General features: G+C 46.2%; 2 protein-coding genes and 1 pseudogene across 3 annotated transcripts; all 3 read right to left on the bottom strand.

Annotated features, from left to right (window-relative positions):
* Positions 1 to 34,490: 34,490 nt before the first annotated feature.
* LOC126071299 (gap junction beta-4 protein-like) lies at positions 34,491 to 35,156 on the bottom strand (annotated as a pseudogene).
* Positions 35,157 to 37,999: 2,843 nt separating this feature from the next.
* LOC126071699 (gap junction beta-4 protein-like) lies at positions 38,000 to 58,121 on the bottom strand. The gene is made up of 3 exons (XM_049875929.1): positions 58,066 to 58,121; positions 55,894 to 56,890; positions 38,000 to 38,440 (listed from the first exon to the last, which is right to left on the bottom strand). Exons 2-3 carry the CDS (start codon positions 56,559 to 56,561, stop codon positions 38,287 to 38,289), a joined length of 822 nt encoding a protein of 273 aa, XP_049731886.1. The 5' UTR covers positions 56,562 to 56,890; positions 58,066 to 58,121; the 3' UTR covers positions 38,000 to 38,286.
* Positions 58,122 to 59,371: 1,250 nt separating this feature from the next.
* On the bottom strand, positions 59,372 to 63,135 carry LOC126071698 (gap junction beta-5 protein). Of its 2 annotated transcripts, XM_049875927.1 has the most exons (3): positions 62,991 to 63,134; positions 61,243 to 61,305; positions 59,372 to 60,593 (listed from the first exon to the last, which is right to left on the bottom strand). In XM_049875927.1, the coding sequence occupies exon 3, from the start codon at positions 60,567 to 60,569 to the stop codon at positions 59,748 to 59,750; it is 822 nt and encodes a 273-aa protein (XP_049731884.1). In that variant the 5' UTR covers positions 60,570 to 60,593; positions 61,243 to 61,305; positions 62,991 to 63,134; the 3' UTR covers positions 59,372 to 59,747. The 2 variants fall into 2 exon arrangements, with proteins under 2 accessions (XP_049731884.1, XP_049731885.1); XM_049875928.1 differs by lacking the exon at positions 61,243 to 61,305 and having other exon boundaries at positions 62,991 to 63,135.
* Between the last annotated feature and the right edge of the window lie 8,109 nt (positions 63,136 to 71,244).

Genomic DNA, 71,244 nt, shown 5'->3' with positions numbered 1-71,244 from the left:
GGCCATACTCTTGGGTTTCTCCAGCCTTTGTCAGGCCAGTAAGTCTGGTCTTTTTTGGGAGTTAGAATTTTGTTGTACATTTTTTTCTCCAGCTCTGTCCAGGACCCTCTATTGTGATCCCTGTCAGAGCAGCCAGTGGTGGTAGCTGGGCACCATCTAGTTGTACTGGTCTCAGTCTGGTGGAGACCATAGTAGTTGTGGTCCATTAGTCCTTTGGACTACTCTCTCCCTTGTGTCTTTAGTTTTCTTCATTCTTCTTTGCTGCTGAAGGGATGAGACCAGTGGAGTATGTTAGATGGCTACACAGAGGCTTTTAATACGCTACTCACCAGAATGTAGAATATTTTCTTTATAAACTATGTTATGCCAGTTGAGTTAGATGTTCCCTGAGACCATGGTCCCCACAGCCCTTAGCCCAGTAATTTGGTCCCTCGGGGAGTTTGGGTGTGTCTGTGGAGTTCCATGACCCTGCCTTGTACAGGTTGTGTTGGCTTCCCTGGTATTGTGGACTGCCTTACTCTTCACCAAAGTTACCACTTACCTATTATATATTTAGTGTTTTTCCATCCCTGCCTCTCCCCTCACTTGTAATCATCAAAGACTGTTTCTTTTTGTGTGTAAACCTTTTCTTGAGTTTTTATAGTAGTGCTCTCATACAATATTTGTCCTTCAGTGATTGACTTATTTCACTCAACATAATACCCTCTGGATTCATCCATGTTGTGAGATGCTTCGAAGATTTATCATTGCTCTTTATCATTGCATAGTACTCCATTGTGTGTGTGTACCATAGTTTGTTTATCCATTCATCTGTTGATGGGCATCTAGGTGGTTTCCATCTGTTTGCTATTGTGAACAATACTGCAATGAACATGGGTGTGCATATGTCTATTCATGTGATGGCTCTTATTTCTCTAGGATATATTCCTAGAAGTGGGATTGCTGAATCATATGATATTTCTATTTTTGGCTTTCTAAGAACGTGCCATATCATTTTCCAAAATGGTTGTACCATTTTGCATTCCCACCACCAGTGCAGAAGAGTTCCAATCTCCCCGCAGCCTCTCCAACATATGTTATTTTCTGTTGTTTTGATTTGTACCAGTAATGCTGGGGTGAGATGATATCTAATTGTGGTTTTGATTTGCATTTCACTAATGGCTAGTGATTGGAAGCATTTCCCCATGTGTCTGTTAGCCGCTTGAATGTCTTCTTTGGTGAAGTGTCTGTTCCTTTCCTTTGCCCATTTTTTAATTGGATTATTTACCTTTTTGTTGTAGAGGTTTTGAATTTTCCTGTAGATTTTGGAGATTAGGCCTTTGTTGGATTTGTGAAATAGCCAACATTTTTTTCCCAGTCTGTAAGTTCTCTTTTTACTCTTTTGGTGAAATCTTTTATTTTTTTTTATTTTTTATTAACTTTTATTAAGCTTCAAGTAAACGTTTACAAATCCAATCAGTCTGTCACATATAAGTTTACATACATCTCACTCCCTACTCCCACTTGCTCTCCCCCTCTTGAGTCAGCCCTTTCAGTCTCTCCTTTCGTGACAATTTTGCCAGCTTCCCTCTCTCTCTATCTTCCCATCCTCCCTCCAGACAAGAGTTGCCAACTCAATCTCAAGTGTCCACCTGATATAATTAGCTCACTCTTCATCAGCGTCTCTCTCCCACCCGCTGACCAGTCCATTTCATGTCTGATGAGTTGTCTTCGGGGATGGTTCCTGTCCTGTGCCAACAGAAGGTCTGGGGACCATGGCCGCCGGGATTCCTCTAGTCTCAGTCAGACCATTAATGGTGAAATCTTTTGATCAGCATAAGTGTTTAGTTTTCAGAAGATCCCAGTTATCTAGCTTATCTTCTGGACTTTGTGTGTTGTTAGTTATGGTTTGTATCCTGTTAAGGGCATGTATTAGGGCCTCTATTGTTGATCCTATTTTTTCCTCCATGACCTTTGATCCATTTTGAATTAGTTTTTGTGTATGGTGTGAGGTATGGGTCCTGTTTCTTTTTTTTTGCAGATGGACATCTAATTTTGCCAGCACCATTTGTTAAAAGGCTGTCTTTTCCTCATCTGAGGAACTCTGGGCCCTTGTCAAAATCAGGTGTCCTTAGGTGGATGGATTCACATCTGGGTTCTCAATTTTGTTCCATCGGTCAATGTATCTGTCGTTGTACCAGTACCAGGCTGTTTTGACTACTATAGCTGTATAGTAGGTTCTGAGGTCAGGTAGTGGGAGTCCTCCTACTTTGTTTTTCTTCTTCGGTAGTGCTTTACTTATCTGGGGCTTCTTCCCTTTCCATATAAAGTTAATAGTTAGTTTTTCCATCTCTTTAAAGAATGCTGTTGGTATTTGGATTGGGATTGCATTGTATCTGTACATTGCTTTGGGTAGAATTGTCATGTTCATAGTGTTGAGTCTACCTACCCGTGAGTGTGGTATGTTTTTCCATTTATGTAGATCTCTTTTGGTTTCTTGCAGTAGTGTTTTATAGTTTTCTTTGTATAGGTCTTTTACATCCCTGATTAGATTTATTCCTAAGTATTTTATTTTATTTTTTATTAGGTGATGTCAAGTTGGTTCCAATTAATAGCTACCCTACGTACCACAGAACAAAACACTGCTCTGCCCTGCACTATCCTCACAATTGTTCCTATGCTTGAGCCCATTGTTGCAGGGTTTCCTCTTTTCTGCTAACCCTGTACTTTACCAAGCATGATATCCTTCTACACAGACTGATCCCTTCTGACAACACGTCCAAAGTATGTGAGACGCAGTCTCACCATCCTTGCTTCTCAGGAGCGTTCTGGTAGTGCTTCTTCCAAGACAGATCTGTTCCTTCTTCTGGCAGTCCATGGTATATTCAATATTCTTCACCAACACCACAATTCAAAGGCATCAATTCTTCTTTGGTCTTCCTTATTCATTGTCCAGCTTTCACATGCATATGAGGCGAATGAAAATATCATGGCTTGGGTCAAGCGCACCTTAATCTTCAAGGTGACATCTTTGCTTTTCAACACTTTAAAGAGGTCCTTTGTAGCAGATTTGTCCAATGCAATGTGTCTTTTGATTTCTTGACTGCTGCTTCCATGGGTGTTGATTGTGAATCCAAGTAAAATGAAATCCTTGACAAGTTCGATCTTTTCTCAGTTTATCATGATGTTGCTCATTGGTCCAGTTGTGAGGATTTTTGTTTTCTTTATGTTAAGGTGTAATCCATACTGAAGGCTGTGGTCTTTGATCTTCATCCGTAAATGTTTTAAGTCCTCTTTACTTTCAGCAAGCAAGGTTGTGTCATCTGCATAACGCAGGTTGTTGATGAGTCTTCCTCCAATTCCGATGCCCCGTTCTTCTTCATATAGTCCAACTTCTTGGATTATTTGCTCAGCATACAGATTGAATAGGTATGGTGAAAGGATATAACCCTGATGTATACCTTTCCTGACTTTAAACCAATCAGTATCCCCTTGTTGTGTCTAAACAACTGTGTCTTGATCTATGTAAAGGTTACTCATGAGCACAATTAAGTGTTCTGGAATTCCCATTCTTCGCAATGTTACCCATAATTTGTTATGATCCACACAGTCGAATGCCTTTGCATAGTGAGTAAAAGACAGGTAAACATCCTTATTATAAATGGTATTGTTTCCCTGATTTCCTTTTCGTCATTCTCTTTATTGGTGTATAGGAATCCAACTGATTTCTGTATGGTTATCTTGTATCCTGCTATTCTACTGAATCTTTCTATTAGTTCCGGTAGTTTTCTCATGATTATTTATTTATTTTTATTGCAAATACCATTGCAAAGAATATCACTGGATGGCATCATTTAATACATTTTTTTACTATGTCTGTAGGATATAATTGGCTGTTAACCAAAATGTTGGCAGTTTGAATCCCCCAGCCACTCCTTAGAAACCCTGTGGGGCAGTTTTACTTTGTCTCATAGGGTCACTCGCTGTAAGTTGGAATCGACTGGACAGTAAACGGGTTTTTTTTTAATAGACTGTATTCCTAGAAGTGGAATTTTTGGATTAAAGTTGTATGTTGTAGTTCAGTGCCGTTGAGTTGGCTGCAAGTCTTCGCCACCCTATGTACTACAGACGGAAACACTGCCAGGTCCTTCTCCATCCCCATAATCATTACGCTTGAGCCCATTGTTGCAGCCACTGTTTCAATCCATCTCATAAGGGTCTTCCTTTTTTTCACTGACCCTCTACTTTACCAAGCATGATATCCTTGTCCACGGACTGATCCCTCCTGACAACACATCCAAAGTAAGTGAGACAAAGTCTTGCCATGCTTGCTTCTAAGGAGCATTCTGGCTGTACTTCCACCAAGACAGATTTGTTCGTTCTTCTGACAATCCATGGTATATTCATTATTCCTCACCGACACCATAATTCAAAGGCATCAATTCTTTGGTTTTCCTTATTTATTGTCCTGCTTTTGCATGCATGTGAGGCAATTGATAATACCATGGCTTGGGTCAGGTACACCTTAGTTCTCAAAGTGACATTTTTGCTTTTTAACAATTTAAAATTTAAAAATTTGGTGGTTATTGCCAAACTCCTCTCCATAGAGGCTGTATCAAGTTTATATACCCATGAGACATGAGAATGCTTGTTTCCCCATATTCTCGCCAATATAGAGCATTATCAAACTTTAACATGGTTGCCAGTGGTATCTCATTATAATTTCATTTTGTGTTTCTTTTATTACGAATGAGATTGAGCATCTTTTCATATGTTTAAGGGCCATTTGTGTTTCTTTGTGAACTACCATTTGCCGTTACCCATTATTTATTGGGTGATTACACTTTTTATTATTATTGATTTCACAAATTATGAGAATGAGCTCTTTGTGATACAAACAGAAAGGATTTCTTTTTTTCCATAATTTGACACTTGTTTTTTTGACTTTGAATGTGGATTTTTTGCCATGCAGAACTAAACATTTTTATGTAGTCAAATGTATCAATCTTTTATGGTCTCTGGGATTGGTCATGATTAGAAATGCCTTCCCCACTCTGAGAATTGAAAACATTTTTTTTCTCCCATTTTTTTTCTAGTTGTTGGGGTTAGCTGCTGTCAAGTCAGCCTCTGGCTCATGGTGACCCCATGTGTGATGGAATGCAGTGCTGCCCTGTCCTGTGCCATCTCCATGATCGGTTGGGGATCAGACTGTTGTGATCCATAGGGTTTTCACTGGCTGATTTTCAGAACTGGATTACTAGGCCTTTCTTTCTAGTCTGTCTTAGTCTGGAAGCTCTGCTGAAAGCTGTTCAGCATCATAGCAACACACAAGCCACCACTGACAGGCGAGTGATGGCTGAGCATGAGGTAGATTGGCTGGGGGTCAAACTTAGGTCTCCTGCATGGAAGGCAAGAAGTCTACCACTGAACCACCACTGCCTTCCTCCCCATTTTCTAGTTAAAGTAATGTTTTAATGATATAGGGGTGAGCACATCACTCCCCTTTTAAAACCTCCAATGACTTACTGTTATGGATTGAATCATATCCTTCCAAAATGTGTGTCAACTTGGCTAGGCCACGATTCCCAGTATTGTGTGGTTGTCCACCATTTTGTCATCCAGTGTGATTTTCCTATGTGTTGTAAATCTTCTCTCTATGATGTTAATGAGGCAGTTATCTTAACGAGGCAGGACTCAGTCTACAAGATTAGGTTGTGTCTTGAGTCAATCTCTTTTAAGATATAAAAGAGAGAATCAAGCGGACTGACGCGGGGACCTCATACTACCAAGAAAGCAGTGTTGGGAGCAGAGCGCGTCCTTTGGACCCAGGGTCCCTGTGCTGAGGAGGGGAAGATTGATGACAAGGACCTTCCCCCAGAGCCAACGAAGAGAGAAAGCCTTCCCCTAGAGCTGGCACCCTGAATTCAGACTTTTAGCCTCCTCAGCTGTGAGAGAATATACTTCTCTTTGTTAAAGCCATCCACTTGTGGTACTTCTGTTATAGAAGAACTAGATAACTAAGACACCATTACCTTCACACTAATACCAACTCCACTGACCATGGCCTACAAGGCCCTGGTGATCTAGTCTTGCCTCACTTTTAACCACTATTCTCCATTCACATTAACTTCTTTCTGTTCTGGGAACAACCCACATTCACTCCAGCCTTCAGGATGGTGCATTTACCATGTCCTGTGCCTGGACTGTTCTTTCCTGTCTCTTCTCCTGGTACAGTCCTCCTTATGCAGGTCTCACCTTTCTTGGTCACCCCATCTGAAGTTACCTCACCTCGCTTCCTCAGCAGCCACTCTATGACATTCTCTGAAATTATCTCCAGGGGAGAGCAGAGAGCTACCTGGTCCCAGCCACATTCCCGCTGCATCGCCATGGCTTGGAAGACACCCAGTTCCTGTTTGTGAGGTAAACGTTGGGTGCACATAAGGTTATGTGTGAGAATTGTGTGTAGGATTGTGTGTTTAGGGGGTTGTGTGGAGAGTGTGTGTGTGTTTTGGTGTGTGTGGTTGTGAATGTGTATGATCATGGAGGTGGCTGGTATGGTTTTGAGAGGGGGTGTGTGAGGTGTTTGTGTGTCGTGGTGTCTGTATGCGGTTCATTTACTCAGTTCTGGACCAGATAATTTTATTGCTTAGTTGCAGTCATTCTGGAGCTGTCAGATGCTCCTCACTCTAGGCATCAGGCAGTGATCCCAGCAACTGACCTTTGCCTTTTCTAGGGTGGGCTGGAAGATTCCCTGTTCTAGAGAGAGGCTCTGAGAACTTAAGGCCCTGCTGTCCCACCCTAAATTTCTGCTCCCTGAGCGGGGGAATATGTAGGAGGCCATCTAGGCCATCCCCTTGCCTCAGGGCAAGGCTGTGTTATACCAGTGCTTGGAAGCTGCTCAGGCCACCCCCTCATCCTTCCGGGCGTACACCTGCTGCCTGAGGGTGGCAGGTCCTGTTCCTGCCGCTGCATCTCTTCCAATCCAGGTCTTGGCCCAGGCTAGCCTTGTTCCCAGGCTGTCTTCCATCTGAACTCTTCCCAGGCCTTAGGCAGGAGCTTCCTGGGGTGGGGCAGGCTTCCCTCTCAGGCTGGGACTTCCCTTGTGTTTGTGTCTGTGTGTGTGTGTGGCAGGGGCCTGGGTCTTCCCTGGGACCAAAGACCCTTTCCTTCCCTGAGCGGGGAGTTGGAGCAGGTGGAAGGCACTGGGAAGCAGGTCAGGCAGAGGGATGGGGGCTTTCCAGCTCTGTGCATGTCTAGGGCTGGGGGTAGGAAGGAGGAGATGTCCCAGGATCCAGGTGGGGGTGCTGCTTTCCTTTCAAGACGGAAATTGTTGTGACTCCTAGGCTGGACTTGGAATTCTGCCCTCACGACATTATCCTCAGGTGGAGATAATACATGACTTGCTGAATTGCTGTCAAGACTCAAACATCTATGTGTGCAGTAGGTCCCATCCCTTCTCACCTCCCCAAGTGCACTTCCTCACTCTCTCGTCCATTATCAACCTTTTGCCCTTTACTAGGATCTTTCCCATCACGATAAACATTTTGCTATTTCTCCATCTTTAAAAAAAGAACAGCTCCCTTGTTCCCACTTCTCCTTCTAGTGTCTTTCTCATTTCTTTCCGTCCCTTTACCACAAAACTCCTCAAAAGAATTGTCTTCATCCATTGTCTCCAATTTTTCTCTTTCCTCTCTCTCCTGAGCTCACTCTAATCGGGCTTTTGCTTTCCCTACTCCAGCAAGGCTGCTCTTGCCAAGGCCCCCGTGGACTTCCCCATAGCTAAATCCCATGGCCGACCCCTCATGTTTCCGGCCCTCTCAGCAGCATTGGACCAAGCTGTCGCTTCCTTCCTGAAACACTTTGTTCATTTGGCCTCCGGGACATCACACTCTCCTGACTTTTCTCCTTCGTTTCGGGCTCTCTTTCTCAGTCTGTTTGCAGTGTCTTCCAGATCTCTTTTACTTCGAAGTATTGGCGTACCCCGGGGTTCAGGCCTTGGGCCCCTTCTCTTCTCTGCCCTCACGCCCTCTCTAAGCATTCTCATCCAATCTCAGGGTTTTACCTATTTATTTATTTTAATGTCCTCCCCTGCCACCATTCTTTTATTGTTGTAAAAATCCATACAACACAACATTTGCCAGTTCGACATTTTTCAGGTGTACAATTTAGTGACATAAATTACATTAATTATGTTGTGCAACCATTACCCATAATAATTGCCAAATTTTCTGTTACCATAAACAGAAACTCAGTGCTTCCTAGTAGTGACTCCCCTGTCCCTCTTCCTCCCACTTTGGTTTCTACACCTTTGTCTATTCTGTCTCAGGGTTTTAAATAGCAAGGATAGGCTGATAACTCCCAGATGTGTATCTCCAGCCCTAATCTTTTACCTGAACTCTGGACTCATGTATCCACTTGCTACTTTACTTCTCCTGTGGACACCTATAGGTATCTCAGGCTTATTATGCCCCAAACTAAGACCCTCACTTATGAAGGTTGTCAGAGTTAGCAACAAACTCACAAACAAGTACACAAGCAAACAAAAAACAGGATGCCCAGTTAAATTTGAATTTCAGATATTGCATGGGACATATTTATACTAAAAAATAATTTTTGTTTGTCTGAAATTCACATTTAACAACAAAAAAAAATGGGCATCCTGTATTTTATGCAGCAAGTGATTAACATGCTCGGCAGCTAATGGGAAGGTTGGCGGTTCAATGCGTCCAGAGGCACCTTGGAAGCAGGGCCTGGGCATCCGCTTCTGAAAAATCAGAAAACCCTATGGAGCACAGTTCTACTCTGACACACATGGGGTTGCCACGAGCCACAGTAGAATCAACTGACAAGTGTTTTTTTAATCTGGCCTGTGTTTTATCTGGCAACCTACTCCTTATGTTTCTTTCTAAAGCTACTCTTCTCACTTACTCTTCCAGCAAATGACAGTCTTACTCATCTACTTTTCCAGGCTCCAAACCTTACAGTCATTGTTGACTCTGTCTCATATCCCACATTCAATGTCAGTGAATCATTTTGGCACTACTTCCAAAGTATCTCAGAATCTGACCACTTCTTGTCGCCTCCATTAATGTTATCCTGGTAACGTTAAAACCACAAATCATTTCTTTCTTGTAGTATCGCAATAGCCTCATAATTGGTCTTTCTGGTTTGGCCCTTACTTCCCCTTCCCTCTCCCCTCCCCTCCAGTTTATTCTACTGTTAGCACAGCTGGTGGAGGGATTGTGCCCCTTTCTGTTCAAAACGCTCCACTGGCTTCCCGACTCACTCAAAGTGACAGTCAAAGGCATCAGGATACCTGTAAGCCCTCTGTGCTCCGGCCCCTCTCAGGGCTCATCTGAACACTCGGGCCTGATTCTCCACGTTGCTTGACTGACTTGCTGCCTTGCGTTCTTGTGGCTTCCCTGGTGCTGCCCGGGTCCTCCCCAGCCTGGGCGCCGGTGCACTTACTGTTCCTTCTGCCTGGACCACTTTCCCCAGATCTCCGCCTGCTCGCTCCCTCGCCTTTTCTGGACTGGTCTCCCCATCTAGAACTACAGTTCCCTTCCCGGTACCCCCAATCCCCTTCCTGCTTTATTTCTCTCCTTAGCACTCATAACATAATCTATATTTTGCTTATTTTTCTTGTTTATTTTCTCCCTTATCACTAGAATCTACAAAGACAGCAATTTTTGTCTGTTTTGTTCACTGCCGTATTCCCATTGCCTAAAACAGTGCCTGGCATGTTGCAGTAGACAAAAAACTATTTGTCAAATGAGTGACTGAAACCCACAAAGCACAGTGAGCTTGTGACCAGGCTAGCACATAACTAGCCAGTTGCTGTCGAGTCAGTTCCAACTCCTGGCGACCCTCTGTGTGTCAGAGTAGAACTGGGCTCCATGGGGTTTTCAGCGGCTGATTTTTTGGAAGTAGATCACCAGGCCTTTCTTCAAAGGTGCTTCTGGGTAGATTCAAACCTCCAACCTTTTGGTTAGCCAAGCACGTTAGCTGTACCACCCAGGGATTCCAACCAACACCTAGCAGCTGTTTAATCAGTTCTCTTCTAGCTTACTACCCGTACCATCCTTCCCTCCAGAGGTTCCTCCCTGACCACCTGTCCTCCTTCAGGAAGCCTTTACTGATTGAGCCTCATTTCTCTCCCCTCCCTCCTGCCACCAGGCCAAGCCCCTGCTGTTGAAGGGTCAGTTGGGCTGTCTGGAATCTGTCTGTCCTCATTCAGCCTCTACTCTTCTTCTGGATGAGATGAGGCTCTTGGCTTGGGCTGTCCTTCAAGCTGTGAGGGTTTGGGGTATTGGACTCGGCTGAGGAAGTCAACCCATGTGAGGTGTGTGTAATATGCCTGAGATGAGCCTGGCACCTGCAGTGTGGAAGCTTCGGGAGCCTTCGTCCTGGGCTGAGGAGGTGATGGGCACTGGGCATTGGGGAATTGAGCCTAGGCCAGGTCTGGCTGCAGGGTTGTGGTTCCTGGACCCCCGTCACCCAAAGTCCAGAGGTCCTGACATAGGCAACTGAGTAGATGGCTTGCCATGAACTGAGCTGGGGAGCATAAAAAGAGGAGCAGATTGGGAAGGGCAGAAGGAAGCAATGCGAGCAGTTTCAGACATGCAGAGTTTGCTAAATGATAGGAATATTTTTAAACTATGATCTGATGCAGCCATTTTGACAAGGCCACTGGGATGGTTTGACATGGCCTTTACAAATGATGCAAGTGCTGAACAGACAGTTTCACCCCATCCCACGCTCCGCTCCTGAGCCTCGCCTAGTCACAGACGCTTAGCCCATCTGCGAGTCAAGGGCTGGGGTATGGCTCAGAAGTGGCTGTTTTCACACAGCCTGGTTGTCCTCTGCATCCAACTGCCCTGCTGTGGCTGGGTCTGCAGTCCCTGAGGCATCCACGTATGGGTGTTCAGAGGCAGCTAGATGCAGGGTCTGGGCTCAGGAAAGAGAAGAGGGGTGGAGATGTGGTCAGAGAGCAGGATGACCTGCATCTGTCCCCCTGTTTCCTCCTTCCCTCCTGTTAAGCAGCTGCCCTGTCCTTCTCTAAGCCTGAGCCTTCACCTGGGCTCTGGATCCCATTCGCTCCGGCTCTCTTGGGGACCTTGAGAGTGACTGCGTGTGGGTGCATGTATCATCTGTGGAGGGTTGGTCAGAAGGGCCTCCTGGAGAAGGGGATGCTTAAATTGAGATGGTGTTATGGATTGAATTGTGTCCCCCCAAAAAATGTGTGTCAACTTGACTGGTCCATGATTCCCAGTATTGTGTAATTGTCCACCATTTTGTCATTTGATGTGATTTTTCTACGTGTTGTAAGTTCTACCTCTATGATGCTAATGAGGTCAGATTAGCAGCAGTTATGTTAATGAGGCAGGACTCAATCTACAAGATTAGGTTGTGTTTTAGGTCAGTCTCTTTACAGACATATAAGAAGCTAGCAGAGAGACATGGGGACCTCATACCACCAAGAAAGCAGTACTGGTAGCAGAGCGCATCCTTTGAACCCTGGGTGCCTGTGTGGAGAAGCTCCTCAACCGGGGAAGATCGATGACAAGGAACTTTCTCCAGAGCCAACAGAGAGAGAAAGCCTTCCCCTGGAGCTGGCAGCATGAATTCGAAATTCTAGCCTCCTAGACTGTGAGAGAATAAATTCCTTGTCGTTAAAGCCAGCCACTCATGATATTTCTGTTATAGCAGCACTAGGTGACTAAGACAGATAGGAATGCTGAAAAGGAACAGCTGTGTGAAGCTCTGGGGGAAGAGTGTGACCTGCAGAAGCAAGTGCTGATACCCTGAGATGGGAACATAGTGTGTTCAGGAATCAGAAAGAAGGCCGGTGCGGATGGAGAGTAGTGAGAAGGGGAGGGTGGTGAGTTTGGAAAGGTTAAAACCCGTTGCTCTAGGGTTGATTCCAACTCTGGCAACCCCATGTGTGTCAGAGTAGAACCGTGCTGCATAGGGTTTTCAATGGCTGATTTTTTGGAAGTAGATTGCCAGGCTTTCTTCTGAGGGACCTCGGGGTGAACTCAAACCACCCACCTTTTTTTAGCAGCCAAGTAGATTAACCGTTTGCGCCACCCAGGGACTCCTTGGAGAGGTTAAGCAGGGGCTAATTTTTTTTAATCATGTAGAATCTTGTAAGCCATGAGTTTAATTTCTTTTTCTTTTTATGGGAAGCCACTTGGAGGGCTTTAAGCCAGGGAGTGATGTGGCTGATCTGAGTTGCACACTGGGAAGATCTCTCAGGTTGCCATGTGGAAGAGGAATTGCAAAGGAAGAAGAGGGCCACTTTATGAGCTCCGCTAACCTAACCCTAACAGCATAAGCTTTGTTGCTGGGAATCCACATGTGCCCTCTGAGCTTGTACGTATGTGTGTACACTGACTATGACACTGTCTTGGCCCCACTGCACGAGGGCCACAGGTGATGCCACCTGTTTTAAACTTAGCCTTCCTTAGGACCCATTTTCTTGGTTGGACGATTTAAAAACTTGGTTTCAACAGGGGTTCCAAAGCACTGACCTAAGCCTCTTGGCTCCTCTCCTTCTCTACCTTGCCTTTTGCCGTGTGGCATCTGGGGTCTTACAAGTTTGGCAGCAGACATCCAGGGCTCATCACTTGGTCTCCCTTTGTCTAGAAGAACAAAAGCAATGAGAAGGTCATGACAACTCCACATGTGTATCTACACATGTGCCCTATCAGATCATTGATCCAATATAGTGAGACCTAAAAAACCGAATGGTGCCTGACCCAGGAATAAGGTTGATCACAGATCCTAGATAGGTCTATGATCAAAGGGGGAGATTGTTAAAACCAAATAACTCCTTAGAAGCCTGGGCAAGGTTCCAGGACTTCCGGGCATCTCATCATTAAATATACCCTTAAAAGTTTCTTTTTCCCAAAACCTGTATCTCTAAGATTTTGTGTATTCCATGTGACTTGTTCTTCAGCACTATTGTATAACCTTCAAAGAATTAGCTGTACATTCTTTCTTTAATTATGAGACTGTGCATGGCATATAAGCAGGAAAAAAAAAAAAAAAGCTTCACATCCTGGCAGTTTCTCAAGAACTGATGGCCCATTTGCTCACCTCTTTCTCTCTCTCAATAAATAGTTCATCACTTTCATTGTCAAAGTCTTTGTTTTTACCAGAGGGCAGGGATCACTGAGGTTTTTGTTTTTACCTAAATCCAACCCATCAGTCTCATTTATAGGTGAGGAGACTTGGGCCTCAAGAGGGGAGGGCACCTTCCAAGGCCACACAGGGAGACTTGACCCAGGTCGGCTAAGTCTTTCCAGGGCTGTGTCCCCTGTGGTTCACACACAGCCTCCATCCCCACCCCTGGCGATGGGACAAGACCAGAGAGTCTGCCCTGTTTGAGATCAGGTTCCCTAGGAGCAGAGACTGGGGCAGGAATTTGGTATGAAGAAAGGAGCAAGGGATACAAGATGGGCGGAAGGGGACGCTGAGTATGGATGTGGACTCATCCATACTTTGGCCTGATCCCTATGGGGTGAAGGGACACTGGATCATAAACCCTACCAATAGAGCTGTTTCCTCTTGCAGGCAAGGCCACCAGGCCTTTGAACTCCTGTATTAGCCAGTCATTGGCTTCAGGCCACCCTGAGGGTAGGAAGGGAGTGGCAGGAAGGGGTAGGCGGTTCCCACTCTGTCAAGGTCAGTTCTTCTAGGGCAGCTATAATAAGCCAAAAGCAGCCAATATTCCAAGCAGCTCAGGCAATCTGGTCAGGGTGCCAATAGCATCTACCGACTCCAGGAATACAAGGGCAGCTCCCATTCCCAATGCAGAGTACGGACCACCCAGTCTGGGACAACAGGGTGATGCTCTGAACCAGGTGGTCCCACACTGTTCAGACCAGGGCTTCGAATAGATTCATTTCAGTTTAAACTCCTGCTAAGAATTTGCATTTCTAACAAGTTCCCTGGCGAAGCAGTGGCTCTCAAAATTTATTATACGTAAGAATCACCTGGTGATCTTGCTAAAGTGTAGATTCTGATTCAGTATATCTGGAGGTAGAAATGCAAATTCGCAGCAGGGGTTTAAACCGAAATGAACCCAGTTAAGAGCCCTAGTTCAGTCCAAGTAGCTCCCAATTCCTGGCCAGGGGACCATCCCTGGTCAACTCTCCCTGAGCCTCTAGATTCCCACTGGGTCTACTTTATGGTGAGCATGCTCTGGGCCCAACCACTCCCATCACAGACCTTTCCGTAGGTGCTGCCCCCAGGAAGTCTCAAGACCTTAGTCACTGAGCCAGCCAGAGGCCAAATAGCATCTGACCAGCCAGAGGCCTCAGGAGGTAGCCAGGACTAATCCTGTAGGAAACCCTTCAGTCATCTATTCCCATGGATTGTCTTATGCTCAGTCCCTGTGCACACTCTCACCTCCCCCACATTGCTGTCACCACCGCTCTCAGACTTTTCCGCGTCCACCTTCTTGAAGAATCCCTGACTAGTCATCTTAAACCCCAGCCACCTTTCTCTTCAACCCTCTGCCCTGCTCCCCACTGCTGCCATCTACTTCTCATTCATTAAAGACTTTAGTATGTGGTTCAGGGTCTTCTTCTCCTGTTGTTCTCCTATGACCCAGGACGTCAGGGCCCACCTGTGAGTCACCCTGTCTTTTTCATTCCATGGCCCCCTCATCTTCTGTGACCTCCTCCATCCATTTGGCTACCCACTCACAGGACCACACCTCAGATCTTGTCATCACCCAGAACTGCTCCACCTCTAGAATCTTCCATTCAAGTTGACAAATACATGTTCACTTATATGTGACAAGCCCCATGCTAGGATTTATCTGGAAGAATCAGACACAGTCCATCCCCTCATGGAGCTTATGTTCTAATGAAGAGGCCAGCTATTATACTAGGGGCATACTGTGGAAGCACAGGATGCTGGAGGAGGTAGGAGGTTGATCTGACATCCAGGCATCCAGAAAAGGGTCCCTGAAACTTCTTACACTGGAACCATCCATTATCCCCCTTCACTGGTAATCACTCACTTCCTGTCCTCCCTTCCCTCCTTATCCAGTTTAGACTCCATGGGCCCCATCAGAGATGGATTACTCAGTAGGCCAGGTAAGCGTGTGCTTAGGGCATCAACAAAGCAGGGGGACCAGTTGTCTGAAGCAAAGACCCATAGATGCCAAGCAGACAGGACACAAGGAAAAGTGAGCACCACAGTGGAAGGGAACTTGCTGCCTCTACTCACCGATGGGCAGTTCTTAAAACAAATTTAGGCAATGATCTAATATTAACCTGTCTTCTAATACATGTTGGGAAGCGCATGCTGTAGCAACCAGTGCAATCCTGGAATCATCTACTCAGATTCTAGATGCCTTCAAAAATATTGCTGCAGTCCAGACACAAAAAGGAGATACCAGAAGAGAAGTTGAAAACATCACTAACAGAATGCAAATGCTAGAGTATGTATTTATGTTATGTTGAATAACATATTGCAGCATTTTCATCAGATAAGTTAAGCCTCAAGATTCAGAAGTAAATCTAAAGACATGCACAGACCTCCACCAGTCATTAACAGGGTATTTACATAACTTAAGAAAAGATTTTGAAATTTTTGAAACACATAACATAACAAATACTGCCAAATACTGATTATCAAGTAATTCACCATTGCAGAAGCATTAGAAAGAAGCAAGTAAATTTGGAAGTGCTCCTGAAGTATTGCGTGCCAGAGATCAATTTCACATAACCACATACTACACCATCATCGACACACTTGAATATTGCATAAAAAGAAGGGCAAAAGTGTATGAAGTTCTTTCAAATAGACTTTCCTTCTCAAACAGTGTGGATGTACCTGATGAAGAATGCGTGAAGGCATCCAAAAAATTAGTGCAGGCTTATCCCAATGACTTAAATCCAAACCTACGGAGAAGTACAACAATTTCAATCTTCTATGAGACCCAAGTTTACAGATTCAAGAAAGACAAATTTTACTTGTGTAGGCATGTATGAAGATACATGTATGAAGAGGTATGTCTGAAGGTAAGAGAAGATAAACTACAATGTGAATGTGTTTCCCAATGTTGAAATTGCTTTACACATATTCATGACTTTAATGATCACAAACTGCACAACAGAGTGCTTGCTCATTTTCCCCGCAGAGACTCAAAAATCAGCATATGACAATGATTCCAGAAAGACTCGATTCATTATCCTTATTATGCATGGAAGTAAATATTGTTCAGCAATTTAATTGTTTCAAATCATTGAAGAATTTGTAAGAGCAAAGAATAGAAAGAAATATTTTTAATATATAACATGTTAGAGATGAAAGATCTATCTAAAAATGTTGTTGTTTTTGTTAGGTGACGTTGAGTCAGTTCCGACTCATAGTGACCCTATGTACAACAGAACGAAACACTGCCTGGTCCTGAGCCACCCTTACAATTGTTGTTATACTTGAGCTCATTGTTGCAGCCACTGTGTCAATCCACCTTATTGAGGGTCTTCCTTTTTTCTGCAGACCCTGTACTTTGCCAAGCATTATGTCCTTCTCCAGGGACTGATCCCTCCTGACAACATGTCCAAAGTATACAAGACGCAGTCTCGCCATCCCTGCTTCTAAGGAGCATTCTGGTTATACTTCTTCTAAGACAGATTTGTTTGTTCTTTTGGCAGTCCATGGTATATTCAATATTCTTCGTCAATACCACAAATCAAAGGCGTCAATTCTTCAGTCTTCCTTATTCACTGCCCAGCTTTCACATGCATATGATGAGATTGAAAATACCATGGTTTAGGTCAGGCGAAACTTAATCTTCAAGGTGAAATCTTTGCTCTTCAATACCTAAAGAGGTCCTTTGCAGCAGATTTACCCAATGCAATGTGTCTTTTGATTTCTTGACTGCTGCTTCCATGGCTGTTGATTGTGGATCCAAGTAAAATGAAATCCTTGACAACTTCAGTCTTTTCTCCATTTATCATGATGTTGCTCATTGGTCCAGTTGTGAGGATTTTTGTTTTCTTTATGTTGAGGTGCAATCCATACTGAAGGCTGTGGTCTTTGATCTTCATCAGTAAATGTTTCAAGTCCTCTTCACTTTCAGCAAGCAAGGTTGTGTCATCTGCATAACGCAGGTTGTTAATGAGTCTTCCTCCAATCCTGATGCCCCATTCTTCTTCATATAGCCCAGCTTCTCGTATTATTTGCTAAGATACAGTAATTTGTTGTTTCTGATCATGAAATTTTATTTTATGACATCTTTTGTACACTTATAGCATTTATTACAAAACAAGCATCAAAATTGAAGTATGAGCTATTTAAAGCAAAATTGTTGAACGTCAATTTTTCATTGTGGGAGACCAACAGAATTTTACATTGATTGTTGAAACAATTAAGTTCACTGACTCATTTTCTATATTGTAGAATATGTGGAATATTCTTTTTGTAGAAAATGCTGTATACGGTAAAAATCTTAGTATCCTGCATCCACTAAAAATTTTATAATCCAGTTCATCTCATTCCACTAAAATGGCATACGCCACTTTTTTGTTCAATCACTAATAGTCACATTTAAAAAGAAGTTGCATCGTGAATAGCTAAGACACACACACACAAATATATATATACATATATATGTTGTTGTTGTTAGGTGCCATCGAGTCGGTTCTGAATCATAGCAACCCTATGTACAACAGAACCAAACACTGTCTGGTCCTTCTCCATCCTCACGATCGTTGTTATGCTTGAGCCCGTTGTTGCAGCCAATGTGTCAATCCATCTTGTTGAGGGTCTTCTTTTTCAATGGCCCTCTACTTTACTAAGCTTTGTGTCCTTCTCCAGGGGCCGATCCCTCCTGATAACATGTCCAGAGTATGTGAGACATATCATCACCATCCTTGCTTCTAAGGAGCATTCTGGTTGTACATCTTCCAAGACAGATTTGTTTGTTCTTCTAGCAGTCCAAGGTATATTCAATATTTTTCACCAACACCACAATTCAAAGGCGTCAGTTCTTCTTCAACCTTCCTTTTTCACCATCCAGCTTTCACATGTACACGAGGCAATTGAAAACACCATGGCTTGAGTCAGGGGCACCTTAGTCCTCAAGGTGACATGTTTGCTTTTCGACACTTTAAAGAGGCCTTTTGCAGCAGATTTGCCCAGTGCAATGCATATTTTTATTTCTTGACTGCTGCTTCCATGGGTGTTGATTGTGGATTCAAGTAAAATGAAATCTTTGACAATGTCAATCTTTTTTCCATTTATCATGATGTAGCTTATTGGTCCAGTTGTGAGGATTTTTGTTTGTGTTGAGGTGTAATCCATACTGAAGGCTGTGGTCTTTGATCTTCATCAGTAAGTGTTTCAAGTTCTCTTCACTTTCAGCAAGCAAGGTTGTGTCATTTGCATATTGGAGGTTATTAATGAGTCTTCCTCCAATTCTGATGCCCCGTTCTTCTTCATATAGTTTAGCTTCTCACTTTATTTATTCAGCATACAGATCGAATAGGTATGGTGAAAGGACACAACCTTGATACACACCTTTTCTGACTTTAAACCATGCAGTATCTCCTTGCTCTGTTTGAATGACTGGCTCTTGATCCATGTACAGGTTTCTCATGAGCACAATTAAGTGTTCTGGAGTTCCCATTCTTCACAAAGTTACCAAAATTTGTTATGATCCACACAGTCGAATGCCTTTGCATAGTCAATAAAACACAGGTAAACATCTTTTTGGTATTCTTTGCTTTTAGCCAGGATCCATCTGACATCAACAATGATAGATATCCCTGGTTTCACGTCCTCTTCTGAAACTGGCTTGTATTTCTGGCAGTTCCCTGTCAATATACTGCTGCAGCCGCTTTTGAATGATCCTCAGCAAAACTTTACTTGCATATAATATTAATGATACTCTTCTATAATTTCCATATTCTGTTGGATCACCTTTCTTGGGAATGGGCATAAAAATGCATCTCTTCCAGTCAATTGGCCAGGTAGCTGTCTTCCAAATTTCTTAGCATAGACGAATGATCACTTCCAGTGCTGCGTCCTTTTATTGAAATATCTCAATTGATATTCCGTTGATTCCTGGAGCCTTGTTTTTCCACCTCTGCCTTCAGTGCATTTTAAACTTCTTCCTTCAGCACCATCAGTTCCTGACCATATGCTGCCTCCCGAAATGGTTGAACGTCGACCAATTCCTCTTGGTATCGTGACTCAGTGTATTCCTTCCATCTTCCTTTAAGGCTTCCTGTGTCGTTTAATATTTTCGTCATAGAATCCTTTACTATTGCAACTTGAGGCTTGAATTTTTTCTTCTGTTCTTTCAGCTTGAAAAATGCCAAGCGTGTTCTTCTTTTTTGCCTTTCTACCTCCAGGTCTTTGCACCTGTCATTATAGTACTTTATCTTCTTGAGCCACCCTTTGAAATCTTCTGTTCAGCCCTTTTACTTCATCATTTTTTCCTTTTGCTTTAGCTACTTGACATTTAAGAGCAAGTTTCAAAGTCTCTTCGGACATCGATTTTGATCTTTTCTTTCTTTCGTGTCTTTCTAATGACCTCTTGCTTTCTTCACGTATGATGTCCTTGATATCATTCCACAACTCGTCTGGTCTTTGGTCATTAGTGTTTAATGAGTCAAATCATGTGAGATGAGGCCAAGACAGTGTCATCATTAGTGTACACATATAAGTACAATCTCAGAGGGCTTGTGCGGATTCCTAGGAACAAAGTTTACAATGTTAAGATTAGGTTAGCAGAGCTCATAACGAGGCCCTCTATTGTGGGACTTCCCGCCCTGGGATTTTTAATTTAGTCCAGATAATTTAGGTTAGTCCTTATTTTAGAGGGATTTCCCGAAGCAGTCAGTTTCAAATAATTCTGTGTGTCCATGACATCAGGTTATCAGTCCCATGAGCATGGACGGTGTCTGCGGGGGCTCTGTGTGGACAGCACACGAGCCAAGCCCGTTTTGTTTTGGTCTTTATCAGCTTCACAGTTTTCATAGCAGCTTGGAAAGGCAGTGCTGGGAGTTCTCAGAAGGAGGAGGAAAAGTTTTCAGGCACATTTTTGAAAGAATGTAGATCCTTAGTATTTCCGCCTCCCCCATGCTTCCCCAGGTGTCTGTGTTCAGGTTTATTTTTCTATATAGCAGTGTGTCTCATTCAATAATTAAAACTTTATATCATTTTCAATTATCCCTGATTCTTATTTAAATCTTGTATCTGGAATATGCAAAAGTGAGAAAAGGAAAACATTTTCTTACAATAGACAGTGTGAATGTGTGTAATGAGAGGCCCCAATATGATTTACCTGCTAGAAAGCCCTGGCCTGTTGGCTCAGGAATCCATCCCTGGCCAGTGTTTTTAGCCTTGGCCAGGGTCTCTTAGGCAGATCAGCTTTTCCATGTTGTTCAGGGTCTTCTGATAACAGTGTCAGTCCATGTATATTGGCCCAGTCCAGGACGGTGTCTAAATCTTTATGGGCTGCTTTTCCTGGATCCAGGAGGCAATCGGCTGCACATCTGTTTGCTCCGGAGCAGAGGACACTTCGTCCTCTGCAGTTAGTTGACAAGTGTGGTCTGCTCATTGGTTATGTTTCTTTTGTCATCATAGAGGCCTTTCTGGTGACCATTCACTGGTTTTATCTAGATGTCTCATCCTCACAGGGGGGTTGCTTTATATGCCAGTCTAAGGCTTATCAATGTCTGGATCAAATGGCCAGGCTAATAGCTATAGCCCATGTCACAAGTTTCCATGTGCCCCACTAAAATGGCCCTAACTGTAGCAATTTCTATCAGGGCTTGGAGGCCAAAGCTAGCAGAGGTGTACGTTAATGCATAGACTTCATCAGTACTTACAATAGAGGTTTATAGGGGTCCCAATAGGACTTATCCATAGTCAGGCTTCAGCAAGGGTCCTGATGGTGGTGATCTCACATACAAAAGCTTTCCTCATCTTGGTACCAGATCCCTGTGGACTGATATCTAAAAAACCCAAGACATACAATTCTTTTTCATTTCCTCATTGAACTTTAATTTTGGCCAGGGTCTTTAGTTACCCCTGGCAACAAAGGGACATGTACCTAGTCCTTGTTGTTGTTGTATGCTGTGAAGTTGATCCCGGCTCATCCCACTGCCATTGAGTCAATTTGGACTTATAACGACCCTGTATAAGAGAGTAGAATTGCCCCCTAGGGTTTCCCAGGCTGTGATCTTTATAGGAGTAGACTGCTAGGTCTTTTCTCCCACCGAGCAGCTGGTGGGTTTGAACCACTGACCTTTTGGTTAGCAGTCCAACGCTTAACCATTGCATCACCAGGACTCCTTACTTAATCCTTCATCCAGTTTATTTAAATAATATTGTGTTTTGTTTTTTAATTTTTTTTTTTTTATTGTGCTTTAGGTGAAAGCTTACAGAGAAAACAGTTTCCATTCAAAGTTTGTACATTAAGTGTTCCATAACATTGGCTGTATTCCCCACAATGTGTCAGTGCTCTTCCGCTCTGGGTTCCCTGATACCTTTCATTGGGATATTCTACCCCTTCCTGCTTCTCATCTTTGCTTTTTGGGCAAATGTTGCCCTTTTGATCTTATATAATTGCTTGTTCTAAGGAGCCCATTCCTTACAGGTGTTATTGTTTATTTTCTGGGCCTGTCTATTGTTTGGCTGGAAGGTGGTCTCTAGGAATAGCTTCGTTTCCAGTTCAGAAGGGTGTCAGGGCCATAGTCTCGTGAGTTTCTCCAGCCTCTGTCAGATCAGTTAGTCTGGTCTTTTTTTGTGAATTTTATTTTTTGTTCTACTTTTTTCTCCTGCTCTGTCAGGGACCCTCTGTTATGATCTCATTCAGAGTGGTGGGTAGTGGCAACTGGGCACCATCTAGTTCTTCTGGTCTTGGGGTTGTATTGGCTGTTGTTCATGTGATCTGTTAGTCCTTTGGACTAATTTCTCCCTTGAGTCTTTGTTTTTTTCACTCTCCTTTGCTCCTGACTGGAAGAGATTAATCGTTGTATCTTAGATGACCTCTTGCAAGCTTTTAAGACCTCAGATGCTACTCACCAAAGTAGGTTGCAGAACATTGTCTTTATGAATGTTGTGCCAATTGACATAGCTGTCCCTGAGTCTATGGCCCTTTGTCTTCTAGCCTAGAAATTTTGTCCCACGAGGTGTTTGGCTATGTCTAAGAAGCTTCTGTGACTGTGCCCCTTGTGTGCTCTGTTGTCTATATCAATATACATGCAGCACTTACAATTATGTATGTAGAAATATCCACAATCAAACCTATATTTGCTGATGGGTGTGCAGTCTTGCACCCTCCCACACCTCTTTAGCATACCTACCTACCTATGTATCCTTTTGTAAGTTATTGTTTGCTAATACTATTGTTGTAGGATTTTCCACGTTATAGTAATTACCGCAGTTGCCTTTTATTCTTGTGTTCCTCTCAGTGTCTTCCTTTGCCTTGGTCACGCTGTGCTGACTTCCCCCATATTGTGTATTGTCTTTCCCTTCACCAATATTAACACCTGTCTTCTATCTAGTTAGTGATTTTCCCTCCCTCCCCTTCCCATCCCTGGTAACCATCAAAGAATTTTTTTTCCCCCTGTGTGTAAACCTTTTTTCTTTCTTTCTTTTTTTTTTAATAATAGTGGTCTCATACACTATTTGACCTTTTGTGATTGACTTATTTCACTCAGCATACTTTCCTCCAATTCGTCCATGTTGTGAGATGTTTCGCGGATTCGTCACTATTCCTTATTGTTGCATAATATTCCATTCGGTGTATGTACTGCGGTTTATCTATACATCCACTTAGATTGTTTCCATCTTTTTGCTATTGTGAATAATGCTGCAGTGAACACGGGTGTGCATATGTCTATTTGTGTCATAGCTCTTATTTCTTTAGGGTAGATACCTAGGAGTGGCATTGCTGGATCATGTGGTATTTCTATTTCTAGCTTTTTAAGGAAGCACCATACCATTTTCCATAGTGGTGGTATCACTTTATATTCCCACTAGTAGTGTTTAAGAGTTCTGATCTCCCCACAACCCCACCAGCATTTGTTATTTTCTGTTTTTTTGATGAGTGCCACTATGGTTGGCGTGAGATGGTATCTCATTGTAGTTTTGATTTGCATCTCTGTAATGGCTAATGATTTCGAGCATTTCTTTACGTGTCTGTTAGCTGCCTGAGTGTCTTCTTTGGTGAAGTGTCTGTTCACGTCCTTTGCCCATTTTTTTAATTGGATTGTTTACTTTTTGTTGTTGAGCTGTTGACTTTTTTAAATAAATTTTAGAGATTAGACCTTTGTTGGATATATCATAGCCAAATTTTTTTCCCCAGTCTGTAGATTCTCTTTTACTCTTTTGGAGAAGTTTTTTGCTGAGCACAAGTATTTAATTTTTAGGAGATCCTATTTATCTAATTCGCCTTCTGTTGTTTATACATTTTAGTTATGTTTGGTATCCTATTTATGCCATATATGAGGGTCCCTAGCATTGTCTCTATTTTTTCTTCCATGATTTTCGTAGTTTTATATTTAGGTCTTTGACCATTTTGGGTTAGTTTTTGTATATGGTGTGAGGCATTGGTCCTGTTTCATTTTTCTACAGATAGACATCCAGTTTTGCCAGTGCCATTTGTTAAAAAGACTGTCTTCCTCATTTAGTGGAAGCTAGCCCTATTTTATTGTGTTTTAGGTGAAAGTTTACAAAGCAAATTAGGTTCACCTTTAACAATTTTTATACAAATTGTTCTGTGCCATTGGTTACAATTTTTACGATGTATCAGCATTCTCCTTATTTCCATTCTGTTTGTTCTATTTCCATTGATCTAGCTTCACTTCCCTGCCTTGCCTTCTCATCTTTGCTTTTGGGTAACTGTTGACCATTTGGTCTTATATAGTTACTTGTTTAAGGGAGCACATTACTCACAGGTGATATTGTTTATTTCACAAGCCAATCTATTATTTGGCTGAAAGGTGACCTGCAGAAATAGCTTCAATTCCAAGTTGAAAGGGTATCTTAGGGGTCTCTCTAGTATCTACCAGTCCAGTAGATCTGGCCTATTTTTTTTTTTTTTTTAGGAATCTGAGTTTTGTTCTACAGTTTTCTCCCATTCTGTCTTGGACCTTCTATGGGGTCCCTGGTCAGGATGGTAGGTAGTGGTAGCCAGGCAGCATGCAGTTCTTCTGGTCTCAGATTAGAAGAGGCTGTGGTTTGTGAGTCCTGTTTATATTTGAAAGTCAGAAGGTCTGGGTAGAAGTTGGTGGGCCCTCCTATCCCTCCTTAGGTCTATTGAGAGGGATGGAGGGAACAGAACAGAACCTATGTCAGCCATAGGGCCAACACCATGCGGAGAGGTCTGCACGCTGGGATTTGGCCATAAGCTTTCTGGGGCAAGGAAGCAGACAGCCAGGTGGCTCAGGGCAGGCAGGCTTCTACAAGGAGAGAACCACGCCTAGAAAGGCCGTAGCTGCACAGGGCAGGCATCTCTTTCACCCAGCCACTCCCATGTTGCCCCTCTGCTCATTGTTGTCACCCTTGCTTGTATCCTCAGTTGTCTGTGGAATCACACCTCTACCATGTCAAGTGGGAGCAGCACAGTTCCCACCTGGTTGCTGGGCAACGTGGAGGTAGCTACCCCTCCCATTTCTCATCCCCTTTACTATTGTAGCTGCCACTATGTTGCCACTTGGTTATCTCAGCAGGGGCAGTGGTCAGAGCATTCCAGAGAGGGCCTCTAAGGTCTTTTCAAGGCAGCTCAAAAAAGCGGCCTTCAAGGGCTTTTTACTCTTTTTTTCCCTGCAGGTTTAATTCTTGCTTTGCACAGGGTGCTTTTTAGCGCTAGGGACCTGCTTAAAATTACTCAGCTTGTTGGAACCCTTCTAACCATCTCTGGTCCCATTGTCAGAGGCCCCCGAGCAGTGGCTAGGGAATTGCTCCCTTAGCCCTTGAATCCCCTTGTTTCAGTAACCAGAACAACATCACTTTGTGGGTTGGTCCCGATTCTTTCTTTGCCTTTTGGCTTTTCAAGTGTGGATTCCTTTGCCAGATTTCATCCTTCTGGGCCTCTGGTAGTAGAAAAGCCTGCCATCACCTTGCTGTTTCCATTCCGAAGTGGGACGTGAGTTTCTCCACTGCCTCTCCCCCTGTCATACCAGGAGAAAACAACAAAGGTGTGTCTGTGGTTTTCCACTGAGGAGGGCTGTGGCTCATGGAGGCCTCCAGTGCTATCGAGATAGAACAGCATCATCAACAACAGATGTGGCGACAGGGCCATAAACCAGGCATCTGTGGCCTTTACCTGGAGTGCCATCATGGCTTTATAAACAGTTTAGAACACCGTTCTCAAGCTTCCAACAATCCAAACCGAGAGAGGCTGAAGGACACTCTCCCGGCTTCTACTTATCTTCTTCCTTCAAGTTTCTCATTTCATTTTCAGAAATTAACACATTCATTTGAAGTAAAAAAGAAATTTTTTTCTGTTCTCACAATATCCCAAATCCACGTATTTGTCTTCTCTTGAGGGCAAATTGACTGCACAAATATCAGCATTTTTTCCTGGAGGCAATTTCTCAGTCCTGAGTTAAAATAGGAAAGTTTAAAACATTGTGTCTTTTCAAAATAATATGGGATGGAGAAACCAACAATAACTTATAAGAAATTAAATGACCAGTTGTTGTGTGGCATTGAGTCGCTGAGTCGATTCTGACTCACAGTAACCCCAAGTGACAGAGTAGAACTGCCGCATAGGGTTTCCTAGGCTGTTATCTTTAAGGGAATAGGTTGTCAGGTCTTTTCTCTTGATGAGCAGGTGGTGGGTTCCAACCGCCAATCTTTCAGTTAGCAGCTGAGTGCTTAACCATTGCACCACCGGGGCTCCTTAAATGGCCAATAGAGAAAATGGCCAGTAGTGGAATGTTTTTGTCTTTGATTTAATAAGGTTACCCTATCTGTGGGACTTGGAGTGGTAAAAAAATTCTGTAACATTTAATTGATCATCATTACAGACTGGTTCATGACATAGGGCATTTGGTCTGTCTTATTCCATGTCCTTTTAAAATTATCATCTAATTGCTGTTTTAACAAAGTATATCACTTATGTAACATTTTACAGTATAAGATTTACCAATTTCTCTCTTTTTTCCTGTCTTTTGAGGTCTGCTCAAGATTGTTAACTAGCTGAAGTATTTTTAAAGGGGCACTTTCCCATTAAAGATTATGTTTTTCTTTCTTTTTATAAACTATGTCAGATCCTTTTTAAAAAATGTATTTTATGTATTTTGTTGCTGTTGAAAATATAACTAGAAAGCAGAACTTACACCACTTCAACAATTTCTCCATGTACAGCTCGGTGACTTTGATTACAGTCTTCAAGCTGCGCACCATACCCACCCTCCTTTACTGAATTGTTCCTTCCTCATTAACATAGACTCACTGCCTCCTAAATTTCCTGTTTAATCTTTTGAGTTGCTGTTGTCAGTTTGATCCCGTAGAAGTAGTTCTTAAAAGAGTACAACGCTCAAGGCAAACCTTCTTCACCAGTTAAGCTAGACTATTGTTTGGTTTTAAGAAGACTTCAGGGAATATTTTTGGCTTAAGGTTTAAAGATTATCTCAGGGCAATAGTTTCAGGGGTTCATCCAGCCTCCATGACTCCAGAAATGCTGGATTTCACGATAATTTGAAATTTTGCTCTGCATTTACCCCCATTTGATCATGATTTTTCTGTAGAATCTTTTATCAAAATGTTCAGTAATGGTAGCCAGGCACCAGCCAGTTTTTCTGGTCTCATGGCGAAGGAGGCAGTTGTTCCTGGAGGCAATTAGCCACACATTTATTCCATTTCCTCCCCCTATTCCAGACTCTCCTTCTTCCTCTGTTGCTCTAGGTGAATAGAGACCAGTTGTTGTGCCTTGGGTGGCTGTTTGCAAACTTTTAAGACCCTAGGTGCTATGCAATGAACTAGGAGGTAGAACAGAAGCAATAAACAGGGTATTAGGCCAATTAACTATGATGTTCCATGAAACCATGACCCTAAACCTCCAAACCAAGAAAACAAATTCAGTGAGATGTTTGGTTGTTCATAAGCAGCCTCAGCAGTGGCTCTTTTTTTTTTTTTTTTGGTAAATATACCCATTACATAATATTTGCCAATTCAACTTTTTACAGGTATATGATTTATTGACAACAATAACATTAATCGGTTGTACAACGCTTACCCTTAATCAATGTGATTTTTCCATCACTGTAAACCCAAACTCAGTGCTTCATAAATAATAACCTTCCCTTTCCCTCCCCCTTCCACCTCTGGTAACCACTAATAAACTTTGGTCTCCATATATTTGTTTGTTCTTGTCGCTTTATGTAAGTGAGGTCAGACAATATTTGTCCTTTTGTGATTGACTTATTTCACTCAACGTAATGTTTTCATGCTCCATCCATGTTGGAGCATGTATCAAGACTTCATTTCACTTTCTGGCTGAGCAGGATTCCATTATATGTATGTACCACATTTTGTTATCCATTCATCTGTTGATAGGCATTTAGGTTGTTTCCACCTCTTGAATATTGTGAATAATGCTGCAGTACATTGGTGTACATATGTCAGTTTGTGTCATTGCTTTTAAGTCATTTGGGTATATTCCTAGCGGTGGAATTGCTGGGTCATATGGTAGTTCCATTTTTAGTTATTTTGAGGACCCGCCGTACTGTTTTCCACAATGGTTGTACCATTTTGCATTCTTACCAGCAATGGATAAGGGTTCCCATTTCCCCACATCCTTGCCATTATTTGTTCTTTTCTTTTTTTTAATCTTAGCCATGCTAGTGGAAATGAAATGGTATCTCATTGTAGCTTTGTTTTGCGTCTCTCTGATGGCTAATGATGTTTGCATCTTTCCATGAGTTTAGTGTCCATTTGAATATCCTCTTAGGTGAAATGTCTATTCAAACCCCTTTGCCCATTTTTGATTGGGTTATTTGTCTTTTTACTATTAAATTGTTGAAGTTTTATATATATTTTGGTTATTAGATTCTTATTGGATGTATGGTTTCTGATGATAGTCACTTGTATTTTCACTTTTTTGGTAAAGTGCTTTGATGACTGAAATTTATGAATTTTTATGAGGTCTTATTTATTTTGTCTTTTGCTGTTTGTGCTTTTGTTATTATGTTAGACAATCCATTGTTAAAGGCTAGGCCCAACAGTCCAACTCCTGAATTTTCTTCTAAAAATTTTATGACTTTAGTTTTCACATTTAGTTTCTTAGCCTATTTTGAATTTGTTTCTGTGTATGGTGTGAGGCATGGATCCTATTTAATTTTTGTTCCTGTGGAAATCTAATTTTCCCAGCACCATTTATTGTGAGACTCTTCTTTCCCCATTAGTGAACTTAACACCATTGTCAAAAGTCAGTAGACCATAGCTGTGTGGATTTATTTCCTGACTCTTAATTCTACTTGATTGGTCTATGCATCTATTATTATACTAGTACCAGGCATTTTGCTTATTCTAGCTGTACAATTTGTTTTGAAATCAGGAAGTGTGAGTCCTCCTACTTTGTTCCCCTTCAGAATTGCTTTAGCTATTTGGGGGGCCTGGCTATGTCAGTTCTGAAGCCATTAAGAAAACATGAAGTTAAAGCCTTTTTAGTTTCATGATTTAAAATAGAGTCCTGAACGCTCCAGGAAAACCTGCCGTAATCTTTTCCACAATCCAAATAGATTCATTTTCATTTTTTCTCCTGCTTATAAGATTGAATCCTTATTTAATGTTTCAGTTTTTTATTTCCTTTCTGCAGAAAGTTTTTTCTTCTTTTTTAAAGGAGGGTATTTTAGATTTATTAAATTTGTGGCCTCAGAAAACCAGTTAGAATACTCCTCCCATTGGGCTGTTTAGTTTTAGTACTATTTTTTTTTTCCTAATTTGCCCCATAAATAAACACTTTTATCTAAAGAGAATAAGCTCTATTGAAGCTGTTGTACTTCCCAATTATCCTTAGTGAAGGCAGCCCAGAGATTTAAAGAAACTGCAGGTCTGGGGACAGGATGTAATTGCAGGAGTCCCTGTTGAAAAGAAAACAAAAATGAAAAAATGGAGGCTGGAGGATAGCTCCTAATTCTTTTCTCTAAGACAATGAACAACACATTTGTTTAAGAAAGCACAACTACGGCCATAGCATTTATTCATGAACCTGACCGGAGGGACGCCTAGTGACCTGTTCTTAGAATTCATGGATCCCATGCATCTGTCAGTTTGTTGTACTGTGGGGGCTAGTATGTTGCCTGTCACTGTTATCCAAATAACAACAGGGTCACTCGTAGTGGACAGGTTTCAGCTGAGCTTCCAGACTAAGACAGACTAGGAAGAAGGACCTGGTGGTCTACTTCCAAATAAAATTAACCGGTGAAAACCGAATGAATAGCAGTGGAGCATTGTTTGATACAGTGCTGGCAGATGAGCCCCACGGGTTGGAAGGCACTCAAAATATGACTGGGAAGAGCTGCTTCCTCAAAGTAGAGTAGACCTTAATGACATGGATGGAGTCAATCCTGTGAGACTTCCATTTGCTGATGTGGCATGACTCAAAATGAGCAGAAACACCTGCAAACGTCCATTAATAATTGGAATGTGGAATGCACAAAGTATGAATCTAGAAAAATTGGAAATTGTCCAAAATGAAATGGAATGCATAAACATCAATATCCTAGGCGTTAGTGAGCTGAAATGGACCGGTGTTGGTCATTTTGAATCAGATAATCATATGATCTACTTTGCCAGGAATGACAACTTGAAAAGGAATGGCATTGTGTTCATCATCCAAAAGAACATTTCAAGATCTATCCTGAAGTACAACACTGTCAGCGATAGGATAATATCCACACACCTACAAGGAAGACCAGTTAATACAACTATTATTCAAATTTACGCACCAACCACTAGGGCCAAACATGAAGAAACTGAAGATTTTTACCAACTTGTGTAGTCTGAAATCAACTGAACATGCCATCAGGATGCATTGATAATTACTGGTGATTGGAATGTCAAAGTTGGAAACAAAGAAGGATCGGTAGTTATAAAATATGACCTTGGTGATAGAAATGATGCCGGAGATTGCGTGATAGAATTTTGCAAGACCAACAACTTCTTCATTGCAAATACCTTTTTACACCAACATAAACAGTGACTATACACGTGGACCTCACTAGATGGAATACACAGGAATCGAATCAACTGTATCTGTAGAAAGAGAGGATGGGAAGCTCAATATCATCAGTCAGAACAAGGCCAGGAACCAACTGCGGAACAGACCATCAATTACTCATATGCAGGCTCAAGTTGAAACTGAAGAAAATTAGAACAAGTCCATGAGAGCCAAAGTATGACATTGAGTATATCCCACCTGAATTTAGAGACCATCTCAAGAGTAGATTTGACACACTGAACACTAACGACTGAAGACCAGATGAGTTGTAGAATGACATCAAATACGTCATACATGAAGAAAGCAAAAAACCCAAAACCAAACCCATTGCCATCGAATTGATTCTGACTCATAGCGACCCTGTAGGACAGAGTAGAACTGCCCCACAGAGTTTCCAAGGAGCGCCTCGCAGATTCGAACTGCTGACCCTTTGGTTAGCAGCCATAGCACTTAACCAATATACCACCAGGGTTTCCTAAAGAAAGCAAGAGGTAGTTAAAAAGATAGGAAAGAAAAAGACCAAAATGGATGTCAGAAGAGACTCTGAAACTTGCTATTGAATGTCAAGTCGCTAAAGCAAAAGGAAGAAAAGATGAAGTAAAAGAGCTGAACACAGTATTTCAAAGGGTGGCTCAAGAAGACAAAATAAAGTTTTATAATGACATGTGCAAAGGCCCAGAAAAAGAAAACCAAAAGGAAGAACACACTCGGCATATTTCAAGCTGAAAAACTGAAGAAAAATTTCAAGCCTTGAGTTGCAATGTTGAAGAATTCTATGGGGAAAATATTCAAGGATGAGGGAAGCATCAAAAGAAGATGGAAGAAATACATAGAATCACTGTACCAAAAAGAATTGCTTGACGTTCAACCATTTCAGGAGGTAACATATGATCAGGAACTGACGGTACTGAAGGAAGAAGTCCAAGCTGTAATAAAGGCATTGGCAAAAAACAATCCTGTAGGAATTGATGGAACGCCAGTTGAGGTGTTTCAGCAAACGGTTGCAGCCCTGGAAGTGCTCACTTGTCTATGTCAAGAAATTTGGTAGACAGCTACCTCGTCAAGCAACTGGAAGAGATCCATATTTATGCCTATTCCCAAGAAAGGTGGTCCAACTGAATGTGGAAATTATCAAACAATGTCATTAATATCACATGCAACTAAAATTTTGCTGAAGATCATTCAAAAGCGGCTGCAGCAGTATATCGACAGGGAACCGCCAGAAATTCAAACCACATTCAGAAGAGGACGTGGAACCAGGGTTGTCATTGCTGATGTCAGATGGATGCAGGCTGAAAGCAGAGAATACCAGAAAGGTGTTTATGGTGTTTATTGACTATGCAGAGGCGTTCAACTGTGTGGATCATAACAAATTATGTATAACATTGCAAAGAATGGAAATTCCAGAACACGTAATTGTGCTCATGAGGAACCTTTACCTAGATCAAGAGGCAGTCATTCGAATAGAACAAAAGAATACTTCGATGTTTAAAGTCAGGAAAGGTGTGTGTAAGGGTTATGTCCTTTCACCATACCTACGCAATCTGTATGCCGAGCAAATAAAGTGAGAAGCTGGACTATATGAAGAAGAATGGGGCAGGCATCATGACTGAAGAAGACTCATTAACAACCTGCATTATGCAGATGACACAACCTTGCTTGCTGAAAGTGAAGAGGACTTGAAACATTTACTGATGAAGATCAAAGACCACAGCCTTCAGTATGGATTGCACCTCAACATAAAGAAAACAAAAATCCTCACAACTGGACCAATAAGCAACACATGATAAACTGAGAAAAGACTGAAGTTGTCAAGGATTTCATTTTACTTGGATCCGCAATCAACGTCCATGGAAGCAGCATCCAAGAAATCAAAAGACACGTTGCATTAGGCAAATCTACCACAAAAGACCTCTTTAAAGTGTCAAAAAGCAAAGCTATCACCTTGAAGACTAAGGTGCACCTGACCTAAGCCATGGTGTTTTCAATTGCCTCATATGCATGTGAAAGCTGGACAGTGAATAAGGAAGACCAAAGAAAATTGACGTCTTTGAATTGTGGTATGACGAAGAATGTTGAATATACCATGGACTGCTAGAAGAACGATCAAATCTGTCTTGGAAGAAGGACTACCAGAATGCTCCTTAGAAACAAAGATGGCAAAACTACATCTCACATACTTTGGACATGTTATCAGGAGGGACCAGCCCCTGGAGAAGGACATCGTGCTTGGTAAAGTAGAGGGTCAGCAAAAAAGACGAAGAACCTCGATGAGGTAGATTGACACAGTGGCTACAACAATGGGCTCAAGCATAACAATGATTGTGGGGATAGCACAGGGCTGAGCAGAGTTTCTTTCTGTTGTACATAGGGTCGCTATGAATCAGAATTGATGGCACCTAACAACAACAACAACAATTTAATGATAAAACGCCAGTCCTGGGCATTCCCCAGGCTTCTTGAAAGTTATTTAATTTTAACACCTCGAAGGTCTCAGATGGGGAAACTGACTCTTCCGATCCTGGAGATGACCGAGTTACAGATGGGGTGGCTGAGGCGGTTCTTGGGGGTCCAGGGAGGTGCACAGAGGAGGGAGGAAGGGCATTCCAGGGAGAGGGAACAGCATGTATAAGACAACAGGCATGATACGGCATGATGTGTTTGGGGGAGCATGAACTCTTTGGTGTTATTGGTGGGTTAAAAGGAAGGGAGGAAGCAAGGGGTGAGGTTAGGGAGGTCAGCACGGGCTGGGTTGAAGCCAATGAAGCGGGGATTTTAAAGCAGGAGGAAAGGTATGGTCACATTATAGAAAGATCACTCTGTGAACTGCAGCGGGGGGCAGATGGGGAAGGCCCAGCTAGAGGCGATAAGGCTGTGAGCTAGGGGAGGAGGGGCTGGATGAGGAGTGGGAGTCAGTGGGATTTGGTGTTATGTTGGGATGTGTGGCCTGAGGGGCTGAGGGAGAGAAAGCGGGCGAGGATGATATGCCAGCTCCTGGCTTGGACAGCTGGGTTGATGGCTGTACTGTTCACAGTGTGTGGGGAGGGTGTCTATGAGGAGAATGGGTTTGGGGGAGAGAGTAAGCTCAGTCTGTGTGTTGCTGAGTGTGAGGTGCCTGTGGGGCTTTCCGAGAGTTGTCATGTGGGCGCTGGGTGTTGGGCCCTGGGATTCAGAGGCAGGTTCCAACTGGAGTGTTATCTTGGGCGTTGTCAGGGTATGAGTGACGGTGGCGGTGGATGAGGTTGCTCAGCAGTGTGTGTCTGGCGAAAAAACCGGGAAATTCCAGACTTAATGATCTGTAAGGAACACTTTAACTGACTCATCGAGCCCCTGGCCTGTGGGGATGTGTCTTCAACACACCCTAGCATCCTCCAATGACTCTCAGTACCCCCAGATTTCCCCTCCCACCCTCAGAGGGGTCTCCCTTCCTGTGACCTGTGCCAGGCAGGTTAGAGAGGCCAGAATGGAGGCAAAAGAGGCCTCCGGGCCAACAGGCATTCATGTGATGACACCCACTGAGAACTGACTCACTCTGGGCCCAGGGGCTCCTGGGGTCTTTCTCCTGCACCTCAGCCAGCTACTTGCAGAGCCCAAAGCCCCTGGGGCTGCCCCTGCCTTTGGGAACTCCCCACCACATCCTGGGACACACTCTGTGTCTAGGGGGAGTGATTGTGAGCCCGGATCTGAGGTTCTGGGGCCCAGTCACCTACCAAATCATCTTGGCTTCCATCGTGAATCCCCTTGCTTACCCATCACTTCCCATCTACTGTATTTTCAGTGCAAATAATGCACGAGTTATAGGGTTTATGCCAGCCCCACATCCCCCTTGTGCATTACTTTCCTATGCGCGTTATGTGTGTTGTATGTAGGGGTGCGTTATGTTTGTGGGCATGTTATTTGTGAAAAATACGGTAGTCAGTAGAGTACTGGGAAGATCCTATTTATTAAAGATTTTGACATACCATATCACCATATGAAGAATCCCCACCAGCCAGTCAGCTGCATCCCCATCAACCCCTGCCCCGCCCCATGAAGGCTAAAGACACAGCAACCCAACTGTCCAAGGCACTGGCCCCAGGGTGAGCTTCCCAGACCCCCACAACGGTCCTCCTGACCTGCCCTGCTACAGAAGAAGTGCCATTGCCCTTGCCTGTTTTCCTGGGTGGCCTGGGAGCAGGCCAGGGGGACCCAGTCATCCTATATGCTGGCATTGCCGGTTATGTATATCCACCTGTACCCAACTCATCCTTCTCATCTTGGGGGTGCTCTTCCTACAGTGGACATATTTCTGGCACATGTTGGATTAATGACTCTGAGATTTATGGCACCACTTGACCACCAGGTAGGTGACCTCATTGAGGTTAAGCAGGATGCAGGTGACAGCTGTCACCATAAAGTAGGTGAAGACCTTCTCTGCAGGTTAGGAGATGTAACAATGCACAGTGTGGAGGCATGGTGTCACAGAGCAGATTACCGTGTAGGGCATGTCATAATCCTTGGTGATGGAAGATGTAGAGGAAGCTGGAGTTGATAGTTGTCTTGAAGATGAAGATGGTCAGCAAGTTTGGCCACCAGAGCTCCTTGCCCTTATTGAATAGGAGCAAGGTGTTGTGCCTGTGCTTCAGGTGGTGGCGTGCCTCAAGGTCCTTGTGCTTCTCTCAGTTCTTGCAGTTCACACAGTGCTTGCTGTAGAATACACCCGTGACCACCTGCAGTGAGCCGCACGTGACCAGGATGAGCTACAGGGCCCAGAGTACATGGGGAAGAACTTGTCTTAGCAGATGCTGGGGCAACCTGACTGCTTGGTGTGGCAGACAAAGTCCTTCTGCTCGTGCCCCCATATTTCTTTGGTGGTTACCATGTACACCAGCAGGCGAAAGAACAATACCATGGAGAGCCAGCTGCAACCCAGCGCAGTGAAGTTCATGTTATCACTGCTCAGGAGGCCCTGCAGAAATGCCCAGTTCATGCTGACAGTGTCCCTGGGCCCTCACACCCATGGGTCTATATACTTCTGCAGCACCCACTCAGACTTTGGGGGCCACTAGCCCCGGGAGGACTGGGAAGTGGGCACCCTTTATTGATGGCACAATTGACAAAACCCTTTCACAACCACTGTGTTGCTGTGTCCCCACTTACTACGACCTGATTGAGTAAGGGTTGCCACGACTCCCATTTCACAGAGGAGTAAACCAAGGCCCAGAGAAGGGAAGGCACCGGCCTAAGGTCCCACAGCTGGATGTAGTAGAGCTGGTCTTGAACCTCAGTCTTCCAGTTACAAAATCAGGGGCTCTTTCCTTCTGTAAACTAATAGATACATGTGAATGATAATTATCCTGCATGGACTTGCCAACCAACCTCTTTCACCCCATGTTTTAGCCCCACTGTTTTGACCACAGTGAGTTTCACTGGGATTCCAACCTTCCCAGCTTTAGGGAGGGACAGGGGAAGGGGCAGAGGTGGGGTTCTGGCACAGCCCTCCCCCCACCATTTACTTTCTCAGAGATGCCCCTCCCTTCCATCTGTTTGCTGGCCCAGTCTTCCATTATTTCTATGCAGCCCCTGTCCTGAGTGCTCACCTCCACACCCCATCTCTGGATTCCCATCGTGTTCCATCCGCTGCTGTGCCCCACCCCGTCCCTGCCTCAGCCTTGGGCGCCTTGAGCATGTTCTGACATTGGCCCCTGGGAAGCCTTCTCTGTCCCAGCCCTGAGCACCCTCCTCTCCTTCGTGGCAGAATGTATCACCTGTACTCAAATGCTATGTTTTCCTGTCTTCTGGACACACTGTCAGCTGCTGGAGGGCAGACTCTACATCTCATTCATCTCTGCTTCCCCAGGATCCAGCACCCAACCTGGCTAACGGAGCCATGATAATCATGTGTTAAACAGAACTTAAATCACACTTCTTCCTGATCCCTCCTCTGCCTTGTCTTGTCCTTTGCCCTTCCCATGATTTGGCGAGACATTCCTTCCCCTCCAATAAGAGTTTTCCTTGGGCTTTTCCAGGGACCTGACCTGCTGCCCCTTGGGCCCCCTCCCTGAAGCCAGTCCATAGCCCGAGGACCCCTGGCCATCCTTAGCATGGCTGACCCCTTTCTTCCCAGCCGTCCTCCTCATTTTCTTGATCCTCACCCTTCTTGGGTCCAGCAGCTGCTCTTCTGTCCCTGAGATTGTCCACCTGCCCAAGGGTCTCCTGGAGGCAGCTTTTGTTCCTCACTCCCCTGCTGGGTGGGGCTTTCTGAGCCAATGAGCTGAAAGAGTGAGTGGGTGGGCAGGTGGGCAGGCGGGCAGTAGGCTTTTCCAGACACCTATTCAGAGGAAACACCTGAGACTGTTCTCTACTGATTTATACCGTCCCTCTAGGCAGGTTGAGCACGGCTGGGCCTGGCTGTCTGGGGTAGCAGGTGTGCGGGTGTCTTAGTTTCTTAGTGCTGCTATAATAAAAATATCACAAGTGGGTGGCTTTAATGAACAGAAATTTATTTTCTCACAGTTTAGGAGGCTAGAAGCCCAAATTCAGGGCACTGACTCTAGGGGAAGGCTTTCTCTCTGTCAGCTCTAGGGAAAGGTCCATGTCTCTTTTTAACTTCTGTTCTTCAGTTCTTTGGTGATCTTCATGTGGCGTGTATCTTCCCCTACTTTTCTGCTTACTTCTATGTGCCTAACGTGCCTTAAAAAAAAAAAAACTTCAGAAGTGATTGACTTAACACATACCCTACCCTGATATATGGTCTCATTAAAGTAGCAAAGAAAACCCTGTGCCCAAATGGGATTACACAGGATTTACAAAACACATTTTTTGGGGACATAATTCAATCCATAACAGTGGGTGAGACCTCAGTGATGGGGTCTGGTGCCCTCACACCCAGGCCCAGGTCTGCACCAGTGGGACCAGTGGGATCACCTTCCCCTTTCTGGTTGCCTCATCATCCACCCTCCTACCCCAACACACACACACACACACACACACAGCTCCAGATAGTTCTTTTTCCTTTAGACCTTTTCTCTGGAATCCTGCTTCCGACATTTATGGAAAGGGGCAACTTGGGTTCAGCTCAGGAAGACATCCCACCCCGGTAGGGAGATTTCTGAGGACTTCTGGTTTCTGCTGAGCTTGGGCTGCTCTTAGGAATGTGTCCCAGTGGGGGCTGCAGAGGGTCATGGGCTCATCCCACCCTCAGGACAATGAAGGTTAGTGTGCAGCCAGGGAGGGGCCCCCTGCCTCATTTCCCACAGCATTTATTGAGTACTTCGTAATACCAGTGATTAAGATTTACGTGGCCTTTTGCAGCAGGCTAAGCCCTTCCACAGCCATGAGCTCCTCCCAGCCTCACAGCCACCCCTCAGGGTAGGAATATTAACCCCCCGCCCCCTTTTTGAGAGAGGCTGAAAGCACTTTCCTGCAGTTCCAGTGAATCTTGGATAGGAATCAGGCATCTGAAGACCCTCTGCCTTCCCTGCAGCCCACAGCCACCGTGGACTAAGCTCCATTGTCTTTTGAGACAACCCTTGGGCCTAAAACTGCATTGGGGAGAAAGGCTAGACTTGAGTATGGGCAAGTAGCACAGGACCCAGGAGAGCTGGGGAAGCCCTTTTCTGGAGGAGAGGATGGCTTCTTATCTGACTGGATCAAGCATAGCCCTTTGCAGGGCCAGAGGGATAGACACAATGACCTGATAAAGGTCACAAATGTCAAAGGACACCTTGAGTGAGTGAATGAGTTGAGTTTTATTAAGCCCTGACCCTGGGCCGCACAGGGAAGGCACTTGCATATATGTTCTCTTATTAAATGTCCCTCACAATAGCCCTGTAAGGTGGGCATCAGTATGTCCATTTTACAGGAAAGGAAACTGAGGCACAGAGGAGTAATTTGCCCAAGGCCACACCTCTGGGGCAAGTGGCTGGAGTGGAGGAATAGGGATTTGATCACAGGCGTCTGACTTCTCTTTCTCGTCTGTCTCCAACTTGAGGCTCAGCTTGCCCCCCCAGGCTAAACCCCATCAGCCCATTCACTGATGGTGCGCCATTGCGGCAGGCAGGGGTGCTGCTGACCCTCCTGTTCCAGCTGCAACCCATCAGCACAATCTGGGCAGCCCCTCACACCACGGTTTTCTTTACGTGGTCCCGAGGGGGATCTGGTAAGAGAAGAGAGTGAGTGTCTGATTCCAGAAAGATGAGGTCACCGAAGAGGAGGTCATCCTGCTTGCAGGATGAGGTGGCAAAGTCAGAGTGATGCCCCTTGAATGGGGCTCTCCTGGCCGCCGGACCTGTTGGAGTAGCTGGGCTGGCAGGTGTTACAGTCAAAATCCTTGTGGTCATTGTTCCACAAGTGCTTGGCCATCACCAGGTACACCAGCATGAGGAAGATGAAGACCAGAGACAGCCAGATGCTCCCAAATGCTGTGGAGTACTTGTTGACCCCACTTAGGAGCCCCTCGAAGATCCCCCAGTTCATGGTGGGCCCAAACGTTGGCTGCCACTACAGAGAAATAATAGTAATTGCTCACATTTATAGAATGCTCACTTTGAGCACTTTATAGGACTACGTCATCATATTTAACACTTACAGTCACCCTAAGAGTAGATTTGATTATTGTCCCCACTTTATAGATGAGGAACCTGAGGTTCAGATGGTTTAATTACAAGGTTACACTACTGTTAGGCACTGAGTTGTGATTTGAGCACAGGTCATTTGTGTCTAGAACCCAACTCTTAGCCATAAAAGTGGGTCAAGGGGGGCCAGGAAGCCACCCAGTCCTCCTGCGGCCCAGGGTGCTGGCCTTGCAGCCCTGGTGACAACTTAAGGAGATGGACACTCTGCCTTTTCCCTCTGCCCCAACCTTGGACCTCCTCCTCAGGAGGCTGAGTCTTGGGATGACTCTTCTCCCCTCTGTGAGCACTGCTCTCCCTCCATAGACAGCCCCCTCCACAGGGGAACCAGATCTTTGAGCCCTTCACTTGGCTTGGGGACTGGGGCCAAATAACCCATTACCCATTGCCAAGTAGGAGGCTGGAAAAAGGTTCCCCAAACCTCGTCTGGTCTAATGCTCCCGTAAATATCCAGGCAGTGTCCTGCTCAGGGGGAACTCACTTGAAACAAGGCCAGAGGCAACCAGCGGAAGGGTAAAGCCAGGAGCCAGGGTTCTCTTTAGGTAGGCTGGTATTCTAGTGTTTCCTAAACTGGTGTTTGATAGGCTGGTCACAGGAATGGTGAAAGGACTCTGTTCAGAAAAGTAGACAAACTCTGGGTTCAGCAAAGTGAAGTAGGTCCATTTACTTGACCATGCTAATAAATTCACATTGTGAATCTCCACAAGAAGGACAGAATACGTGGTCGTGCCCAAACGCCTTTACCACACAGCCCTTCAGTTCTAAGGGTGTTTATTCCTTTCCTCTAGCCATTGTTGGTGACAATTCTATTATTCCCACATTCAACAGGAAATAAAACCACCCAAGCTCCTATACATCATCACCCACTTAGGGAAGGTGCTATACAAAACACAGGTCCATAAATCTAAATGTAGTCATTTTAAGTAAATATTTTCATTTATGGTGACTCGAACCTGTATTTTCATCACATTAAACTAAATGGAGGCATCCTTTATCAGACTGTGGGACAGCCTTGTCAGGACAGCCAATGGGAAGTGCTGCTCCAGCCAGTTCTCCTGGGGACTTCGACAGATTGAAACTTCTATTTAAGGAGTATGACTGCTGTGCAGAATGAGGGTGCCCGCTTTCTCAGCCGGGATTTCTCTGCCTGGTGCCTGAGGGGTTCCAGGGGCCATGTGCAGTGGCCTCATCCTGCTGTGCACCCTGGGGCTCCAGGAAGCCTCTCTGCCTAGCCAGGTGCTCTAAGGGATACATGATACCCTTCCAAGTGCGAGGTTCTCAGGCAACACCCAGGGAGGCCCAGCCCTCAGCCTCTGGGGACTCTCGGCACCACCCACATGGGCAGGGTGGGTCAGGGCTGTGCAGGCTCAGGCAGAGCTGTCCTTCTGCTCAGCTCCTGGCCCCCCAGTAAGCCCCTCTCCCTCTCAATCCCTGGCTGAGAGCAGGAAGAACCCAGAGCAGAGAGAGAGGAGCCCTTCATTCCTCTACCATCCAGACCCAAGGTGGCAGACATGCCCAGCCCCCTTACTCTCACTTCCCACCAGAGAAGTCTCTGCTCCACGCGTGCCAGGGCAGGCCACATCTGGACACAGATGCCCTTACCTGATCAGCTACTCCTCAGGGCTCTCTGGGTAATGACTCCTGGCAGTTGCAGTGAGAATTGGCAGGCAGCTGGAATTCATGTCGGGCCAGGGAGGGTTTCTGGGGAAGCAGCTTCCTGGGACAGAGCCTGCCCAGCTGGCAGTAGCCTGGGTGTGCTAGGCCTCCCAGGAGGAGGAGAAGCTATTGGCCGGCACTCTCATTGGCTGAGCTGCCTCTGATGAGACCCAGGAAACTTAGGGGTTCACCCCACCCAGGGTTCTGGGCCCAGAATTCTGGCAGCCTCTCAGGGGAGGCACAGGTCCATTCTGACCCTGCTCATCCTCCCATCCCGGGCTTGTGGGGGAGGAGCTGAGGCAGGCCCTGCCCTCTCATCCCTCTCCAGAAATTCTGCCCTGCTTCTTCTTGGGACTCCTTCTCTGGCCTCCATGGGCCGCTGTCCAGGTTCTCCTCTCTCTGTGGTTTTCCATTCTCATGGTTTCAATTAGTTTTGCTAACTCAGAGACTCCCAAACTCTGCCTCCAGCCCACTCGCTTTTGCCCGATCAATTCCTACTGCCTGGATGCCTGTCCCCAACTTTCCTTCCTTGCCTACAACTGGAGCCCTACACATCTGCAGCTGAAGTTTCACAACCCTGCATCTAGATCCCCACATTCCTATATCTGGATTGTCATGCATCGGTATCAGGGGCCTCATACCCTGCATCTGGATCCCCATACCCCTATATACTCACATATCTGCATCTGGATCCCTACATCCCAATATCTGCAACCCTACAGTCTGTATCTGGAGCTCCCACACTGCATCTGAAGCCTCATACTCTTGTATCTGGATCCTCATGCCCTACATCTGACACCCCACACAATTGCATCTGGCATCCCACATCTCTGCACCTGGAGCCCCACACCCCTACACCTGGAACCTGACACCCCTATATCTAAACGTCACATACCCACATCTAGAACTCCACACTGCTGCATCTGGATCCTGACACCCCTATACCTGGAATCCCACGCCCCTAATCTGGATCCCCAAAAGCCTGTATCTGGAGCCCCACACCCTGCTTCTGGAAACTGATACCTGTATATCTGGAACCCCCCACCCCTAATTTGGATCCCCACATTTCTGCATCTGGAACTCATAGCCCTGGATTTGAATCTCACCTCTGCTACAATTTGATTTTGGGTAATTTACTTAAGCCTATTTCCTCTTCCGTTCAGTGAGAAAATAATGTGTACCTGGAGCCTCTGAGGGGTTTCGTGAGACAACGGGGAGCTCGAGGCAGTGCAGTGACTGAGTGCACAGGCCATGTGGCCTGAGAACTGGCTTCCTTGCTGTGTAATGCCTCCGTGTCTTATCTGAGATGTGGAGAAGGGAGGGGGAGACAGACTTCCTCACCAGAGAAAATCTCATTTGGATGGATGTTGTCTTTGGGTTAAAAAGGCAAAACCCCAGTCAGGCAGAGACTGCAGGGGGAGGTGGGAGGGCAGGCAGGGGTGCCTGGGGAGGGTTTCTCATTAGCTCTCGGACACAGCCTGTTGGCCTAGTTAACTTCAAGGTGCCCTTTAACAGCAGATCACACGGGGCTGGAATCCAACGGCCAATGTGCCCAGGAGCCACAAATGCCACGCTTCCACAAGCAAGCACAACACAGTCCCACATGTACACAGTGTTACACACAGGCCACACTTACACAGATGTGTGTGCAGTGTTGCACACACACACACACACACACACACACAGAGGGCAGGACTTTGTTTTGTTTACTTACTGCTATACCCCGGATGCCTAGAATGGGGTCTGGTACCTAGTTGTTGTTATTAGCTGCTGTTGAGTCGGCCCCCAACACATAGCAACTCCACACACAACAGAACGAAACACTGCCCAGTCCTATGCTATCCCCAGGATTGGTTGTGGCTCAGACTGTTGTGATATATAGGGTTTTCATTGTCTGATTTTCAGAAGTAGATTCCCGGGCCTTTCTTCCTAGTCTGTCTTAGTCTGGAAGCCCCACTGAACCTGTTCAGCATCATAGCAACACTCAAGCCTCCACTGACAGATAGTGGCTGCACACAAGGTGCATTGAGTGGGAATCAAACCCAGGCTCCCCACATGGAAGGTGGGAATTCTATCACTGAATCACCAATGCCTCTGGTATCTAGTTAGGCCTCAATTTATATTTCTTGAGTGAATTCTGTATGAAACGAACACATGCACACACCCTGCAAAGTGACACATACCTATATCCTTCTGCATTCTTTTGGAAAATTTATTTCCAAAATTTATTGCCAAGTACAGGAGAGAGGAGACACTTCAATGCATCAGTTGCAGCATTATGAGACATGCTGTCACACAGAATGGAATTCCAAGTTCTGCCAAAGGGAGACCCAGAGAAGGAGGCATGCAAGTGGGTATTGAAGGATGTGTAGGAGTTTACCAAGAAGAGATGAGGAGGAGAAGTTTAGGACGCAGCAGGCACAGTGTGTGCACAGGGCCTTTGTAAAAGATGATGTAAGAGCATTAGAGAGTAGGCAGGGCCAGCAATAGGGATACCACAAAGCTAGGTACTTGGAATGTCTACGAGGACTGGATCATGGAGGACCCGGAACACCATGCTAAGGAGTTGGATTTATCTTGTGTGCGGAGGGAGGCACGGCAGAGTTCTAAACAAGGAAGCAACATGGTCAAATTGGTATGTTTAGAAAGCTTCCTCTGATAAAGAGGCTGGATCAGAGGGACTTCTGACACCGATAAAAAAGTTATTGTGATGATTTAGGAAAGCGACGAGCAAGAGAGCTGGATTTGGGCCATAGCTTAGGGTGCTTCCCGGGAGGCTGGTTTTTGCCAATTTCACAAATGGTGGGGCCACTGGTAGAAATACAGAATACAGGAGAAAAAGCAGGTTGTTTGGTGTGGTGGGGAAGGTAATGAACAGATTCTTCACAGATGTTTGTGGAGTTTGGTTCAGTGTTACCTGAGCTAAGTGTGAGGGTGTCGAGGATAGCCAAGTGTACTTTCTGCTGACCAATAGGTGGCAGCAGTGGCTGGAGACATACTTCGAGAGTCCTCAGTCCTGGGGGGTGATAGGAGTCATAGGAATGAACGAGTAGGCCTTGGGAGAGTACGTTGAGTGAGAAAAGAAGATGGTCCGGGCAGGCTCTGCAAGCCCTGACATTTTAGAAAACAAGCAGAGAATGAATTGCCTGTGGAGGAGAAAAAACTCTCTATCAGGGATAGAGAAGCCTGGGTGGTGGGTAGGGGGCGGTGGGGGAGGAGAGGGATGTCGAAGAGGAGTGATTCAAGGAGCCCATGTACATGGAGGCTGCTGTGGAGGAGGCCAGTTGGAGGTCACTGGTGACTTCTGCCAGAGTAGTTTCAGCAGAGTAGTGGGGGCAAAAACTAGGGGCAACGGTTTGAGAAAGTACAGGCTGCGCCTTTTCAGGAAGTTTTCAGGGGAAGGAGAAAGACAGGTGAGCGGGCAGAGGGAAGCAGGGCTGAAAAAGGATATATTTCTTCGGGGTAGACAGGATTAGGCGTGAAGATGGAGGGGAAGAAGCCAGTGGAGCCTATTGGATCTACAAATGGATCTTGCTCTATACCGGTGTCTTAGTTCCCCAGTGCTGCTGTAACAGAAACACCACCAGTGGGTGACATTAAAGAACAATGAAGAACAGAAATGTAGTTTCTCACAGCTCTGGAACGAAAAAGTCTTTCCTGTAGGTTGTTGTTAGGTACCATCGAGTCGATTCTGACTCATAGCGACTCTGTGTACAACAGAACAAAACACTGCCCATTCCTGCACCATCTTCACAATCATGCTTAAGCCCACTGTTGCAGCCACTGTGTCAATCCACCTCATTGAGGGTCTTCCTCTTTTTCACTGACCCTGTACTTTACCAAGCGTGATGTCCTTCTCCAGGGACTGGTCCCTCCATATAACATGTCCAAAGTATGTGAGATGAACTCTCACCACCCTTGCTTCTAAGGAGCATTCTGGCTGTACTTCTTCCAAGGCAAAACTGTTCATTCTTCTGACAGTCCATGGTGTAGTCAGTATTCTTTGCCAACACCATAATTCAAAGGCGTCAATTCTTCTATCTTCCTTATTCATTGTCCAGCTTTCACATGCATATGAGGCGATTGAAAATACCATGGCTTGGGGCAGGCGCACCTTAGTCCTCAAGGTGACGTCTTTGCTTTTTAACACTTTAGAGAGGTCTCTTGCAGCAGATTTGCTCAATGCAATATTTTGTTTGATTTCTTGACTGCTGCTTCCATGGGCATTGATTGTGGATCCAAGGAAAATGAAATCCTTGGCAACTTCAGTATTTTCTCCATTTATCATGGTGTCGTTTATTGGCCCAGTTGTGAGGATTTTTGTTTTATGTTAGGGTGTAATCCATACTGAAGGCTGTAGTCTTTGATCTTCATCACTAAGTGCCTGAAGTCCTTTTCACTTTTAGCAAGAAAGGTTGAGTCATCTGCATATCGGTTCTTAATGAGTCTTCCTCCAACCCTGATGCCTCGTTCTTCTTCATACTGTCCAGCTTCTCGGATTATTTGCTCAGCATACAGATTGAATGGTGAAGGATGCAACTCTGACACACACCTTTCCTGATTTTAAACCACGCGGTATCCCCTTGTTCTGTCTGAACGACTGCTACAACTGCTTTTGAATGATCTTCAGCAAAATTTTACTTGCATGTGATATTAATGATATTGTTAGATAATTTCTGCATTCTGTTGGATCACCTTTCTTTGCAATGGGCACAAATATGGATCTCTTCCAGTCAGTTGGCCAGGTAGCTGACTTCCATATTTCTTGGCATAGATGAGTGAGCACTTGAAGTGCTGCATCCGTTTGCTGAAACACCTCTTCTTTTGATGCTTCCTGCATTGTTTATATTTTCCCCATAGACTCCTTCAGTATTGCAACTTGAGGCTTGAATTTTTTCTTCATTTCTTTCAGCTTGAGAAATGCCGAGCGTGTTCTTCACTTTTGGTTTTCTATCTCCAGATCTTTGCACATCTCGTTATAATACTTTGTCTTCTCCAGCAGCCCTTTGAAATCTTGTGTTCTACTCTTTTACTTCATCATTTCTTCCTTTTGCTTTAGCTATTCTATGTTCAAGCATCTTTCGGTTTGTCGTACTATGGTGGCTTGTGTGTTGCTGTGGTGGCGGAAGCTGTGCCACTGGTATTTCAAATACCAGCAGGATCACCCATGGTGGACAGGTTTCAGCTGAGCTTCCAGACAAAAATAGACTAGGAAAAAGGACCTAGTGATCTACTTTTGAAAAAAAGTTAGCCAGTGAAAACATTATGAATAGCAGCGGAACATTGTTGATATTGTGCTGGAAGATGAGCCCCTCAGGTTGGAAGGCACTCAGATCATGACTGGAGAAGAGCTGTCTCCTCAGAGTAGAGTCGACTTTTATGACATGGATGGAGCCAAGCTTTTGGGACCTTCATTTGCCTACGTGGCACTAGTTAGAAGGAGAAGAAATAGCTGCAAACATCCATTAATAATAGGAACACGGAATGTATGAAGTATGAATCTAGGAAACTTGGAAATTATCAAAAATGAAATGGAACCCATAAACATTGATATCCTAGGCATTAGTGAGCTGAAATGTATTGGTATTGGCCATTTTGAATCGGACAGCCATATGGTCTACTATGCCAGGAATGACCAATTGAAGAGGAATGACATTGCATTCATTGTCAAAAAGAATATTTCAAGATCTGTCCTGAAGTACAATGCTGTCAGTGATAGGATAGTGTCCATACACCCACAAGGATGACCAGTTAATTCAAATTTGCCCACCAACCACTAAGGCCAAGGATGAAGAAATTGATTTTTACCAACTTTGGCAGTCTGAAATTGATCAAACATTCAATCAAGATGTATTGAAAATTGCCAATGATTGGAATTTGAAAGTTGGAAACAAAGAAGAAGGAACAATATTTGGAAAATAATGGCCTTGGTGATGGAGATTGCATGACAGAATTTTGCAAGACCAATGACTTCTTCGTTGCAAACACCTTTTTCAACAACACAAATGGAGACTATGCATATGGACCTTGCCAGATGGAATATTCAGGAATCAAATTGATTACATCTGTGGAAAGAGACAATGGAGAAGCTAAATATCATCAGTCAGAACAAGGTCAGGGGCCAATTGTGGAACAGACCATCAATTGCTCCTATGCAAGTTCAAGTTGAAGCTGAAGAAAATTAGAACAAGTCCACGAGAGCCAGATACAAGCTTGAATGTATCCCGTCAGAATTTAGAGATCATCTCAATAGATTTGACACTTTGAACACTAATGACCAAAGACCAGACGAGTTGGGGAATGACATCAAGGACATCATACATGAAGAAAGCAAGAGGTCATTAAAAAGACAGGAAAGACAGAAAAGACCAAAATGGATGTCAGAAGAGACTCTGAAACTTGCTCCCTGTATGTAGCCCTGGGCATTCCTTGGTTCTTTGCTTTGTAGACAATCCTCACATGGTGTCTGTCTTGCCCTGGGTGTGTGTGTGTGTGTATCTATGCTGCTGTTTATATAATTCAGAAGTGATTAGGTTTAGGATCCACCCTACGCTAGTATCACCTCAACTGACTGATTAATTGCATTACATTAGATTGCATCCACGGGTATAGAGGTGAAGATTCCAACACATGTTTTGTGGGGGACATAATTCAATCCATAATAACGATTAGTAGTCATCCCCTCCCCTCCCACCTCTACTCTTCCCTGGTTCTCCAGCCTGTACTTGACTCTCTAACCCCTCAATCCTCTTCTCAGGCATTTTTGATGCCAGTCACCATCTTTGGACATATTCTTCTGGCTCAGACTCCCAGGTCCAACCCTGGGAGATAATTCTGGCCTCCCTGCCAGGTCAGTCCTTTCTGCATTCTGCCTGTCCTCCCTGTTAATGGGCATGGGGGGTGGGGATAGGAATTGAATATTCTCCTGGAGACCAGCCATCCCCTAGAGCTCTCTTCTGAATGCAGTAGGCAAAGGGAAGTAGAGGCAACCTTCCCTGTACCCCCAGCTAACCATGAAAACTACCATTTCTTAAAGGAGAGTAAATTTTTGGTCCTGGGGGAAAAAGACATATTGGCACATGGGCCAGGATGCCAAGGGTGTGCACATTCACTCCACTGTGGAGAGGTGGAAATGCTGGAAAGTGGGATAATAATATTACTGTCAGCTTCATGATGGAGCACCTCCTCTGAGCCAGACACCAGGGCAAATGCTTTACAGGCATTGCACATATCACAGTAATGCCCTGCTCTCGCTTTGCCTCTCTCCAGTCGGTTCTCCACACATAGCAGAACCATCTTTGGAAAATGAAAATCGTATTAAAAATATCTGTTGAAAGCTTTTCAGTGGCTCCCCACTGCTCTGGAATTAAAATCCCATATTGCTAACCTGGACTGTAAAGCCCTGCATGACCCAGCCTCTGCCTCCCTCTTTGTTCTCAGCCTCTTGCCTTCAGTCTTTGCACTCTGGCCACACTGGCCTTGTTTCACTTCCTTGAACACAGGAATCTCTTTCCCACCTCAGAGCCTTTGCACATGCCCTCATGGTCTTTCCTCATTTTCTCTGAGCTAGCATTGACTCAAGCTTCAGACTTCAATTTAAATGTCACTCTCTCAGAGATGCCTTCCATGACCCACCCATTACAGTTTTTGTAGTGCTGTGTTCTCTGTTACACATTCTTGTAGTACTATTTCTCCTTTGTAATGCTATCACAATTGCACTTGCAAAGTTATTGGTGTGCTTGTGTATTTAATGCCATCTCTTTTCCTTGAGACCCTAATCTTCAAGAGAACCAAACTTGGAGGGTTGAATCATGGGACTCATGCTTTCTACTCTGCCTCCACCATCTGGCATAGCTCTTGGCACGTAGTTGGTACTTAATGAATATTTGAGGATGAATGAATGGATGATTCTGCTTATTGAGAGAAAACGAGCCAGGAGAATCACCAGATCCTTGGGCATGAGGGTGCTGAAGCTTTATTGTGTTAAGAGCCTGGGCTCTGGGCCTAGACTGCCTGAATTCTAACCCAGCTCTTCGGCTTACTGACTTTGCAACCTTGCACAAGTGTCTTAACCTCTCTGGGCCTCAGTTTCTTCATCTGGACATGGTACCACTATAGTAGCTACGTCCTATGGTTATTGTGAGGGTTAGATGAATAAAATATGTAAAACGTGTATGTCTGGCACGTAATAAATTTTTATTGTGCTTTAAGTGAAAGTTTACAAATCAAGTCAGATTCTCATAAAAAAATTTATAAACACCTTGCTGTATACTCCTAATTGCTCACTCCCTAATGAGACTACACACACTCCTTCTCTCCACTCTCTGTTTTTGTGCCCATTCGGCCAGCTTCTGACCACCTCTACCCTCTCATCTCCCCTTTAAACAGGAGATGCCAACATAGTTTCATATATCTACTTGATCCAAGAAGCTCATTCTTTCCTAGTATCATTTCCTATCCTGTAGTCCAGCCCAATCCCTGTCTGAAGAGTTGGCTTTGGGAATGTTCCTGTCTTGGGCCAACAGAAGGTCTGGGGACCATGACCTCCGGGGTCTTTCTAGTCTCAGTCAGACCATTAAGTCTGGTCTTTTTATGGGAATTTGGGGTCTGCATTCTGCTGCTCTCCTGCTCCCTCAGGGGTCCCCTGTTCTGTTCCCTGTCACGGCAGTCGTCCGTTGTAGCCGGGCACTATCTAGTTCTTCTGGTCTCAGGCTAATGTAGTCTCTGCTTTATGTGGTCCTTTCTGCCTCTTGGGCTCATAATTACCTTGTATGTTTGGTGTTCTTCATTCTCCTTTGCTCCAGCTGCATTGAGGCCAATTGATGCGTCTTAGATGGCCACTTGCTAGTGTTTAAGACTCCACATGCCACTCTCCAAAGTGGGATGCAGAATGTTTCCTTAATAGATTTTATGATGCCAATGAACTTAGATGTCACCTGAAACCATGGTCCCCAAACCCCAGCCCCTGCTACCCTGGCCTTTGAAGCATTCATTTTCTTCAGGAAACTTCTTTGCTTTTTGTTTAATCCAGTTGTGCTGACTTCTCCTGTGAGTTGTCTTTCGTGGCTGTTATTATTCTTAGCTAGGACCAATATCTAGGCATGAGACTGAGTTTATGTTGCTTTCTGTTTTCTTGCCCTCATAATTTGGTGCTGGTCTTGGGTGAGTCTGTCTCACCTCTGTGCCCCTGTCTCTACAAAAGTGACTCCTGCCATGGGTACCGATGTCTGTTTTGTTGTTAATCTAATAGGCACTTTTTGGCCCTTATCTAATTTGAGCCAAGACAGTGTTTGGCCCTGAGGATCACTTTCTCCTTCTAGAAATACTCTTCTCTTGGCTTCTGTGACATCTATTTACCCAACAGTTCCCTTGGCTGCGTTTTTCCACTTTATTTGGTTTATTTAAAATTTTTTTCAAATAAAAAAAAATTTTTTTTACTGTGGTATAATGTATATAATAAAACATTTGCCATTCTATTTTTAAGTGTACAATTCACTGACACTAATTACATTCACCATGTGTGCAACCATCACCACTATCCATTTTTCAAATGCTTTTCATTACCCTAAGCAGAAACTCTGTTTAGAAACTTGGAAAACCCTGGTGGCGTAGTGGTTAAGAGCTATGGCTGCTAACCAAAAGTTTGGCAGTTCAAATTCACCAGGTACTCCTTGGAAACTCTGTGGAGCAGTTCTACTCTGTCCTATAGGGTCGCTATGAGTCGGAATCAACTAGATGGCAATGGGTTTGAACAGAAACTCACTACTCCTTGTAGTAACTCTCCATTTCCTTCCAGCCCCCAGTAACCACTAATAAACTTTTGTCTATATGCATTTGCCTACTCTAGATATTTCATTTAAGTGGGATCATACACATTTATCCTTTTGCATCAGACTTATTTCCTTCAGCATTATGTTTTCAAAGTTCATCCATGTTGTAACATGTATCAGAACTTTGTTTTTCTTTATGGCTGAATAATTTTTCGTCACATGGATATGTTGTTGTTGTTAGATGCCATCTAGTCAGTTCTGAATCATAGTGACTCTATGCACAACACTGCCCAGTCCGGTACCATGCTCACAATCGTTGCTATGTTTGAGCCCACTGCTGCAGCTGCTGTGTCAATCCACCTCCTTGAGGGTTTTCCTCTCTTTCGCTGACCCTCTTCTTTACCAAGCATGATGTCCTTCTCCAGGGACTGGTCCCTCCTGATAACATGTCCAAACTACACAAGACCAAGTCTCATCATTCTCCCTTCTAAGGAGCATTCTGGCTGTACTTCTTCCAAGACAGGTTTGTTTGTTCTTCTGGCAGTGTGTGGTATATTCAGTATTCTACACAATCACCGTAATTCAAAGGCATCAATTCTTCTTTGGTCTTCCTTATTCATTGTCCAGCTTTCGTATACATATGAGACAATTGAAAATACCATGGCTTGTGTCAGGTGCACATTAGTCCTCAAAGCGACATCTTTGCTTTTCAACACTTTAAAGAGGTCTTTCGCAGCAGATTTGCCCAATTAAATGCTTCTTTTGATTTCTTGATTGCTGCTTCCATGGGCATTGATTGTGGATCCACATAAAATGAAATCCTTGACAACATCAATATTTTCTCTGTTTATGGTGATGTTGATTATTGGTCCAGCTGTGAGGATTTATTTTTGTTTTCTTTTATGTTGAGGTGTAACCCATACTAGATCTTTGCATATGCTGACCCTTGTGCCTAGAATCTTCTTTTTCTTCTCCTCTCCCTTTTGCTTGACAAAATTGTCCTGTTTCTCTGGGAACAAGTGCCACATAGGGAGTTGGGCTTAGCTAGAGTTATGGTCTTGCCAGAGGACATTGGTGGTTCGGTGGTAGAATTCTCACCTTTCCTGCAGGAGACCTGGGTTGGATTTCTAGACAATGCACTCATTTGAAGCCACCACCCATCTGTCAGTGGAGGCTTGCATGTTGTTATGATGCTGAATGGGTTTCAGTGGAGCTTCTAGGCTAAGATGGACTAGGAAGAAAGGTCTGACAATCTAATTCTGAGAGTCAGTCAGTGAAAACCCTTTGAATCACAAAGATCCACTCCGTAACAGAGTGGAATTTCTTTCTGTTGTGCATGGGGTTGCTGTGAGTCAGGAACCAACTAGACTGCACTAACTACAGCAACAACAATAGGTTCTTGCCAGGTGAGCACTACAGAGTCACGGAAAAGAAAAGGAATCACGAATATCTACAAGTAGGTGTATTATGGGGGCCCATGGAGTCCAAACTGGGTAAGGAGGGAAGGGAGGACAGGAAGGAGGTGATTTCCAGTGAAGGGGGGTGATGGATGTTTTCAGTTTAAGCAGTATCAGGGAGCCAGTTCCTGGATGCCTAGCTATCGGACCCACCTACCACCTCCTCCAGCACCCTATGGTTCCCCAATTTGCCACTGGTTTAATAGCTGACCTCTTCACTGGAATGTAAGCTCCATGAGGGTAGGGGCTGTGTCTGACTCTTCCCAGATAAATCCCCAACACAAAGCTTGGAGCCTGTCACATAAAGTGAACAATAAATATTTGTTGACTTGAATTCTAGAGGTGGAGCAGTTCTGGGTGATGACAAGGTCTGGGGTGTGGTCCTGCAAGTGGGTAGCCAAATGGATAGAGGAGGCCACAGGAGATGAGGAGGTCATGGAATGAAAAGGACAGGGTGATGCACAGTTGGGTCATAGGAAACTATCAAGAGAAGAAGACCCTGAGGCACATGCTCAAGACTTTAATGAATGAGAAGTAGATGGCAGCAATGGGTGCAGGGCAGAAGGTTGAAGAGAAAGGTGGCCAGGCTTTAAGCTGACCAATCAGGGATTCTTCAAGAAGGTGGGGGTGGAAAATTCTTGAAGTGGTGCTGACAGCAGTGTGGGGGAGGTGAGAGTGTGCACAGGGACTGAGCCTAAGATAATCCGTGGGAATAGATGGCCGAAGGGTTTCCTACAGGATTAGTCCTGGCTATCTCCTGAGGCCTCTGGCTGGTCAGATGGTGTCTGGCTTGTGGCTGGCTCAGTGGCTCAGGACTTGAGATCTCCTAGGGGCAGCACCTTTGGAGAGGCCTGTGGTGGAATGGCTGGGTCCCAGAGCACGCTCACTATAATGTAGGCCCAGTGGGGATCTAGAGTCTCAGCGAGAGTTGACCAGGGATGGGCCCCTGGCCTGGAATTGGGAGCTGCTTGATCTACCAGTGCGGGACCATCTGGTTCTAGCTGGTTGAGAGTACCACCCTGTTGTCCCCAATTGGGTGGCCAGTGTTCTGGTCTGGATTGGAGGTGGGAGCTACCCTTGTTTCCTGGGGTCAGTAGATGCTATTGACACCCTTCCTAGGTCCCCTGTACTGGCTCAGTGTGCCCGTTCTCCAGCTGCTGGGAATATTGGCTGCTCATGGCTTATAGCTGTTCCAGAAAAACTGACCTCGATTGAGTGGGAACCAACTACCCCTTCCTGCCACTCCCCTGACCTCAGAGTGGCCTAAAGCCAACAACTGGAGTTCAAAAGTATGGTGCCCTTGCCTCCAGGAGGAGACAGCTCTTTGGTGGGGTTTATGATCCAAAGCACCTTCACGCACAGAGGTCAGGCCAAGGCTAAACTTAACCTGAGTTCACATCCATGCTCCCCATCCTGCTTCCCCTGTAACTTCCTTCACACCAAATTTCTGCTCCAGGCTCTGCTCCTAAGGAATCTGACCTCAGACAGGGGAGACTCTCTGGTCTTGTCCCATCGTCAGGGGTGGGGATGGAGACTGCATGGACCACAGGGGACACAGCCCCAGAGATACTCAGCAGGCTTGGGTTCAGTCTCACTGTGTGGCCTTGGAAGTTCTCCTCCCCTCTCTAGGCCCAAGTCTCCTCACCTATAAATGAGACCATTGGGCTGGATTTAGTGAAAACAAAGACAAAACAAACAAAAACCTTTGCTCACTTCCCTGGGCTAGGTGTGGTAGAGGATTCCAGCACAGAGGACTCAGTTCCTTCCCTCAAGCAGCTCATGGTTCATTTACTTAGTGACAAACATTTATTGAAGGCAGTTGGGACCTGCATGACTCAGCGGTCCCTGCCCTTGAAGGGCTCACAGACCCATGGGAGACAAACAGGGAGACCTACCATTCTGATCCTGAAGAATGAGAGGCAAAGCTGGGGTGGCTCACAGGAGAAGGTGGCTGAGGCTGTTCCTGAGGATCCAGAAAGGTGCACAGAGGAGGGAGGAAGGGCATTCCACGGAGCTGGAACAGCATGAACGAAGGCACCAGGCATGACACAGCATGATGTGTTTGGGAGACCATGAGCCCTTTGGTGTTACTGGTGGGTTAAAAGGAGGGGAGGAAACAAGGGGTGAGGTTGAGGAGGTCAGCAGGGTCTGGGCTGAGGGAAATGAAGGGGGATTTTAAAGCAGGAGGAATGGTATGGTCAGATTATAGAAAGATCACTCTGTGGCCAGTAGTGGAGGGCAGATGGGAGAGGCCCAGCAAGATGCGATAAGACTTTGAGGTGGGGGAGGAGAGGCCGGTTGAGGAGTGGGAATCAGTGGGATTCAGTGTTGTGTTGGGATATGGGGCTTGAGGGGCTGAGAGAGAGGAAGGGGCAAGGATGATATGCCAGCTCCTGGCTTGGGCAGCTGCGTGGATGGTGGTCCTGTTCATGGTGGGTGGGTGAGGGGTCTGCAAGAAGAATGGGTTTGGGAGAAGATGGTGAGTCTGGGCATTGCTAAGTGTGAGGTGTCCATGGGCCTTCCAAGCATGGTCACGTGGGCACTGGGACTTGGGGGCAGGTCCTGGCTAGAGGGATGATTCTGGGAGTTTTAAGGGTCTGTGTGGTGTGGAGGATGAGGTTGCTTGGGGAGTATTGTTGTTGCTAGGTGCTGTTCAGTCAGTTCCAACTCATAGAGACCCTGTGTACAATAGAACGAAACACTGACTGGTTCTGTGCCTTCCTCATACTCTTTGTTATGCTTGAGCCCATTGTTGCAGCCACTGTGTCAATCCATCTCGTTGAGGGTCTCCCTCTTTTTTGCTGAACCTCTACCTTGCCAAGCATGATGTTCTTCTCCAGAGGCTGATCCCTCCTGATAACATGTCCAAAGTATGTGAGATGGAATCTCGCCATCCTTACTTCTAAGGAGCATTCTGGTTGTACTTCTTCCATGAAAGATTTGTTTGTTCTTCTGGCTGTCCACGGTATATTCAATATTCTTCACCAACACAACAAATGTATCAATTCTGCTTTGGTCTTCCTTATTCATTATCCAGCTTTCACATGTATATGAGGCTATTGAAAATACCATGGCTTGGGTCAGGTGTGCCTTAGTCCTCAAAGTGACATCTTTGCTTTTTAATGTTTTAAAGAGGTCATTTGCAGATTTGCTCAATGCTGTAATCTCCACAGTAGCAGACTGCCACATCTTCTCCTGTGGAGTGGCTAGTGCATTTGAACCACTGACCTTTCAGTTAGCAGCCAAGCGGTTAACTAATGCACTACCAGGGTTCCTTTTTGGGGGGAGTGTATGACCAGTGAAAAAAAAGGGAAATTCCACAGACTTGATGATCCATAAAGAACCCTTTAACTGACTCTCACTGAGCCCCTGGCCTGTGGGAATGTGCCTTCCACATACCCTAGCATCCCCCCAGTGACTCTCAGCACCCCCAGGATTTCCCCTCCCACCCTCAGAAGGGACTCCCCTTCCTGGGACCTGTGCCAGGCAGGTTAGAGAGGCCAGAATGGAGGCAGCAGAGGCCTCCGGGCCAACAGGCATTCATGTGATGACACTCACTGAGAACTGACAAACACTGGACCCAGGGGCTCCTGGGATCTCTCTCCTCCACCTCAGCCAGCTGCTTGCAGAGCCCAGAGCTCCTGAGGCTGCCCCTGCCTTTGGCCACTCCCCACCACATTCTGGGACACATTCTGTGTCTGGGGTAGTGATTGTGAGCCCAGATCTGAGGTTCTAGAGCCCAGTCGCCCACCAAGTAATCTTGGCTTCCATCGTGAATCCCCTTGCTTCTCTACCCACCACTTCCCTCCTCATCTTCAGAATACTGGGAAAATCATATTTATTAAAGGTTTTGACATACCATATTACCATACAAAATCCCTGCCAGCCAGCCAGCTGCATCCCCATCAACTCCCTCCCATGAAGGCCGAAGATCCAGGAATGCAACTGCCCAAGGCACTGGCCCCTGGGTGAGCTTCCTGGGCCCCCCAAACCACCCTTCTGGCCTGCCCTGTCACAGAAGAGGTGACCCAGCCTTTTCCTGGGGGGACTTGATTGTCTTATATGCTGGCATTGCCAGTTATGTATACCCATCTGTATCCATTGGGGCCAACCCAGCCTTCACTAAGACAGAGGTCCCATCTTGGGGGTGCCCTCCCTGGGATAGGGCATATGGTAGGCACGTGTCAGGTGGATGATCCCGGTGCCCAGACCTCCGGCGCCTGGGGCCCAGGATCTCCATACACCTCTTGCCCACCAGGTAGGCAACCTCACTGAGGTTAAGCAGGATGCAGATAACTGCTGTGGCCACCATGAAGTAGGTGAAGACCTTCTTTTCTGTGGGTCGGGAGATGAAACAGTCCACAGTGTGGGGGCATGGTGCCACAGAGCAGGCAACCACGCGGGGCATGTCGTAATCCTTGTAGAGGCGGTGGAAGATGTACAGGAAGCTGGCGTCGACGGTGGCCTTGAAGATGAGACTCAGCAAGTATGTCCACCAGAGCCCACCACGCTTCTTGCCTGCATTGTCGTACAGGGACCGGGCGTTGGGCCCGTGCTTCAGGCGGTGGCGTCGCTCCCGCTCCTCGCGGTAGGCCACGTGCATGACCACCAGCAGCGAGGGGCATGTGACCAGGATGAGCTGCAGGGCCCACAGGCGCACGTGGGACACGGGGAAGAACTCATCATAGCAGACATTGGGGCAGCCTGGCTGCTTGGTGTTGCAGACAAAGTCGTCCTGCTCGTCATGCCACACATCCTCTGCGGCCACCACGTACACCAGCAAGCGGAAGATGAACACCACGGACAGCCAGATGCGACCCAGCGCCGTGGAGTACTTGTTCACGCCGCTCAGGAGGCCCTGCAGAAATGCCCAATTCATGCTGACAGTGTCCCTGGGCCCTCACGTCCACAGGTCTATACCTCTGCACCACCCACTCAGATGCTGGGGGCCGCTAGCCCCAGGAGGACCTGAAAGTGGGCACCCCTGATTGATGGCACGATTGATCAAACCCTTTCACAGCCACCCTGTCCTTGTGTCCTCACTTACAATGGCTTGGCAGGGTAAGGGTTGCCATGATTCCCAGTTCACATTGGAGTAAAGCAAGGCACAGAGAGGGGAAGAGGTCTGCCCAAGGCCCCACAGCTGGACTTAGTGGAGCTGGTCTTGAACCTCAGTCTTCCAGTTCCAAAGTCACGGTTTCTTTTATTCTGTAAACAGATAAATGTGAACGACAATCATCCTGTGTGGCCATGCCAACCAACCTTTTTTATCCCAGGTTACAGCCCTACTGGTCACATAGCTTCAACAGAGATAGTAAGAAGGCAAGGACTGGGTGGTCTGCTCTCACACCAGCTGCCAGGGATGGGCCAGGGCAGGAGGGTATTGGCTGTCAGATTCATCCAGCTTTTCTTGAGTGCCAACAGGAGCCAGGCCCTGTCTGGGCACGTTCATATCTGACTCTTTGGTAGACTTTGGAACAATCTCCATCCTCACTCCTCCTCTCTGGGCCACAGAAGTCCCCAGCCCTGAGGTTCCCTCCCACACCCAATAGTAGGCTCTTTGGAACCTTGGCAGTTTGGTAATCCCCCCCAAACCACCTTTCCTGTCTTAGTGCTGTGGCTCCAGGGCTGACTGTGCTGACTACAGTGAGTTTCTCTGGAATTCCAGCCTTCCCAGCTTTAGGGAGGGACAGGGGAAGGGGCAGAGGTGGGGTTCTGGCACAGCCCTCCCCCCACCATTTACTTTCTCAGAGATGCCCCTCCCTTCCATCTGTTTGCTGGCCCAGTCTTCCATTATTTCTATGCAGCCCCTGTCCTGAGTGCTCACCTCCACACCCCATCTCTGGATTCCCATCGTGTTCCATCTGCTGCTGTGCCCCACCCCGTCCCTGCCTCAGCCCTGGGCGCCTTGAGCATGTTCTGACATTGGCCCCTGGGAAGCCTTCTCTGTCCCAGCCCTGAGCACCCTCCTCTCCTTCGTGGCAGAATGTATCGCCTGTACTCAAATGCTATGTTTTCCTGTCTTCTGGACACACTGTCAGCTGCTGGAGGGCAGACTCTACATCTCATTCATCTCTGCTTCCCCAGGATCCAGCACCCTACCTGGCTAACGGAGCCATGATAATCATGTGTTAAACAGAACTTAAATCACACTTCTTCCTGATCCCTCCTCTTCCTTGTCTTGCCCTTTGCCCTTCCTTTGGTTTGGCCAGACATTTCTTCCCCTCCAGTAAGAGTTTTCCTGGGACTTTTCCCGGGACCCTGATCTGCTGCCCCTCTGCGTCCCTCCCTGAAGCTAGCCCATAGCCCAAGAGCCCCTGGGCATCTTCAGCCCCACTGAACCCTTTCTTCTCAGCTGTCTCCCTCTCCTTCTTGGTCCTTACCCTTCTTGGGTCCAGCAGCTGCTCTCCTGTCCCTGGGCTTGTCTGTCTGCCTGAGGGCCTCCTGGAGGCAGCTTTTGTTCCTCACTCCCCTGTTGGGTGGGGCTTTCTGAGGCAATGAGCCAAGAAAGAGTGAGTGGGTGGGTAGGTGAGTGGATTTCCCTGGGCACATACTCAGAGCAAACACCTGAGTGTTTCTACCCTGACCCATGTCTCTGTCTAGCCTGGTTGGGCGTGGCTGGGCCTGGCTCTCTGGGTGGGCAGGTGAGTGGGTGAGACCTCAGTGAAGGGGGCAGAAGCCTGGTGTCACACCCAGGCCCAGGTCAGCACCAATGGGATCACCCTCCCCCTTCCCATTGCCTTATTGCCTCTGGCTCCCAGGCCTCTCTCCCTGACCTTTTTTCTGGAATTCTGGTTCTGGCACTTACGGAAAGGGGCAACCTCGGGTCAGCTCAGGAAGGCACCCCACCTGGATGGGGAGATTTCTGGGGACTGCTGCTTTCTGCTGAGCTTGGGCTGCTATTGGGTTATTCAGGGGATGGGAGTGGCACACCAAGACTTTCCAGACCAGGGTTCCACTGCCCCAGTGGAGACAAGGAATGCAGGTTGGCAGCATGAAATGCCCCAGTTGGCACAGGGCCAAGCACAGCCTCAGTGGCTGTCTCTCTGGGCCTGACCCTCTGGGGCCCTGGAAAAACCTCTAGGGAAGCCTGAGTGTTTTCCAGCAGGGACTACAGAGGGTCAGGGGCTGGTCCCACCCTCAGGACAATGAAGGTTAATGTGCAGCCAGGGAGGCCCCCCCGCCCGCCTCATTTCCCACAGCATTTATTGAGTACTTCGTAATACCAGTGATTAACTTTTATGTGGCCTTTCCCAGCAGGCTAAGCCCTTCCACAGCCATGAGCTCCTCCCAGCCTCACAGCCACCCCTCAGGGTAGGAATATTAACCCCCCGCCCCCTTTTTGAGAGAGGCTGAAAGCACTTTCCTGCAGTTCCAGTGAATCTTGGATAGGAATCAGGCATCTGAAGACCCTCTGCCTTCCCTGCAGCCCACAGCCACCGTGGACTAAGCTCCATTGTCTTTTGAGACAGCCCATGAGCCTAAAACTGCATCTGGGGAGAAAGGCTAGACTTGAGTATGGGCGAGTAGCACAGGACCCAGGAGAGCTGGGGAAGCCCTTTTCTGGAGGAGAGGATGGCTTCTTATCTGACTGGATCAAGCATAGCCCTTTGCAGGGCCAGAGGGATAGACACAATGACCTGATAAAGGTCACAAATGTCAAAGGACACCTTGAGTGAGTGAATGAGTTGAGTTTTATTAAGCCCTGACCCTGGGCCGCACAGGGAAGGCACTGGCATATATGTTCTCTTATTAAATGTCCCTCACAACAGCCCTGTAAGGTGGGCATCAGTATGTCCATTTTACAGGAAAGGAAACTGAGGCACAGAGGAGTAATTTACCCAAGGCCACACCTCTGGGGCAAGTGGCTGGAGTGGAGGAATAGGGATTTGATCCCAGGCGTCTGACTTCTTCTCATCTGTCCCCAACTTGAGACTCAGCTGCCCCCACCACCCAGGCCGCACCTCATCAGACCATTCACTGGTGGGTGCCCCAGTATGTAGGCAGGGATGCTGCTGACCCTCCTGTTCTAGCCCCAACCCATCAGCACAATCTGGGCAGCCCCTCACAGAATGGTTTTCTTCACATGGTCCCGAGGGTAGTCTGATAAGAGAGGAGGGTGAGTGTCTGATTCCAGAAAGATGAGGTCACCCAAGAGGATGTCGTCCTGCTTGCAGGATGAGGTGGCACAGTCTGGATGATGCTCCTTGTATGGGGTCCGTGCTCTCCTGGCCGCCAGACACTCGCAGCACCTCTTGCTCACCAGGTAGGCCAGCTCCACCAGGTTGAGCAGGATGCAGATGGCAGCTGTGACCACCATGAAGAGTGTGAAGATGTTCTTCTCCGAGGGCTTGGAGATGAAACAGTCCACAATATTAGGACACGGAGCCACGTGGCACTTGACCACAGGAGGGAGGGTATATTTGGGGTAGAATGAATGGAATACATAGAGGAAGGCAGCATCCACGCCAGCCTTGAACACAAGGCTGCAGACGTAGGTCCACCAGAGCCCACCCCTCTTCTTGCCGGGGTCCAGGTAGAGGCGCCCACTGCCCTCCCCTGCTGCCTCTCGGTGCTTCTTCTCCCGAGCCTCACGGTAGGCCACGTGCATGACTACCAGCAGCGAGGGGCATGTGACCAGGATGAGCTGTAGGGCCCACAGGCGCACGTGGGACACAGGGAAGAACTTGTCGAAGCAGACGTTGGAGCAGCCGGGCTGGCGGGTGTTACAGTCGAAATCCTTGTGGTCATCGCTCCACACCCGCTCGGCCGTCACCAGGTACACCATTATGCGGAAGATGAAGACCAGAGACAGCCAGATGCGCCCAAAGGCTGTGGAGTACTTGTTGACCCCACTCAGGAGCCCCTCAAAGATCCCCCAGTTCATGGTGGGCCCAAATGTCAGCTGCCACTACAGGGAAAGGATAATAACAATTGCTCACATTTATAGAATGCTCGCTCAGCAATTTATAAGACTACATCATCATATTTAACCCTCATAGCCACCCTAAGAGGAGATTTGATTATTGCCCCCATTTTACAGATGAGGAAACTGAGGTTCAGATGGGGTAATTACAAGGTTACACGGCTATTAGGCCCTGAGTTGTGATTTAAGCACAGATAATTTATATGTAGAACCCAACTCTTAGCCATAAAGTGGGTCAAGGGGGGCCAGGGAGCCACCCAGTCCTCCTGCGGCCCAGGGTGCTGGTCTTGCAGCCCTGTGCAGTGACAACTTATGGAGGTGAACACTCTGCCTTTTCCCTCTGCCCCAACCTTGGACCTCCTCCTCAGGAGGCTGAGTCTTGGGATGACTCTTCTCCCCTCTGTGAGCACTGCTCTCCCTCCGTAGACAGCCCCCTCCACAGGGGAACCAGATCTTTGAGCCCTTCAGTTAGCTTGGGGACTGGGGCTGAAGAGGAGGCTGGAAAAATGTGCCCAGAGCCCCACCTGGCCTAACATTCCCAAAATATCTAGGCAGTGTCCTGCTCAGAGGATTTCTGGTGGCACAGTTTTTAAGCACTCGGCTACTAACTGAAAGTTTGGTAGTTTGAACTCACCAGAGGCTTCTCGGGAAAAAGATGTGGCGGTCTGCTCCTGTAAAGATCACAGCCTTGAAAACCCTATAAAAAAAAAAAAAACCCTATAGGGCAGTCCTATTCTGTCCTGTAGGGTTCCTATGAGTTAATCCTGCTCAGGGGTGACTCACTTGAAGCATGGCCAATGGCAAACAGCCGAGGGATAAAATAGAGAGCAACAGTTCTCCTTCTGCAATAAGATTCCCAGAGTAGGCTTCTGTTCCAGTATTTCCCAAACTGGTGTTCCATGGAACCCTGCTCAGTAGTCTGGTCATAGGAATAGTGAAAGGATTTTGTGTTCAGGAAAGTAGGCAAACACTGGGTTCAGCAAAGTGACGTTGGTCTTTACTTGACCGTGCTAATAAATTCATATTGAAAATCTCCAAAAAAAAAAAGAGGGACGGAATATGGGGCACTGCCCAAACTCCATTGACCACAGCGCCCTTTTTCCTGTGGAACAGCCTTGCTGGGACAGCAAAATGGGAAGTGCAGATTCGGTCAGTTCTCTTGGGGACTTTGGCATGATGGGCACACACAGATCAGATTTAAACCTCTACTTATGGAATTGACTGCTGTGCGGAATGAGGGGGGTCCACTAGCCCATCTGGATCCCTCTGCCTTGTGCCTGGGGGGCCCCAAGGTGCCCATGCACAGTGGTTTACCCTGCTGTGCCCCCTGGGGCTCTAGGAGCCTGTCTGCTCAGCCACCAGCTGCAGGGGGTACACAAAGCACTTCCCAGTGCTGGCCCAGGCTGATGGCCACCACGCTGTCCTGACCCGGTATAATCTACTGCAGGTGGGCAGGGCTATAATAATATCCTACCCACTGCTATCCCGTCGATTCCGACTCATAGTGACCTTGTAGGACAGAATGGAACTGTGCCATAGGGTCTCCAAGGCTGTGACCTTTGGTCATAACAGTAGCCAACATGTATTGGGTGCTTACTCTGTGCCAGACACTGTCCTGACCACTTTGCATGAATCAAAACATTACTCCCTCATAGCAATTTTATGAAGGGGTATGATATTTTTTATTCTCAATTTACAGATGAGGAAAATGGAGCACAGAGTGGGTAACTAAATTGCTCACAGTCACACACAGCTAGTAAACGGCAGGCTAGGATTTTAACCCAGGGAGACTGGTGGCCTCCAGGGCCCTCACCCTGGGAACTGCCCATTCTGGAGCCTGGGCCCCTTTCCTCCAGCTGCTGATCCATCTGTGCCTACTCCCTCCTCTGCGTTTCGGTGATGTCTCTGCTTTCCATCCTGTGTCTCTCCCAGCAGTCTTACCACTGGTGCATCCACACCACCTACACTTGGATATGGGGCCCCTGCTCTGAATCATCAGCTTGACTGCTCAGTCTTGCCTAAGGTGGGTGGAACTACTGGCAGCCTCTCTGGCAACACCCAGGGAGGTCCCAGCCATGCCCCACCTCGGTACCGCCCACGTAGGCAGAGCAGGCCAGGGGTCTGCAGGCCCAGACAGAGCCTTCCTCCTACTCAGCTCTTGGCCCTTCTATGCGTCCCTCTCCCACTCAGTCACTGGCTCTCAGCTTCACAGTTTGGGAGAGCTGGAAGAACCCAGAGCAGAGAGAGGGGAGCCCTTCATTCCTCCACCATCCAGACCCAGGGTGGCAGATATGCCAGCTCCCTTACCCCCACCCCCCACAAGAGAATCCTCCCCTCCGGGTGTGCCGAGGGCAGGTCACATCTGGACACAGATGCCCTTACCTGATGGGCTACTCCTCAGGGCTCTCCAGGTAACGACCCCTGGCAGCCACAGTGGGACTCGCAGGCAGCTGGAATTCATGTCAGACCGGGGAGGGTTTCTGGGGAAGCCTGTTCCTGGGACTGAGCCTGCCCAGCCTTCAGCAGTCTGGGTGTGCCCAGCCAAGCCCAGGGGGAGGAGTTGTGGCCAGCACTGTCATTGGCTTGGGCTCCTGCTTCCCCAGGCTGCCTCTGAGGCAGCTCAGGAAACTTTGGGGTTCACCCCACCCAGGGTGCTGGGCCCAGAATTCAGGCAGCCTCTCAGGGGAGACACAGGCCTATTCTGACCCTGCTCATCCTCCCATCCCAGGCTTGTGGGGGAGGAGCTGAGGCAGGCCCTGCCCTCTCGTCCCTCTCCAGAAATTCTGTCCTGCTTCTTCTTTTCTTCTTCTTGGGACTACTTCTCTGGCCTCCATGGGCCGCTGTCCAGGTTCTCCTCTCTCTGTGGTCTTCCATTCTCATGGTTTCAATTAGTTTTGCTAACTTGATGATTCCCAAATTCTGCCTCCGGCCCACTTGCTTTTGCCTGATCAATTCCTTCTGCCTGCATGCCTGTCCCCAATCTTGCCTTCAGTACAGCCAAGAAAACCCTATGGAGCAGTTCCTTCTCTGTAACACATGGGGTCACCATGAGTCAGAACCAACTTGACAGCAACTAACAAAAACAACAACAATGAGACCACGACGTGTCCGTGGAGCCTCTGAGGGGTTTTATGAGACCACGGGGGACTTGAGGCAGTGCAGTGACTGAGTGCACAGGCCATGTAGCCTGAGAACCCGGCTTCCTCACTGTGTGATGCCTCTGTGTCTTATCTGTAAAGTGGAGAAAAGAACAGAACCCACCTTGTAGGACTGATATGCAGATAGGCTGAGCTAACTCGGGTCAGGTGCCTAGGACAGTGCCTGGCACAGGGGAGCCCTTTATAGGATTACCTGTAATGGATGTAAGCTGCCTGGCACAGGCCTGGCACGTGGTGGGGACTAAAAAAAAATTTCTGTTTCTCCACTTTTCCTTATTCTTGCACCCTTTCGTTCTGAGATGTGGAGAAGGGAGAGAAGAAGCGGGAGAAGAAGGAAGAGAAGAAGGGGGAAAAGAAGGGAGAGAAGAAGGGGGAAAAGAAGGGGGAGAAGAAGGGAGAGAAGAAGGGGGAAAAGAAGGGGGAGAAGAAGGGAGAGAAGAAGGGGGAGAAGAAGGGAGAGAAGGGAGGGGGAGACAGACGTCCTCACTAGAGAAAATCTCCCTTGGATGGATGTTGTCTTTGGGTTAAAAAGGCAAAACCCCAGCCAGGCAGAGGCTGCAGGGGGAGGTGGGAGGGCAGGCAGGGGTGGCTGGGGAGGGTTTCTCATTAGTGCTCAGACACAGCCTGTTGGCCTAATTAACTTCAAGATGCCCTTTATCAGCAGATCACACGGGGATGAATCCAACGGACAGCGTGCCCAGAAGCCACAAATGCCACGCTTCCACAAGCAAGCACAACACAGTCCCACATGTACACAGTGTTACACACAGGCCACACTTACACAGATGTGTGTGCAGTGTTGCACACACACACACACAGGGCAGGACTTTGTTTTGTTTGCTTACTGCTATACCCCGATGCCTGGAGTGGTGGCTGGTACCTAGTTGTTATTATTAGCTGCTGTTGAGTCGGCCCCCAACACATAGCAATCCCGCGCACAACAGAACGAAACACTGCCTGGTCCTATGCCATCCCCAGGATTGGTTGTGGATCAGACTGTTGTGATCAATAGGGTTTTCATTGGTGATTTTCAAAAGTGGATTGCTGGGCCTTTCTTCCTTAGTCCATCTTAGTCTGGAAGCTTTGCTGAAACCTGTTCAGCATCATAGCAAGACACAAGCCTCCGCTGACAGACTGGTGGTGGCTGTGCATGAGGTGGATCGGCCAGGAATTAAATGTGGGTCTCCAAGATAGAAGGTGAGAATCCTATCACTGAACCACCGATGCCTTTGGAAACTAGTTAGGCCTCACCTTATATTTAGGCCTCAATTTATATTTCTTGAATGGATGACATATGAAGTCCATGCACCCTGCAAAGAGACACATATCTATATGTACCACAAAGAGGTACATATCTATACCTCTCCACGCTCTTCCCCCAAATTTATTGCCAAGTACAGGAGAGAGGAGCCACATAAATGGATCAGTTACAACATTATGAGACATGCTATCACAGACATATATCAGAGAAGGGACTTTCAAGCTCTGCAAGAGGGAGACCCAGAGAAGGTGATATTTAAGTGGGTATTGAAGGATATGTAGGAGTTCACCAGGAGGAGATGAGGAGGAAAGAGAGGCCTTTGAGGCAGTAGACACAGTGTGTGCAGAAGACCTCTGTAAAAGATGATGGAAGGCATTAGAAAGTAAGCTGGGCCAGAGGTGGGCAAAGCCAGGTACTTGGAATGTCTATGAGGACCAGGTCATGAGGGACCTGGAACACCATGCTAATTAGTTGAATTTATCTTGTGTGCAGAGGAAGGCACAGGAGAGTTGTAAACAAGGAAGTAACATGTCAGATTGATGTGTTTAGAAAGCTTTATCTAACTGAGAGATAGAACGGACTTGTGACACCAATAAAAAGTTGTTGCGATGATTCAGGCAAGGGATGAGCAAGAGGGTTGGATTTGAGCGATAGTTCAGGGTCATTCTTCGGGGGCTGGTTTTGCGGATTTGGCCGATGGTGGAGCCATTGATAGAAATAATGAATACAGGAGAAAAAGCAGGTCGTTTAGTGTGGTGGGGAAGGTAACGAATAGATTCTTCACAGACGTTTGCGGGGTTAGAGGTCATTTTTACGTGTGCTATGTGAAGTGGTTAAGTGCTATGGTTGCTAACCAAAGGGTCAGAAGTCTGAATCTGCCAGGCGCTCCTTGGAAACTCAATGGGGCAGTTCTACTCTGTCCTATGGGGTCGCTATGAGTCAGAATCGACTCGACGGCACTGGGGTGGGTATGTGAAGGTATGGAGGACAGCCAAGTGAACTGTCCATTGGCCAGTAGGTGGCAGCAGTGACTGAGGACATACATTGGGAGTCCATGGGTGAGGAGACTGAGAAGAGGGTCCAGCAGGTTCTGCGAGCGCTGACATTTTAGAAACCAGGCAGAGAATGAATTTCCTGTGAAGGAGAAAGAACTCTGTAGCAGGGATAGAGGAGCCCAGGCAGGCAGGGGAGAGGTTAAGGAGGAGTGATCCAAGAAACCCACCTATGCAGAGGCCAGGTAAGCTTGGAAGAGGCCAGCAGGAGGTCACTGGTGGCTTTTGTCAGAGTAGTTTCAGTAGAGTGGTGGGGACAGAAGCTAGAGGGCAGTGGGATGAGAAAGTGTAGGCTGCACCTTTTCAGGGAGCTTTCAAGGGAAGGGGAAGGCAGGGCAGTGGACAGACAGAAGCGGGGCAGAAAAAGAGTTTGCTTCTTCAGGGGAAACGGGAAGAGATTCATAGATGGAGTGGAAGGAGCCAGTGGAAACCCACTTGACCTGCAAATGGAATTCTGCTTTCTTACTAGTGCTGCTGTAACAGAAATACCACAAATGTGTGGTTTTAAAGAACAGACATTTATTTTGTCACAGTTTTGGAGACTAAGTCCAAATCAGGGTCTTGACTGTGTTGAATACTTCCTTGTAAGTAGCCCCAGGCGTTCCTTTGCTCCTTGGCTTGTAGAAGATCCTCGTGTGTGTGTGTGTGTCTGTGTCTGTGTCTGTGTGTGATATGCTGTGTGTGTCTGTATGCTGCTCTATATATAACTCAGGAGTGATTAGGTTTAGGATCCACCCTACACCAATATGACCTCAACTAACTGAGTAAATGTATTATACTGGATTGCATCTTTGAGGGTAATTACATTATGGAACGTGATTACACTACATTAAATCCAAAGTATAGGGGTTAAAATTCCAATACACGTTTTGGGGAGGACACAAGTCAATCCATAAAAAATGGTCATCCCATCCCCTCCCACATCTGCCCTTGTCTGATTCTGTAGCCTCTACTTGACTGAGTCTGTAATCCTCATCTCAAGCATTTTTGATGTCAGTCACCATCTTTGGGCATATTCTTCTGGCTCAGACTGATCTCTTCCTCAGGCCCAGCCCTGGGAGATAGTCTTGGCCTCCCTGCCAGGTCGGTCCAGACTGCATTCTGCTTGTCCTCCCCGTTAATGGGCATGGGGTGGATAAACCGAAAAAAAAAAAAAAAAAACCAAACCCACTGGCGTCAGGTTGATTCCGACTCATAGCTCCCTTCTGAATGCAGTAGGCAAAGGGAAGTAGAGGCAACCTTCCCTGTACCCCCAGGTAACCATCAAAACTACTGTTTCTTAAAAGAGTGTAAACTTTTGGTCCTAGGGAGAAAGATAGGTTGGCACATGGGCCAGGATGCCAAGGGCGTGCCCATTCACTGCACTGTGGAGAAGTGGAAATGCTGGAAAGTGGGATAATAATATTACTGTCAGCTTTATGATGGAGCACCTCCTCTGAGCCAGATGCCAGGGCAAATGCTTTGCAGGCATTGCGCATGTCACAATAACGCCCTGCTCTTGCTTTGCCTCTCTCCAGTCAGTTCTTCACACATAGCAGAACCATCTTTGGAAAATGAAAATCATATTAAAAGTATCGGTTGAAAGCCTTTCAGTGGCTCCCCACTGCTCTGGAAATAAAATCCCATATTGCTAATCTGGCCTGTAAAGGTCTGCATGATCCAGCCTTTGCCTCCCTCTTTGTTCTCAGCCTCTTGCCTTCAGTCTTTGCACTCTGGCCACACTGGCCTTGTTTCACTTCCTTGAACACAGGAATCTTTTTCCCATCTCGGAGCCTTTGCACATGCCCTGGTGGTCTTTTCTCATTTTCTGTGACCTAGCATTAACTCAAGCTTCGGACCTCAATTTATTTATTTTATAGTACTTTAGATGAAGGCTTACAGAACAAATTAGTTTCTCATTAAATAATTAATACACATATTGTTTTGTGACATTGGTTGCCAACCCCATGACATATCAACACTGTCCCCTTCTCAACCCTAGGTTCCCCATTACCAGCTTTCCTGTCCCCTCCTGGCTTCTTGTCCATGTCCCTGGGCTGGCCCATTTAATCTCATTTTGTTTTATGGGCCTGTCTAGTCTTTGGCTGAAGGGTGAACTTCAGGAGTGACTTCAGTACTGAGTTAAAAGGGTGACCAGGGGCCATACTCTTGGGGTTTCTCCAGTCTCTGTCAGACCAGTAAGTCTGGTCTTTTTTGTGAGTTAGAATTTTGTTCTACATTTATCTCCAGCTCTTTCTGGGACCCTCTATTGTGATCGCTGTCAGAGCAGTTGGTGGTGATAGGTAGGCACCATCTAGTTGTGTTGGGCTCAGTCTGGTGCAAGCTGTGGTACTTGTGGTCCATTAGTCCTTCGGACTAACCTTTCCCTTGTATCTTTGGTTTTCTTCATTCTCCCTTGCTCCAGATGGAATGAGACCAGTGGAATGTTTTAGATGGTCACTCACAAGCTTTTAAGACCCCAGATGCTACTCACCAAAGTAGGATATAGAACATTTTCTTTATTTGCTATGTTATGCCAATTAAGCTAGATGTCCTCCAAGACCATGGTCCCCAGTCCTCAGCCCAGTAATTCGGTCCCTCAGGCAGTTTGGATGTGCTTATGGAGCTTCCATGACCTTGCTTTGGTCAGACCTCAATTTAAATGTCACTCTCTCAGAGGTACCTTCCTTGTCTTCCATCTCCCTCCCCTCCAGCTAGATCAGGTTCTCTGTTATGCGTTCTCATAGTACTGTTTGTTCTTCTCCTTTGTGATCCTACCACAATTGCACAATGTCATCTCTCCTCCTTCAGTCTCTAATCTTCAAGAAGATCAGGCCTTGGAGGTTAAACCATGGAAATCATGATTTCTGCTTTACCCCTACCATTTGGCATAGCGCCTGGCACATTGTTGTTGTTAGTTGCTGTCCAGTTGGCTCTGACTCATGGTGACCTTATGTATAACATAACACCATATTCATGGTGATTGGTATGTTTGAGGCCATTGTTGCTGCTATTGTGTCAGTCCACCTCACTGAGTGTTCACCTCATTTTTGCTGACCCTCTACTTGACCAAACATTTTGTCCTTTTCTATCAATTGGTCTTTCTTGAAGAGGTGTCAGAGTAAGTGAGTCAAAGTCAAGCATTTTGGTTGTATTTCTTCTAAGACTGATGTGTTTTTTCTTCTGGCAATCCACGGTATATTCAATATTTTTTACCAGCACCACAATTGAAATGCATCGGTTCTTCTTCTGTCTTCCTGTTTTCATTGTCCAGCTTTTGCTCGTGTATGAGGTGATGGAAAAGAACATGGCTTGAGTCAGGCACACCTTAGTCATCAATGACATCTTTGTTTTTAGAAACTTTGAAGAGTTTTTGCAGCTGATTTTTCCAATACAGTAAGTCGTTTGGTTTCTTGACTGTTGCTTCTATGGGCATTGATTGTTGATTCAAGTGGAACGAAATCCTTGGCAGCTTAAATTTCTTCATTTATCATGATATTGTTTACTGGGCCCGTTGTGAGGATTTTCATTTTCTTCATGTTCGAGTATAATCTGAAGGCTGTAGTCTTTGACTTTCATCAGTAAGTGCTTTAAGATGTCTTCATTTGTGGTAAGCAAGATTGTGTCGTCTTCGTATTACAGGCTGTCACTGAGTCTTCCTCCAATCCTGATGTTGCATTCTTCTTCATATAGTCCATCTTCATGGGTTGTTTGTTCAGCATACATATTGAATAAACAAGGTGAAAGGATATACCCTTACAGCATACGTTTTCCAATTTGGAACCAATCTAGCACATAGGAAACCCTGGTGGTGCAGTGGTTAAGTGCTACAGCTGCTAACCAAGAGGTCAGCAGTTCGAATCCACCAGGTGCTCCTTGGAAACTCTATGGTGCAGTTCTACTCTGTCCTATAGGGTTGCTATGAGTTGGAATCAACTCAACGGCAGTGGATTTTTCTGGCACATAGTAGGTACTTACTTAATATTTGAGAATGAATGATTCTGTTTACTGAGAGAAAATGAGCCAAGAGAATCACCAGATCCTTTGGAATGAGGGCGTTGAAGTTTTATTGTGTTAAGAGCATGGCCTCTGGGGCTGGGCTGCCAGAATTTCAACTTCAGCTTTCCTGCTCACTGGCTTTGCAACCCTGGGAAAGTGTCTAAGCCTCTCTGTGCCTCAGTTTCTTCATTTGGAACATAACATAGGGACAAGTATAGTACTTAGCTCATAGGGTTACTGTGAGGTTTAGATGAATAAAAATATGTAAAATATGTATGCCTGACACATAATAAACAATAAATACCATCGGTTATCATTTTTATCTAGGACCAGTGTCTAAGCGTGAGATTCAGTTTATGCTGCTGTCTGTTTTCTTGGCCTATTTATTTGGTCTTTGGATGAGCCTATTTCAGCTCTTCTTGGGGTAAGTGGGAAAAGAGGTGAATGGCTACAGGGGCCTGAGCAGTCCAATCCTTTACCATCATTGGAAAGACAAGGAGATGCTGCAAATCTGGTTCCTGACTGCAAGGTGCTTACAGACTAGTGGGGAGCGAGTCAGGCCCCATCACAGAAATTCTGGGGAAAGAGTAAGGGCCCAGCCCCCAGGAGAGCTTCCTTCTGGAGGTGATCTACCCAGAGGCCTGGGCTGGGTTTAGCAGGAGAGCATGCTCCACTCTGGGCAAAGCTTTGCTGGACGAGTTGTGAGTGTCCACCCTTGGAGGGTTTCAACAGAGGCTTTATGACTTTTTTTTTGCAGAAGGTGGGAATTGGGGAGGGGATCCCAGGAAGGAGGTGGGGCTGGGAAGGGTGAGAGGCAGGCATGACAGAGAGGAGGCAGAGCTAGGAAGGGGTGGAGAGCTATACGACAGACAGAATTGACTTCTTCCACTCCCTAGCTGCTTGGCCTTGGTGAAATCATTTTTCCTTTCCCAGCCTTGGTTTCCTTTCTGTGAAATGGGAGGTAACAGAGTGGTTAAGAGGACCTAGGTAAGCTTGGTGATTTACAGTGGCCCATCCCACACATTCTTTTTTTCCCCGCTCTGTGGGCTGTTGCACTCTGGTCTGTAGGGTGGAAATTTTTGTTTTTGTCCTGGGGCCCCAGGTCATGCTCTTTTCTTATGGCCTGCTTTTCTTCCCAGGTCGTTAGCCCCACCGTACCTGTTCTTCCGTGCTCCCAAAATTAGCCT

This window comes from Elephas maximus, chromosome 3 (genome assembly GCF_024166365.1).
Source record: "Elephas maximus indicus isolate mEleMax1 chromosome 3, mEleMax1 primary haplotype, whole genome shotgun sequence".
In the NCBI taxonomy this organism is placed as follows: Eukaryota; Metazoa; Chordata; class Mammalia; order Proboscidea; family Elephantidae; genus Elephas; species Elephas maximus.
Note: the sequence above shows the minus strand (reverse complement) of the source record. Positions and strands in the feature narration are given on the sequence as shown.

What these genes read in the sequence shown, in the direction of transcription:
- LOC126071699 (XM_049875929.1), bottom strand. Translation starts at nt 56,561, where the DNA reads ATGAATTGGGCATTTCTGCAGGGCCTCCTGAGCGGCGTGAACAAGTAC. An exon ending in CTGGGCCCCAGGCGCCGGAG is followed by an intron (nt 38,441 to 55,893) that starts GTCTGGGCACCG and finishes GGCGGCCAGGAG; the next exon opens with AGCCCCATTCAAGGGGCATC.
- LOC126071698 (XM_049875928.1), bottom strand. Translation starts at nt 60,569, where the DNA reads ATGAACTGGGGGATCTTTGAGGGGCTCCTGAGTGGGGTCAACAAGTAC.